The 72,089-nt window shown below is 43.3% G+C and overlaps 1 protein-coding gene across 1 annotated transcript; it reads left to right on the top strand.

Annotated features, from left to right (window-relative positions):
* Positions 1 to 39,736: 39,736 nt before the first annotated feature.
* LOC147603349 (cytoplasmic 60S subunit biogenesis factor REI1 homolog 1-like) lies at positions 39,737 to 63,086 on the top strand. The gene is made up of 5 exons (XM_086796510.1): positions 39,737 to 40,022; positions 61,014 to 61,649; positions 61,749 to 61,912; positions 62,362 to 62,583; positions 62,686 to 63,086. The coding sequence occupies exons 1-5, from the start codon at positions 39,915 to 39,917 to the stop codon at positions 62,843 to 62,845; spliced, it is 1,290 nt and encodes a 429-aa protein (XP_086652636.1). The 5' UTR covers positions 39,737 to 39,914; the 3' UTR covers positions 62,846 to 63,086.
* Positions 63,087 to 72,089: the final 9,003 nt, after the last annotated feature.

Genomic DNA, 72,089 nt, shown 5'->3' with positions numbered 1-72,089 from the left:
CCTGCATCATCAAACTATCAATACTGTCCCCAACTAGGCATCTCTGAAGCTCCTGCCTCAAGCAACCACGATAACGTACATAGTGTGTGCCGCCAAGGCCCTGTACATTCCATGAGATGACCATCCTCATGGATGACCTGCTGAGGTGGAGGCTATCTCAGCCATACGGCGGGCCTTCGCAAGCGGCTTGGATGAAGAGTAATCCCCATTCGAGCGACTACGAATCTGCCCACCGGTGTGCTGCAAGAGTCTTGGACCAGGCGCCAGTGGGCTGTGTCCCAAGCGACTGCCTCTCCTGCTCGGAGAAAGAATCCTCATGTATGCATACATAGCCAGGGTCTCGCGCTAGGTCTGCCACTATTATGCGAACCACCAAGTGTCGATTCCTGGAGGCATCCTCACTCCCGGTATCAAAGAAATGTGCCAACTCCCAGAGTCGGCCTACCATGTCTGTAATCTCCAAATCGCTCACATGTGAGAAAACTCAACTGCCTGTGTCTGCAAAATACTAATAGCAAGATCCAGAGTCCACTCCCGGTCGCTAGTGCCGCAAAGAGGGAAGGAGAAGGCCACCGCTAAATCAAGTGCCTCCTCCCCTCGGGCCGGAAGTATCACCACATGAACTTTGATAGGTGCTGGCTCATGGGGGCCCTCCGCTCCAAATAGGTGTGTAAAGGAGTAGTTGAAAGCCTCCAAGCGCTGTCTAGTGTCGAGGCTACTCAGCCGACTACTACAGATAGAGGATATCCGTGAAGCACGAATCAGCATGGTAGGTCTCCTCTGCGGTACACACGAGCAAGGTCGGTGCTCAGTGCCCGCCTGAGCGCCAAGGCACTACCAGTGCCTCGCTAGGAGCTGAGGCGAGCGGAGGGGGAGGAGGGGGGGGAGAAAGGGGGTGGGGAAGGAGACGATGAAAATGCAGGAGCGGGAACGGGAGGAGGCAAGGGTGGAAGCGAGGCGGGAGGGGGGGTGGAGGTGAAGGGGGGGCGCTGGCATCTCTTGATCCTCAGTCTGCACTGGGGTCTCCTCCTGGAGGGGAGCAAAGCTGTTCCTCACTGGAACCCAATGATGCTGAGGCTGTGTCTGCTGCTGCGTCGATCTTGGGGCATGGTACTGTGGCTGTCTCCCTCTACGGTGCCCCTATCCAGGCTGCCAATCAGAGGTCTCTGTGGGCTGAGCAGGTGTCCGAGAGGCTGCCTGCCGAGCCGCATCTGTGGACGGGCCATCTGAGGTCTACTGCTCTAGCCCACCATTGAAGTTGCTATGGGGCCAGTCTCAAGCATCGAGGCCACCAATGATCCAATCCTGGAGAGGAGCAAAAGGTACTCGCGCGACAAAGTCCAGGAAAGCAAACTGTGACATGGAATAGGCGCTCTCCCTGTTCGGCTGCTCTGTTGGGTTGAAACCATGCTGCCAATGTTTGAAGAAGGCCCGAGCGCCCCTGATGTCAAGGATGTCAAGGGGACTCATGGCTAGGACCTGGGCCACACTCTAGGCTGTCTCAAACTCAATCTGGTAATAGCCGCGGCCCAGTATAGCTGAACGTCTAGGATCTTGCCCACATCTGCGGGCCTGGAGAAGATCCCGGATCTCCCCTCTGTTGGGGCGGGTGCCAACTATACGGCAGATGGTGGAATGTGCCTGGAGGCGTTCCACCTCTGCGGCGGCAAGGCTCGCTTCCTCTTCTGGTTGGCGAAAGAGAAAGCCTAATGGGGGTATCCTCAGGGGCGGGCGAGGGGGTTGCGAAAGAGTCCCTCTGAGGTGGGGCGGGAGGGGCCTCCATCAAAGTCTGAAGCTGAGTCGAGGGCGAAGCGGGACGGGGGGAAGCGCAGAGCGGGGAGGGAAAGACCGAAAGCGAGGGGGGGAGGCGAGGGGGAGCGGGGAGCGGGGAGGGGCGGAAGGGCACGAGAGGGGGGCGTGAAGGGCACGAAGGGGAGGGGGAGGGGCGAGGGCAGGCGGGCGCGAAGGGGGGGCAGGAGAGCAGGCGAGCGCGAAAGGGGGGCAGGCGGGCAGACAGGCGCGAAGGGGCAGGCAGGCACAAAAGGGGCAGGCAGGCGTGGGGGGGTAGGCGAATGCGAGAGGGGGGGCAGGTGGGCTTGGAGCAGGATGCAGACGGGGGTGAGAGGGGGGGCAAACGGGTGCGAAAGGGAGTAGGGGGCAGACGGGTGGGAAAGGGGGGGTAGGCGGGCGCGAAAGGGGGGGCAGACGGGTGCAAAAGGGAGGCGGGCACGATCGGGGGGGACGATGGCACGAGCAGGCAGGACAAAGGCGCAAGCAAGGGGGAGGCAAGAGCTTCAGCGAGTGCAAACTATTGATTCTCGGGATCTTCTTGTGTATATAGAGCAGAGTTACACGCCTCTACCATTCTCTCTCTTGTGCTATTATTTTTCTACATTGTGTTCTGCTCTTGTGTTTCTAGATCTGGTCATCATCTTCGCTGCGTATTCTGATAGGCATGTCCCTCTTGATTAAGGACAGCTCCTATGCAATTTCCAGATGCATCACATTCCACTCTAAAAGGCTTTTGCAAATCCGGAATGATCAACACTGGACCATGAGTAGTTGCATCTTTCAATTTAAGGAATGCATCCCTCTCTACATTAGTCCATTTGAACACGGCCTTCTTCTTTGTCAAATCATGCAAAGGAGAAGCAATCCATGAAAAGTGCCGAATGAACCTGCGGTAGTAAGAGCATAATCCAAGAATACTACGGATCTCATGCACCGAACTCAATTCGAGCCAATTCCGAATTGCATCAATTTTTGTAGGATCCATCCACACTCCATCTTTGGACACAATATGACCAAGATAATGTATCTCTGACAAGAAGAACTCACTCTTCTTTGCATTTATGAAGAGTTTATGCTTACGGAGTTCTTCAAAAACAATGGCCAAATGAGCTCTATGCTCTTCTTTGGTCTTCGAGAAGACTAGGATGTCATCAAAGAAGACACCTGTAAATTTTTTGTACCCACGGAATATGCGATCCAAAGTAGCTGTCATCTGTGTGGATATGAAATTCTCAGATGCACAATCATCAAACATGAACAAAGCGGGCTGATCCTTGAGCTATCCCCAAGCTTTACATACAACCCTGTCTTTGCTATCATGTGAAGTGTTGCCTTGTACATCCGGAACCATATGCACATTAGGCTTTGATGCATTTGCATTATCATGCTTCTTCTTGTTTGGGCATGCCTTTGCAATATGCTCGGTGCTACCACAAGTTAAGCATTTCCCCTCGCTCAAATATTGCTTTTTTTGCTCCGAAGTGAGACCATAGTCTCTCAGTTTGAAGGGATGCTTCTTGGTAGTGTTATTTTCAGCCTTTGGACCATTTTTATCTTGGTTTTGGTCCTTTTTAGGTGGCTCTCCATTATTTTACAGGTTTTGGATAGCCCTCTCTTTGCCTTCAAATGAGGGTTTAGCCTTATTGGATCGACTCAATTTGAGTTCCAATTGCTCGGTGGCAGTGGCGACTGCGATGAATTGGTGTAAGGTGTGACCAGGATACATTTGTAGTCCCGCTTTGTACACAGGTTTTGTACACAGGTTGCAATCCCGATTGAAACCTTCTCTTCCTTTCTGCCTCGGTGACATGCATAAATGAGACACCTCCAAAAGCACTTTCCAAAACTTTTGTACATATGCATTTACCAATTTTCCCTCATTTTGCTTCACCCAATCCCACTTCATTGTTATCTCATTCAATGCATTGGGAGGCAAGAATTGAGCATAGAACCTCTCCTTGAACTCTTCCCATGATCTAGCAGGATTCGGTGAGAGCTTCTTCGTGAGCCACCAATGGGCAGCACTGCCTTTCAGAAACATGCTTACATGCCGGATCATGGATTTCGGAGTGAAATCCTCATCACACTGAAAGAAATATCAAACTGGGCAATAAAAGCAAGTGCCTTTGATGTATCATATTCCCCATGATATGCGTCAAACTTCACAGATTTGTCTCCGGCTTTGAAGTCACGAGACTTTGATGCATATGCCTGCATCTCAACATGTTTTCCCCCATGTTTGTCCACTGGGACAGCCCCTGTGTGGCTAGCATCATTTTAGGACCAAAAGGTGATGCATAAGGCATAGATACATGTGCCTTGTAAGCATGAGGCATGGCTGGCCCCTCAACATGAATCGATACATTTTCAGCCATAGCTTCTCCCTCACGAGCACACTCAAAGGCATGAGTGGCATGAGAGATATGCGGAATACCTACACCAACAAAAAATTGTAGCCCATGTTGCATGTGTTGTGCATGCACATTTTCAGCCGGCAATGGCATTTGACATACATTTTGACCGCTACCATAAACATTGTATCCTTCACGGGCTGCATAAGGTATTCCTGCATGGCATGAAGTCACTGATTGTTCCTCTCCCATAGCATGGAGATTCATCCTCTTAGACATAAGTTCTTGTTCGGGTACTTGTGAGGATTCCAAGACATGTGGGATGGTTGCCTTTCTACATAGGCATCCTCAGTACAAGCCAAGTATGCACGTGCTGCATCCCTCGGTTGCATGTGCAACTCTTGAGCAATCATTGCCATTGCATGATCCATATAAGATTTAGCTTTCTTGGCCTTTAAATGGTCATGTACCAATGGATCGTCGCGGCAGTAAAGATTCAATTCTTCTTATTGTGCATGGAGAAGAGCCTGCATACGAGTAAGTTCAGCCCTCAAGACTATAGACTCTTGTTCTGCATCCTCTCTTTGCCACGGGACGGCTGTCCCACATATTCATGTTCCCTATTGTGCACCACATGAGTTTGCTCATCTTGTAAAGCATTGGAGGCATGCATTTCATTGTCCCTGCCTCTTGTGTTAGCATCTCCAACATTCATTGTATGGCTGTCCATAATGTTCTAAGTGTAGAGATAGCTAGTGTTCATGGTGACCGTCTCTCATGATAGAAGTGAAAGAGAACCGTATGCTCTGATACCAATGTAACTTGGTTAAACACAATGCTAATCAATACGATTAAATACACTAAGATTTGATGGACACACAATGAGCCGGAACGGCCGACCCCTCCCTCAAATAAAGTATTTTGATCTTGGGAGAATCAAGTACATAGTGCCATGGGCATTTCTAACCAGATTTCCATACCAATGCATATGAATACAGTATTGCAAACAAGTGGTTGTCGATGTAGACTTGCAATCCACACTACCCTCTCAAGTGCCCATGTTCCCTACCATCTGCTCTCTATTGTTCCACCAACACATGGTAGCAACAATTTGCAAGAGAGCATGTAGGACAAGAGAACACTACATAGGGTATGTGATCTTGGTCCCTCGTGCTACTTGCTTCCATATTTAAGCATAAAAGCTTACCAATTGCAAGTAGAGTCGATGATAGCAGAAGTCTTCACGATGGAAGTCCTTGGAGTGATGAGGTTTTCAATTTGTCTCACTTCTTCGCGAGACAAAAGTCTTCAAGAGGATGAAGGGAACCTTGGGAAAGCTTCCCCTATGGTTCAACTTGAGAAAGGAGGGCTGAAATTAGGGTTTTCAGCAAAAAGACCAAAAACTACAGCAATAAAGAGAGCTGTTTTGCTGAATTTCAATCATTGGGAGTGTGTAGGAGAGTGATTAGCATCTGGAAACACTCTTGGAAGCTTGAGAAACACCTTCGCAAGCTTGGAAATGGAGTTGGGAAGGAGAAAGTGCAGAAAATGCAGCCCAACAGCCCTCATGAAGGAGGCGCCAATCTCTAGAGAGAGAGAGAGGAGTGAGGTGGTGAGTTGTCCAATGTAGGTGGTAGGCAGGTCCTTTGTGGAGCAAGCTAGAGTGGACACATGGCTGGCTACTCCCATTGTACAAAGGGGATAAGGTCTGGGCAGGACATTGAGTTATGTCCACCTCGAGACATCATTGTGTGTGAACATCGGGCTGGTCATAATTTATAAGTGAGTTTTAGTCACCCAAAACTTAATGAAGTGTGTACACACTCACTTATAAATTAGTGCTAACTCCTAAGGCTAGGTTTATGACCAATACTTACCACCTATCACATGCCACATAACCATGTCAGCAGATAGTTTCACACGCATGGTTCGTGGTGGGCGGCCGTCCCCTTACCCGAAACTACACATTGGTCAAGCAAGCATGAAAACAGCATGCAATTTCAATTGCAAGCAAGCACATAAAGATGCTATGCAATGCAGCATTGGTATGGACAATCCCCGTTCATGAGACTATACCAAAATAGACGTGCTCCAGGCAAGTACACGAGGTACCAGACCCAACGGAACACCAATCCACCAAGCATTTCTGGGCATGTACACAGAGGTACAAGTCCCAATGGAAAGCCAAGTCCACAATATCACATGAGTGGCATCAATCCCTAGCATATACAATTGCCATGGACACTAGTCCAATGTACATACATGATAAGAAAGCACAGGTGGACCAATTGGGTGGCCAAATGGTGACACTCTCTTGGGGAGGGATCTAAAACAATAGCTCCATCTTGGCCACGCAACCTTCGAATACCGTCTCTCCTCCTATGGGGGCCAGCTATCTCAAAGAAATCCCCTATGACTCTATCACCCTGCTGCCTGAGTCTGGAAAGAGGCCTTGGCATGATACCTCTCCTCTATCCTCCTCTCCTCTATGGATCTAATCTCCATGCGAGCGGCAACAAGATAACTCTCGGTCCACTGGCTATTCGAGGACCTCTCTTGAAGCCGTTGTGAAGAGTCAAGACGACTCCTCAAACTCCTCTCCTGCTCCCAGAAACCCTCTAGTTCGTTGTAGGCTGCCTCCTGCAAGAAACAACTTCTCTCTCCTAAGCCCTCATCCAATGTGTGCACAGTAGAGCCTAAAAGAAAATCCAATCCTGCCCGTATCTGCTGATCTATCCTGCTGCAAATCTTGGGGTCCCGAATGAGGTTGTCCATAATCCTCGAGCTCACATGCTTGTCATGCCTCTAGGGATCCTCGAAGGACAAAATAACCGGGGCATGGTCTGAAAATGAATTGCCTACCAAAATACCAATCATACCCCCTTGGCTACAAGCCCACTCATCAACATAAAATCTGTCAAGTCTAGAGAGATTGGGGCCGGTGCTCTTCCTACCCGACCTCAAGACGCAAAGGTTCCTTTCATATGTCTTACACATGGAATATTCGAAATCACCCAAATGCCATGCTTTGAACATAGTGGTAATTAGGCGCCCCCATGCCCAAACTCTAGAACATGCCAAGAGTCATGTTCCCTAACTGCAAGAATCATCTCCTCCCAGGTTGAGTACTCTGCTCCTGAAACTGTGGCCGTGCCACCTCCAAGTCTATCCTTTACTGCCTCTATCATGTTAAAGTCACCGCCCTAGCACCAAAAGTCAGCATGAGGGAGGGCCTGTCATACTGAGCTCCAAAAGAGGGCTCTACCTACAGCAACGTTCGGAGCGTAAACGTTGAGGAAGACAATGCTATCCTCTCCAATAGTAATGGTAATCCATTGAACACGCCCCGCGACAATGACTCCTGAGCCAGTCACTGCCGGTAGCAACAACTGCTCACTAACAGATATACAAACCCCTCCCTGAGTCGCTGAGGGGCCGAAGGATGGGGACTAGAAAGTGTGACTCCTGCTAGAAAGTATGACTCCTGCCTCGAAGAATTGTCACACCAGTTCCCACTATGAAAGGGGTCTGGTGGACTCCAGGATGTCTGAATATTTGGAAAGTACAAGCTTTGGGAATGGGGGATTATCCTAGAATACAAAGGACCACACTCCTAAAATTTAGGAGAGTTGCTATTTTTGGTCTGACTCCGATGGAAATTCTGTTCGCGTCATTACATCTGGAATCGAGCAGATACCAAGAGTTGGCAAAGTGCCTATGACAGAATGTCTACTAGTTGGGATATTTTTAGAGGTAAAGATTATGGGAGAACCCATCTCTTAGATTGGGACATAAGGCAAGAAAGTGGATCAAAGTGAGACAAGTGGCCTCACACTTGTCAGAAAGTGGATCGAAGTGAGACAAGTGGCCTCACACTTGTCACTCCAGCTATTTTGTGGCTCTCCACTTGTCATTGTAGCCTTCTCTTGCCATTTTAGCTCATGGGAGGCCCACATCTATAAATTGGAGCCCTCTCTCTTCATTACTAGAGGCTCTCTTGCTGCACTCTAGCCTCTACCACCGTTATTACAGGCTGCCCTAATGATGGCTACTCTCTTTTTCTCTCTCTTGAAGGCTGCCCATGAAGAGTACCGGCTGTTGGGGACTGTTTTGGAGGCTTCCATCACGAAGAAATACTGAAGGCAAGGGTATTTAATCATTTATTATGATTTCTAGCAATTGTACTTGCTGCACCAGCCACTGTACCTATTGTACCAGCCACTGTACATGCTATACCAGCATTTTTTCTTGCTGTACGTACGTGCTGTACCAGCTACCGTACCTACTGTACCACCCATTGTATCTACTGTACCAACCATTGTACCAGCCATTGTATCTGCTGTACCGGCTGAATAGTGATGTACCAGCTCTATTGCATGAAGACCCATGGTTTTTAGGAAAGAATCAGTACCCACACGGAGGTATATGGATTATATTGATGGGTTATGGATAAAAGTCCACCTCTACTCCAAGGTGTGTGGTTAGCACGGAGTATGTGGTAAGAGTTATGGTATACAAGGATTATGGTATCCAGGTCTATGGATTCCTGGACTTCTTTTCTAGGAATTTGGATCTATCCTCAGGTTTATGGATTATTTTTATGACTCCCTTTTACGGGGATGGATTATTCCTTTGGCTCCCTTTATTTTGGATGCATTGGACTTATGAAACTCATGATTCACATACCCTATGTAGTGTTCTCTTGTCCTACGTGCTCTCTTGAAGATTGTTTCTACCATGTGTGGGTGGAACAATAGAGAGAAGATGGAAGGAAACATGGGAACTTCAGAGGGTAGTGTCGAGCAGCACAACATGCCGTGTGTAGCGTTCTTTTGTCCTACGTGCTCTCCTGAAGATTGTTTCTACCATGTGAGGGTGGAACAATAGAGAGCAGATGGAAGGGAACATGGGCACTTCAGAGGGTAGTGTCAAGCACAACATACCCTGTGTAGTGTTCTCTTGTCCTATGTGCTCTCTTGAAGAATGTTTCTACCTTGTATGGGTGGAACAATAGAGAGCAGATGGAAGGGAACATGGGCACTTAAGAGGGTAGAGTGAGTTGGTGACTGAAATGCCTATAAACTATGTGCAGTAGAAATGCTTATGGAACACCAGGCTATTTATGCCTGCCTACTGCTGCGAGTGATTGTTTTATCTTGTGACTTGAGCCCACCTCTCATCCAAGGTGTGTGGTCAGAGTACCAACACGGAGTGCAAGTGGTAAAGTGGACATGACGCCTGGATGGCACGGGACTTATGTCTATGCCAAGGGTCATGTGGACCGATGCCTTGTTGGGCAGGAGACTTATTTTGTCTCACCCATTTACTTGGGACATGGATTATGATATCTGGACTTATGGGACTGATTTATCTCGCCCATTTACTTGGGACATGATTATGATATTTGGACTTATGGGACTGATTTGTCTCGCCCATTTACTTGGGACCTGATTATGATATTTGGACTTATGGGACTGTTTTGTCTCGCCCATTTATTTGGGACATGGATTTATTTTATTTTTTTTAAGCCATATTGGAATCACTATCTCCCCATACAGAGGCCAAGAGGTTCATTTTTCATCTCACCATGCATGTGAACTCATGTTGGGATTGTGAGAGGACAATTCAATGAACACTCCACCATACACGTGGATTCGTGTTGTGATTGTGGAGTGAGTGTTTCATTGTTTCCACACCATGCTTGATTGATCAGAATTGGGATTGTATGGGAGAACATGGGAACTGTTGGGATTGGGAGAAAGGATTGCCAGAACTATGGAGAACGAGCTTTTCTGTCACCATGGTTTGTGCTCTTCAATGGCACCAGTTTGTGTGCAGCACATGTTTCTGTGCGAGGCACTAGTTTCTTGTGCATGGCACTTATTTAAGTGTCTTAGCACTTGGTTGGTGATTTTCATTGGCATATGATTATCTCATTGATATTGGTGATTGAGACACAATTAGCTCTTGTGTGTGTGTCTAGCATATCTTCCATGGAATTCTCGTCCATTTATTTTTGGACATGATTTTGATATTGTATTATGGAGACTTATTTAGTATCACCCATTTCTTTGGGACATGGATTCTTTAGTTATATTGGATTTTTGAGACTGTCTCATCTCGCCCACTTGATGGGACATGATTATATCTTGGAGATATGGCTTCAAGCTTAAAGTTGCGGGACAACTTTTAAGAAGCTGGGGAGGATATGTCACCAGCCTGGACATTTCCCAGTATGAAAGGGGTCTGGTGGACTCCAAGATGTCTGAATATTTGGAAAGTACAAGCTTTGGGAATGGGGGATTATCCTAGAATACAAAGGACCACACTCCTAAAATTTAGGAGAGTTGCTATTTTTGGTCTGACTCCGATGCAAATTCTATTTGCGTCATTACATCTAGAATTGAGCAGATACCAAGAGTTGGCAAAGTGCCTATGAGACAGAATGTCTACTAGTTGGCAAAGTGCCTATGAGACAGAATGTCTACTAGTTGGGATATTTTTAGAGGTAAAGATTATGGGAGAACCCATTTCTTAGATTGGGACATGTGGTAAGAAAGTGGATCAAAGTGAGACAAGTGGCCTCACACTTGTCACTCCAACTATTGTGTGGCTCTCCACTTGTCATTGTAGCCTTCTCTTGCCATTTTAGCTCATGGGAGGCCCAAATCTATAAATTGGAGCCCTCTCTCTTCATTTAATAGAGGCTCTCTTGCTGCACTCTAGCCTCTACCACCATTTACAGGCTGCCCTAATGATGGCTACTCTCTTTCTCTCTCTCTTGAAGGCTGCCCATGAAGAGTACCGGCTGTTGGGGACTGTTTTGGAGGCTTCCATCACGAAGAAATACTGAAGGCAAGGGTATTTAATCATTTATTATGATTTCTAGCCATTGTACTTGTTGTACCAGCCACTGTACCACTGTACTAGCCACTGTACCTATTGTACCGGCCACTATACATGTTGTACCAGCATTTGTACTTGTTGTACATGTTATACCAGCCATCGTACCTACTGTACCAGCCATTATACCTGCTGTACTAGCTGAATGGAGCGTTGTACTTGTTGTACCAGCTCTATTGCATGAAGACCCATGGTTTTTGGGGAAGAATCAGTACCCACACGGAGGTATATGGATTATATTAACGGTATCAACAAGTGTCAAAGGCCCTAGTCCCCCGGGCACCCGTCGCTCGCGAGTTACAAGAATCTTCCCGCATCTACAAGTGCGCCCCTCTGAGAGATGATGCTCTTGGAGGAATAGAATGTCTATGGGTTCCCCCACTAAGGCGTCGATGAAAGCATTGAGCCCCCCTAAACCTTGAATGTTCCATGAAACGGTCTGCATAGCTATCTCGGTGTGATGGAGCACTAGCGGAACTACCCTCCACTCAAAGAGTCTTGGTTAGATAGGGAATAATCACAATCCGTGCGGGGGCGAAGGTGCGCTAGGTGGGCACTAATCTTGTCCTCCTTGTGACGCCACTCTGGACGAGTGCGCGCGTATGCATGCTCCAGACTCCATCGATCACAGTGGAGGTATTTGTAAGAGGGGAAAAGAGGTACCGTAGCAGAAGTATGCATGAACACAAAAACCAGCACCGTTAGACTGGAAACTATCATCTCCCCGTCTTGGCCTTGATGGGCTGTACCTCCAAGCTCCATCCTAGCCAGAGGCCAAAAATGGGCGAGGATGTTAGTGATGTGGAGATCGTGGAGATGGTAGGAGAGCTCAACTCCCTGACCCTGGATGGCAACTGCCACCAACTCTGGATCCCACTCTGTCCTCGGTGAAGGGGAAAGAGAAGATCATCACGCCATTATCTGGCGTAGAGGGCCTGGAGTGGTGAAAAACCACACAAACCCGAATAGGGGATACTGTCTCCTCAAAAATGTCGGTCCCTTCCGTCGACAAACACTGGAAGAAACTGTAATCCACAGATTGCCCTAGGATCTTGGGGCCCCCTGGGGACTCTGACAGGAGAGTCCTCACCGGGGAGGCGGCAATGGTCATCTCTACCGGCTCGAAAAAGCGGTGAATCAAGCGACGGATTGATCCCGTCAATTGCTTTTGCTCCGCGTTAGGGGCTGATGGGGGCGACGAGAGTGCTCTGGAGAGGCAGAAGGGGAGGGAGGAAGGGCTCGGATGATAAAGGCAGGGTGGAGTGCCATGGGGGCGCCCTCCATCACTCTCCCGATGGCGCCACCAATCACCGGGAGAAGAGGAAGGTATTCCTTCCTAAGGCCTGGGAAACAAACTATCACTGGGAAGCTCGAAACGCCGAGGTGATTCTAGAATTCGTAGTGCTGGAGGGTCCATGGTTGCATCTTCATTAGCTTATCTTCGTCAGACTCTTGCACACTATGAGCTACAAAGGGGGTGTTAGAACTTGGTGCATCTCAGTGTATTTGGGTAGTACCCATTTTATGGGATTTTATATATTTTTTCTCATGTTTCGTGAGTCGTGGGTAGTCGGCTGTCCTAGAGGCAGTCGGTCAGCCTCCTTGCTTCACTATATAAAAGGGGCCTCTCATCATCACTTGTATTCATCCATTCCTTTGCACAAGTTCAACATCTCTTGCTAGTTAATTGCCATTGTAAAGCCATCATGCTAATATAAAAGGTGATCTTGTGCACAAGCTCTCTATTGTCTCTCTCTTGTTCATTTTCTGCTTCCGCTTGTGCATTCTCCAACACTTAGGTCTCACCAACATGGAAGAGACGATGCAAGAAGATCTTCATCAACATCTTGTCCATTGAGGGGGGATTCTTCATCCACGTTTAATCTATTGAGTTTATGCTATGAGTCTTGGGCTCTTTGCCCAAGAAGTCCCCTAAAATCTGAATAATTTGGATAATTTGGATTTTGTATTGCCTTGATGCTATAAAAGGCAAAGGTGGCTTCTTAGGGAAACGTAATCGTAACTAGCATCTATCATCATAAGTGGCATTGTAAACCACCATGAGTAAGACCTACAGGCACTCAGATGGTCATCATAAACAGCATTGTAAACAATAACTAGAGCTAGCATTGACATCATAGTAGCCATAGATATTTTGTTAAGGGAGGGTGTTGAAATAACACACTAAACTCATGTGACATTGGGGATATGGGCTTATGGTTCATATGGTCTATAGCCATCTTGGTTTAAGTCTTTTTGGTGCGAACACGTAAGTGTGAATCACCTGTTAGTAAGGGTCAAAAGATAGGACCTTGGTGCCTATAAAAGGGTATTGTACTTGGTGGTTTCATTATGTTAGTCATAATATAATCATTCTTGTGCTAAGCCCATTTTGCTCTCTCTTGTGTGCTCAAGCTTCTCTCTCTCTCTCTCTCTCTCTCTCTCTCTCTCTCTCTCTCTCTCTCTCTCTCTCTCTCTCTCTCTCTCTCTCTCTCTCTCTCTCTCTCTCTCTCTCTCTCTCTCTCTCTCTCTCTCTCTTGGCACCACATGTAAATCCAATAGGAAACGGGAACGGCGTCCTTGTGGAAACGGTAACTAGCGTAATTGGTGTACACTGTGGACTACAAGTTTTGATATACAAGCTATGTTTTTTTTTTCTTCTAAAAAAGCATAACAAACAAAAGACATGCCTAAGAAAATAGTAAACATTAAGAGAGTTTATGTAATACATAAAGGCCTTACGTATGACATGCTTTCTCCAAAATGGCATGTTATGAAACGAGGAAACAGAGAAATTTTTAGGGAGTGAAATGGCGTTTCCTGGCAACTATTGTTTCTACGAAGGTGTTTGTGTGCTTTCACTTAAGACTATGTTCACTTGCAGAGGTGGCTTTTATGGTCTTGACTGAGAAGGATATTCAGCAAAGGCAAGAGGATGCAATTGCAAGTGTGGCAGCAGTGCTTTCTATACCAAAAGCACAGGCTAGGCTGGTATTCTATTGCGAAACTTTGAGTGGTAAGCTCATGTTTAAGTAAGAATACAAATAAGAAAGTCAGTGAATGAGCATTGATTCCTGACTCTCTCCGGTGCTTTTTGTGCAGGTGGGTGTGTTAGCAGGGTCAATGACTGTCATTCGTGGGTTTTATGCAGGCGAAATGTTTGCTAATCAAACCTTCTGCCTTGGTTTGAAAGGCTTAGTGATAGGCTTGGTTGTAGATTGAAAGGTTTCCTACTAAACTCGGCTAATGTCATGCATTTTTTCCCGATGGTCTCCTTGGGGGGTACAGTTTGATAAATGAAGTATGACCTATTTTTGAGACACATTGTTTGATTAGGGGTGCCCCAGAAAGACTCTTATGTTTTGGGTTTGGGAAGGTAGCAGCAAATGTGTCAAAGAGGCCAGTCAATATTTAGGACTTTCAACCTTAATATAGTTTGACCATGAAACTGTGGATGATGTAATTGAACATTGTCTATTTACATGCACAATACCTAGTGGAGGAGGTAAAACATACATCTTTTTCTTGTCAATACAGCTAATGTTTAAGATATAACTTCAAAAACAAGTGTCAATCACTACACTATCACCGTGAGCATATTGTATAAATTAATGCTATAGTTTTGTGTCAATATACTTCCAAAGGGTCCTTTCTAGGTAATGCCACTCTCAACCATCATCCTTTCATGTGCCACTACTCATCGTAGAATGTATTTGAGATATGGATTAGACTTCCCAATAGCCCTAGGTGTTGGAAAAAGTTTACTTACAGTTAGTGACATCTTCACTTGATAGCTTATGATCTACCTCCCTTAAAGTGGTCGTAGTATTGCCTCAAGCATGCCAAATTTCTTCAAGATCTACTAATACGCCACTTCTAAGAGAAGAACATATGATCATGCCATTAACGAAGTTCAACCCTAGATAATAGTACATAGGTCAAAGATTGTCATTTCAAACATTCTTTATTAAAAATCCATACATATTTGATATTCTCTTTAGTTGCTCCTTGTTATGACATACTAAACAATGACCATGCACAAACTCTCCACCACAATGACCTTGCAAACCATCTCAAATTGCTACTATGGCCAATATTGCCTAGATTGTGGTTAACCTAGTTATGGCGATAAATAGCTCCTCAAGATTCAAACCTAGCCACATGCCTTTGTAACAAGCCACCTAAATTTTGTCATAGTCCCACAAAGTTCCAATCACCCTAAATTTGTTTGGACAAACCTATAAAGTGTGGTTCCCCCTTGATAGGGGGCATATGGCATATGCCCCTCCCTTTTTTCAAATTTCAAATCCTCTCCATTTTCAATGCAATTTCCACAAATTTGAAAAAAAGGACACATGTTGCTTGCCCCCCTTTAAAAACAGTTTTAAAATCTAAAATTTCCTCCATTTTCCACCAGCCATGGAAGGGCTGTGGGACAGCCCTAAGGCAAGAATAAGGCCATTTTCAGGAGGTTACAGCCTTCATAAGGCTATAGGGCAAGTATGGGGCAGCCCATACAGGCTGCCCAGCCCATGGATTGTGGGCAAAGGCTATGCCTAGCCTTCTAGAAGCAAGCGCCAGCCTCCCCAGCTTGCTAGGGAATTCGCAACATTTATTAGGATTTTTGGAGCATTTATGCTGATTTTGCTTAGTCGTGGGAATATGCTGCTGGCCGCCTGCTCTTATGCTGGCCGACTCCCCCTGAAGGGTAGTATAAATAGTAGAGGTCCACAATCCCATCATTCATATCATTTTTCACCAAGTGCTCAAGCAAACCAAGGGGCCAAGACAGCCAAGGGCTTGCTAACGCAAAGGGGTGAAGGATTCAGGTCAAGGGAAGGATTTTCCAGCCAAGAAAGGTCAAGTTTTTTGTATTTGTTTTCAGATTTACATCATTCTAATAAAGCAAATACACCATCTGTGGTGGGGGCCCTACAGAGGGTAATTGGGACCCAATACTGTCTCCATCTCCCCCTTCTCTCTCTATTTTATGCACATCTCCTTTCAGTTTGTGCGTTAATTTTCATCGCAAAAAGAGTGCTGATTTCTGAGTTTTGATGTACCGATCCTTCTCCGAAGCTTCCGCATACTACAGTGGTATCAGAGCCTAATTCAAGGACAAAGATTCAGCCAAAGAAAGCCAGCAAATTTTTCTCGCTTGTGTGGTTGGTTTTTAGACGCCGGTGGACTACCCCTTTCGGAGTGACTCCTGTCCCTCGAAGGACGGTTGGTTTTTAGCCTCCGAAAGTCTCCCACACAGATAGTGGATGGTCAGATTGCATTCTAGAAAGAAATCGCATTTTCCTGCTATGGCCAGCTTCGGCGACGAGAGAGAACCAGAACCATGGGACCAGAGTGCACCAGGCAGCCCAGCTAGGGCACCCGACTTGAGTGTCACAGACATGTTCCAGCAGATGATGCGAGCACTCGTCGCAGAACAGACAGCCAAGTTGGATGAGCAGAAGGCGCGGATCTTGGCTCTGGAGGAGCGTTCCCGCTCTCCAACGTCGTGTTTTCCATCCACAGACAGATGGCCAAAAAGAGATATACAAACAGTTGGCCTTTGATGTGCTGAAGTGTTATGTCCACGATCAGCAAGGTAAGTGGGAATCGTTTTTGCCTTTAGTTCAAGCTATTTTGAATGACTCTTTTTCTTTAGCTATTGGCAGGACTCCATATGAGGCAGCATTTGGAAGACCTTTCCAGTCGTTGTTATGAACCAGGACTTTGTCTTCAGTACTGGAGGCGAACATAGTGACGGAGTCTTACCAAGAGATCCTAGAGTCAGTAAAAGATAGATTGGCTAAAGCACAAGAGGCCTACACTCGACAGGCCAATAAAGACCGAAGGGATATGACATTTTCGGAAGGAGATTGGGTCTATCTTCGGATTATGAAGCAAAGATTGAAGCAGGTGGGCAAGCGATGCCCAAAGTTGTCTTTCAGGAGCTTCGGACCATTTCCCATCCGGAAAAAGATTAAAGCTACCTCTAAGTTGGACTATGCACGATGTATTTCATGTCAGTTGGTTAAAGCCATATGCAAGTCCACCCCCTTCATCAGAGGTCAAAGACGAAGCGGAACCAGACATTGTGGATGAAACAGAAGTAATGGTTCCAGACCAGATCCTTCTGCACCGTTTCAAGCATGGCTCAGGCCGAAGACTACACCAGTTCCTCACACAAAGTTTCAAGACCGAGGAACTCATGAAGCGGTATGGCTTGACAGAGAATTTTTTGAAGACTATCTGGCGTTATTGAACGGATTATCTGGAGGCTATGCAGCTTTCGTCAAGTTAAGCAGAAGGTGATGTCTCGTGCATCCCGCACTTGGATGCCACACTTGGATGCCACGTAGACATTTCTGTACAGAAGGTGCAGGACCTGGGATGGTGAACTGGTCCCATGTGAGCCCAGTCCAGGACGAGTCAACCAGGGATCCATCTCAACCGTCCGAGGTCAGGTGTGCATTGTCCTGCACACATGAGTCCAAGGTCAGATGTGCACTGTCCTACACATGAAACAATGCCAGTCCGCGCTGTGAGTCTCCCTCTAGAATGATGTCATTGGTTCTGTGTATCAGGTATGGTACCGGATGCCAGATCACTGAGTAGAGTATGTTTAGGACAAGGGGCCAACCCATAGGGCTACCCCCCAGAGCTTAGTATGGGCATGGTAATGGTGTGAAACCATCCCCATGTGGGCCAGTAAGGCCTAGGCTGGACCCACCATGGAGCCATGGAAGGGCTATGGGACAGCCCTAAGGCAAGAATAAGGCCATTTTCAGGAGGTTACAGCCTTCATAGGGCTGTAGGGCAAGTATGGGGCAGCCCATGGATTATGGGCAAAGGCTATGCCCAGCCTTCTAGAAGCAAGCGCCAGCCTCCCCAGCTTGCTAGGAAATTTACGCAGCATTTATTAGGATTTTTGGAGCATTTTATGCTGATTTTGCTCAGTCGTGGGAATATGTTGCTGGCCGACTCCCCCTGAAGGGTAGTATAAATAGTAGAGGTCCACAATCCCATCATTCATCTCATTTTTCACCAAGTGCTCAAGCAAACCAAGGGGCCAAGATAGCCAAGGGCTTGCTAACGCAAAGGGGTGAAGGATTCAGGTCAAGGGCAGGATTTTCCAGCCAAGAAAGGTCAAGTTTTCTGTATTTGTTTTCAGATTTACATCATTCTAATAAAGCCAATACACCATCCGTGGTGGGGGCCCTACAGAGGGTAATTGGGACCCAATACTGTTGAGATATCGAGCTCGTCTAGTGAGGCGGTGGCCACTGATGACCCGCCTGGGGGATAGGCCCCACACTTACACCACTGGCATGGTTGGTGAGATCTTGGGCGATATGCGGCCAGTGGGATGATAGGCTGTGTGACAGCCATTCTAGAGACTGGCATAGTTATAGCGCCAGCTCATTTAGTCGGGTTCACACTATAGAGAACCCGTGTATGTATTTGGTTGAGTACCTTTCATATAGTGTGTACTCTTATCTTGTATATGGTGTGTTGAGTGTTGAGTAGAGAAGAAGAAGATTTTCAGCCTCTCACCTTGTGTGTTCTCTATTAGGGTTTTGTGAGTGTGTGTGTGTGCTTGCAAGAGCTCAAGCTCTCTTCCCCCCTGCATCTTTTCATGGTATCAGAGCCTGGTTCATGCTAAGGGCTGAGCTGCAAGCAAGAGAACCACAGGAAGCGGTACGAGGGTAAGAGCTTCAACTACTCTTCCCTATTGTGTTGGTGACTACACCCTTGTCGGGAGCTCTACGGGAGGCACCGGCAAACGGTCTCTGATTGAGGAGCTTTCTTCGCGGGAGTAAAGCTATAGGGCAACTATATAGTCCTTTGGACTCCAATTTTCGGGCCGAAAACGCGTTTCGGGCGCGTCTGGACCTCCGTTTTTCAGAAAGCAGGCGATTTCGAGCACTGCGGGTAAGTCATCGATTCTCTGCAAAACTCGGTTTTACGAACTGCAGGAAGACAGATTGACTGTGCAGACACTGTGGGTGCTGCAAAGAGGTCTATAGTTGCCATTGGGTGTATGTATGCACATTGAAGTCACTGTTGGTGACATTTGAGAGTACTACAGTACCGCTGTGCAGAAAATACAGCAGTTGTGCAGAAAAACCAGAGTGCAGTTTCTGGTAAAATTGTGTGTTTGGCAAGATGTCTAATGATGGCATAACACAGATTGTGGCTGAGAAGCTGGATAAGAATAACTTCCATGCTTGGAGGTTCAGGTTAACGAATTTCCTGATGGGAAAAGGCTATTGGGACTACATAGAAGGTGAGCATGAAGAGGCACCGGAGATATTGGATATAAATCCGACTGCTGCAGATGTGAAAGAGTTTAAAGACTGGAACCAAGGAGCCAGGAAGGTTATGTATTGGCTATCCATTAGTATACAGGACACCATGATTGGGCACATTCAGGATGCCAAGTCCCCCAAGGAGGCGTGGGACACCTTGGTAAAGCTTTATGAAACAAACACCAAGGCACGTAAGATACAGTTGAAGAATGAACTTCATACTGTGGAGAAAAAGAGCATGTCTGTGAATGACTATGCGCTGAAGATAAAGGGTATTGTGGAATCCCTTGCATCTATTGGTGTGTCTGTAGATGATGATGACAAGGTGGAAGTCTGTCTACGTGGTCTCGGGCCACAATACAAGGCGTTCAAGACGTCCATTCAGACTCGCGAAAACATTCCCAACTTTACAGATTTGGTGTCAATGCTGATTATCGAAGAGAAGAGCTTGGGTGAAGACCAACAGTCTTCACAAAGTAAAAACAGTTCAGAGCAACAGGCCTTCTACACGAGTTCAGGAAGAGGACGAGGTAGAGGAGGCCGTGGACGCGGTCAAGGAGGTGGCCAAACAGGTAATCAGAATTATGGTCAGCAGCAGCAGCAACAACAACAGTCCCAGAATCAACAACAACAACAACACGCAGGTGGAAGAGGCAAATTCAGAGGCAGGGGGAGTCAAAGAGGCCGTGGAAATTGGCAAAGGCAATATAATGATGCACGTGAATGCTATTATTGTGGTAAGCCTGGACATGTGCAGGCAGAATGTTATAAAAAGCAAGCTGACATGCAAAATGGGAAAGTGCAGCAAAACAACTATGCATCCTCCTCAAGCAGAAATAATGAGGACAATGAAAGGTTGTTAGTTATGCAGCATGTTGTGAATGCCATGTCTGAAAATGTTGATGCAGCACAAAAAGATAATGTATGGTATGTGGATTCAGGCGCTTCGAACCACATGACGAGTCATGGGGAGTGGTTCAAGGAGATGAAGAACCCGGAAAGACCAGGTTTTGTGGAAACAGGGGATGACACTGCTCATCCAATTGCCCACATTGGAGATGTGCCATTGTCTATGCAGGATGGCAAAGTGAAGTACCTTGCAGATGTACTTCATGTACCGAACATAACAAAGAATCTGGTTTCAGTTGGCCAGATGATTGAGCAGGGTTTGCAGGTTCGGTTTAGCCCTGATGGATGTTATGTCGAAGACTTCAAAGACAAGTGCAGGTTGGTTGCAAAAGGCAACAGAGTGGGCAGAATGTTTACGTTGGATGTAGACATGCCTGAAATGAGTGCTGCAATGTTTGCAAATGGTTCAGGAGTTGTTGCAGACACAGACATATGGCATAAAAGAATTGGACATGTAAATGTGCAGAGATTGAAGTCTATGCAAACAAAAGGAATTGTGACAGGGCTGCCAAAATTTAAAGTGGAAGGTATGCAGAAAATATGTGAAGCATGCCAATTTGGGAAGCAAACAAAGCATGTGTTTCCACGTAACAGATATGTGAGCAGAAATGCACTAGATGTTGTGCATTCAGATGTGTGGGGTCCTACGAAGACCGTGTCTATGGGAGGCTGCAGGTACTATGTCACTTTTATTGATGACCACACAAGGAAAGTGTGGGTATATTTCATGAAGGAGAAGAGTGAGGTGTTCACTCACTTTCAGAATTTCAGAGTTTTGGTTGAAAAGCAAACAGGAAAATATGTAAAGTGCCTAAGGTCAGATGGAGGGGGAGAATACTTCTCCAATGAGTTCTCTGAATTTTTGAAGAAGAATGGTATTCGGAGACAGTTCACATGCAGATACACTCCGCAGCAAAATGGAGTTGCTGAGCGGAAAAACAGGCACATTGCTGAGATTGTGTGAGCATTGATGGAAGAGAAGAATATGCTGCATTGCTATTGGGCTGAGGCTGTTTCTACAGCAGTATACATCATGAACAGGACTCCAACTGCAGCCATACATGATGTAACTCCAGAGGAGAGGTTTACTGGCAGGAAACCAAATTTGTCTCATCTAAAAGTCTTTGGATGCATTGCATATGTGCATGTGCCAGATGAGCTGAGAACTAAGCTGGATCCGAAAGCTGAAAAATGTGTGTTTATTGGATATTCCCTTGAGCAAAAGGGATACAGGTGTTATAACCCTGCTACACGTGAGCTGAGAATAAGCAGGGATGTTGTGTTTGATGAGATGAGCAGTTGGTATGCTGCTGAAAAAGAAGCTGTTGGGGCTGATGTGAGTGGAAGTGTGGTTGCACAGAATGCAGGTCAGCAATCACAGTCTTTGAGTGGACCAGGAGAGTCCTCATCTAGTGGGTCTGTTGATAGACCATGGAGTGGCAGGCTGCGTCATAATACCAGTCCTGCAAATGTGATTAGTACATCACGTAAAGGAAAAGAGAAAGTGGTTGAGCCCCTTGGTATGCCTGACATTTCTGCAGGGCATTCTCATGTTGATGGAGAGTCTAGTGGCTCAGATATGAGCCTTGATGAGGAGCTTGGGATCCCAGCTATGAGAACACCTGGTGTAAAGAAGGCTATGGAAGCCATGAATGAAAAGCTGCGAAGATCAGGGAGAGTGAAGAACCCTGTGCAGAGATTTACATATGATGGTTATGTGACACATCACTATGCATATATGGCAAAGGTTGTGCAGGTTGTAGAGCCCACATGCATTGATGAGGCTGTTGGAAATGTGTGTTGGGAGAAAGCTATGGATGAGGAGATGGATGCACTATATGGAAATGAAACTTGGGATTTAGTGCAATTGCCTGAAGGCAAGAAAGCCATTGGATGCAAGTGGGTGTACAAAGTTAAACATAACAGTGATGGAAGCATAAACAGGTACAAGGCTAGATTGGTAGCCAAAGGATATGCACAGACATATGGGATTGATTATGAGGAAACTTTCAGCCCAGTTGCCAAGATGGCAACGGTGAGAGTTGTGATAGCAGTGGCTGCGTCAAAGCAATGGTCTTTACATCAGATGGATGTAAAGAATGCATTCTTGCATAGGGATTTGCAAGAAGAGGTGTATATGTTGCAGCCACCTGGTTATGAGGATGTGGGTCACCCCGAGCATGTTTGCAGGTTGAAGAAAGCCTTGTATGGCTTAAAGCAAACACCAAGAGAATGGTCTGACAAGGTTTCTGAATATCTTGTCACTATTGGCTTTCATGTAGCCAATGCAGATTTCTCATTGTATGTGAGACATGGTGATAGTAAGTAAACTATCCATGGAGTCTCCTTCATTCATATGATCTGACTCTAATTGCTTGTGTAGACAAGCAACACGTGCTTTATTACGTGTGTGGTACAATGATGTAAGTGCATCCCAAGCATGTTTAACAGTCCTGCATGATCGAATGTGAGGAATGAGACTCCTCTTGACTAAAAAAGCAAGTAACACATGTGCATGCACATCTCTTCCATCCCACTTTGTTTATTCTTGCATAGGAGGTATGCTATCATGTGGAAATGTACAATTTGAAATTGAGTCCGTGTCTACAAATGTGTCTTCTACAACAGGTTCATTAGAGGAACCTAGATGTTTCTCAGTACCAACCACAACATTCTATAGCCTTTTGGCTACCAATATATGCCGCATCATATAGGACCATCAAGTAGTTGGTCCCCTCAAGCAACGGGTAACATCCGAAATATATCATTGTGTACCATTGTTGATAATATCCAAGTAAGTAATCATGCAACCTGCAAAGTGCTAAGTGATCCTTTGATGCAACCAAAGTGGCTGCTTAATAAGGCCACTGACAATCGAGACCTACAAGGTGTGTGAAAGAAATGCAGAGTAAAGTGAGTAGAAATTTTGCTTGTAAGATGTAGAGATCGATGTGTAGCTCGTAGACAAGATCCAATGTGGTTAATGTATGATGATACTTTCATGTGTATCTGCACACCCATCCATAGTAGATTTGAAAATACTACTCTAGAATATGATGAAAAATAGTGCAAATCTAGTCTCCAAAGATGTCACAAAAACCAAAAATTGCACATGGCACCTGAAACGCATCCAGAACAAAAATATAACCACAAAATATTAGTACAAAGTGAGTAAAAAGTACTACATTTCATGGTCCTCTTTCTTCTTTGAGAAGGGCTCTCGGATTCAAGAAGACAAGTGACTCGGGGTAAAGGGTGGAAGAGGCAGAATATCACAGGTGAGGAGCATATGCTTTGATACCAAATGTTGGAAACAAGGTTGTAGAAATGTGTGCGCGCACACACACACACACACACAGTGGACTAGAAGCTCAAGGGAGCAAACAATGAGATGATAGATAAACGTGTGCTGTACAAAGATGATAAGTATACCCCAAGATGGGTGTATACTAGTATGAGGAAAAAAACCTCCTTAAAGAGGAAAAAAGTGCCCTGGTTGGTCCTAGTGTGTTCACACACATCACGACCAAATATGGCTATAGAACCATAGTCTTCTGTATGTGATGTGCAAACCTTTTCCCCCTTATCTATATTAAAAAAAGGCTATCTTGTGTATTGTCCCAACAAAACCATGGTCTTATGTATGCAATGTGAAAACCTTTTCCCCCCTTCTCTCTCATAAAAGGCTATCTTGTGTGTGCAATGTGCAGACCTTTCTCCCCTTCTCTATCTTAAAAAGGCTATCTTGTGTATTGTCCCAACAAAAACATGCCCATGAATCTTCTTTTTGTCATGTTCTTTCTCTCTCTATTACGGCCTCCCTTACATATTCTATCATGGTCATACACACCCCAACAATAAAAACCCTAACCTTTACACACAGACTCAGTCCTACTATCTTAGTTGGGGGATGGTCACTGAGGGAGCTTAGTGGAGGGAGATTTTCTTGGCTACCCTCTCTCTCTACTTGAACAATCTCTCTCTAACTATTGCCACCACCGCCCAGCCCAGCCCCCTCCACCACCAACCTACCTCCTTCCTTTCTCTCTCTATCTATTACCATCATATCTACCTCTCCTCTCCTCTCTCCAACATTCAAGTCTTTTTGTTGCTCTTATCTCTCTATATATCTCTTTGCTCTCTCTCTCTCTCTCTCTCTCTCTCTCTCTCTCTTTGTGTGTCTCTCTCTATCCTTCTCTTACCTCTTATCCTCCTTCTCTCTCTCGCTCTATATTTCCTCCTTCTCTCTCTCTCTCTCTCTCTCTCTCTCTCTCTCTCTCTCTCTCTCTCTCTCTCTTTGCTCACTCTCTCTATCCTTCTCTTTACTCACTCTCTCTATCCTCCCTCGCTAACTCTCTATATCCTTCTCTCTCTTTGCTAACTCTCTCTATTCTCGCCCTCTCACTCCCTCTATCCTTCTCTTTTCTCACTCTCTGTATCCTCCCTATCTCTCTCTCTATATCCTTCTCTTTACTCACTCTCTCTATCTTCCCCCTCTCTCTCTCTATATCCTTCTCTCTCTCTCTCTCTCTCTCTCTCTCTCTCTCTCTCTCTCTCCCCTTCGCCCCACCCTCTCCTGTTTGCATGGCATTGCCTACTCTTTCTTATCCTTTTGCATGTCAATGCATGTATGTGCCATTACCATGCATGGCATGGCATGGCATGACATTGTATTTTGATGTTATTACATGTGTATACATCACATGGTACTTCTTGCCCTTTGCATAGTGTTGCATGTCATTTGCATAGTGTTACATGCGATTGTATGTCATTTGAACCCTTTGCATGTGACTTCATATCATTGCATGCGAGTACAACAACTGACAAGGTGAATAAGATACACAACAACTGACAAGGTGAATAAGATACACAATTATACATAGACGATAATGTCATTCTAGGAAAGATATCTAGTATGCCTTACGTAGTACGATTTCATAAAAAAAACAGTGAATAATGTAAATTTATTAAGGTTAATAATTTTACAATTATTATTGAGGTCATGGCATAATTGTTTGAGAGAGTTCATTCACATACAACTTCCAAATAAACTCTTCTATCATAACTGTTATTCATCGAGAGTTCTATGGGCATCACTTATCCTCCGGGGTGTAGGCACAAAGGAAGCAAATGACGTTCGTTCCCTTCTGCACTTCCTCTAGCAAGAGACACTCGAATGCATCATCAATGAAACCATGGGCTCGCCATTTACCAATTAATCTCACCACTTTGGTCTGCACTGGAGAAATATCATCATCACTTCTAGGAAGTGGTAAGGATGTAAGAGCTTTCCATGCTTGTGTACCATCTACAGTCTTTTGCTTGACCTCCGCATTGGTGCCTCACTAGCGATACGTGAGCCGGTGGGTGGCAAACCCACGGAGGCGCAAGTAACCTAACAGGTGGGATCCCCCTCGCAAGGTGCACCATCATAACTTCAATGCTAAATTTTTATAAGCCATCATAAACAATACGAAGGAGGGTTGTGGCTAGTGTGCTCTACTAAGAATGCTATGCAAAATGGTAGTTAACAAATTTATATGGAGGTTATCTGTATATTTATAGTAATGGGAGAGGTGTGCTCTTATTTTGCACCAAACCAAAAAAGATACCTTTCTTCTTTTTTAATATCAATAATAAAGGCATCTTCCCTCAAAATCCTACACCCCAATAATGAAGGAATCTTTTCTTTCTTTTTTGGGGAAGAGCGAGTATATCATGAAGAACAATGAACAATACAAAATTGAATACGTATGTATGTGGACATCATCAATTAAGGGATATCTCTACTTTGTCACTTTTATTGATTACTACTCCAAGAATACTTAGGTGTATCCATTGAAAGCAAAGTGAGAGGTTTCTACAAGCTTCAGACACTTTGACTATGGTTAAAAATGTGTCTACATGTAAAGTTAGCACCCTTCATATAGACCGCGTGGGGTGGGCGGAGGGGAGTATATGTCAAAGCAAGTTCATGTATATATGGCTGAAAAAGGTAGAAAACATCAATGCACAAATCCTTACACACCTTAACAAAATGATGTGGCTAAGAGAAATAACATGTCTCTCATGAAAATGGCATGTTGCATGTTTAAAGGCTAGGATTTGCCTCATCTTTTTAGGTTAGAGGTAGTTATGTGCACCACTTATGTGCTATAAAGATGCCCAATTACCCATTATGAAGCTAGGAATGAAAGGAAGCCCTCTATGGCTCATTTGTGTGTCTCTAGTTTTCTTGCTTATGATCTTGTGCTAGAGCAACAGTGTAATAAGCTGGATGATAAGCAAGATGCATGGCTTTTCCTTAAAATTAGATAAGTACATACATGACTATTCCCTAAATTTAGAAAAGTAGATACATGGATAAGTGATGTGTGTAACAAGAGGAATTGCATGAATAAGTAATATATTCAGGGGAATCTACATAGACATCAACATTGAGAAGACCTTGAAATAATAAATGAACATATTCTAGCCATTGACATACAACCATATTGATTGTCCTACTAAAACATTAAAAAAAAACAAAAAGTAAATAGTTCTTGCTAGAGAGTTGAGACAAAGGATATTTTATTATTGCAACATGAAGGACCTTTTAAAAACTACAGTACAAGGTCCTTTTCAGATTGTTCTCCTGGTACTGAACACTCTCCAAGTATGATCCACGCTGCTGTTGCAAAACCACATGAACCGATGCCTCTACCCTCCCCTGACCACTCTCTCATACCATAGAAAGATGGATGTGGAACACCTTGCCCCCGCAGTTCTTGATGCTCTTTTTACACTTGCCATCTTGACCACCTAACCATCCTTGGCAAGTGACCTTGCCGTGTAGAGGTGTTTGACATATAGCCCACATTGAGTCGTGTATGTCATTCTCTAAAATTTCATGCACCTCTGATTCAATTGCTAATCCCTCTACATTGTAACCACCTTCTGTAGGCTGAAGGAATAGTGGGTGGAAAGTTTAATCTCCTACCTTGTTTCTTGCGTGGTTGGTTTTTTGTGACATACTTCGGACGATGTAATGAGTTATCTTCCTTAAGCTTTATAACTATGGCTGGTAAGTTCACATCAACAACTTTACTATTCATCCACCATGATCTAATGTGTTTGTATTTCAAGAGTGCCTCCTCTTCACTCAATGCACAGTGCCACACTGATGACATAGTCGCTTGTGCTCTTCTTGAAAATTCATGACTACATATTATATTGTATGGATGTACAAGCTTTGTTTCCAATGAAGAAGACAGGAACACTCACGTCCTTCCATTGCATTCTCTGGTCCATTATTATAGATTTTCCTCACTGCCCTCTAGTTGGCTCCTACCTCATCAGCCATGCTTTAGGTTTGGAAAAGCCTTTTTGCACCACAACATTGTTGATCATTTCCTAGAAAAGAACTTGTGCCATTGTGTCCTCCTCTTTCATTTCGCAAGTCGCAATTGTCCAACTTCTCTTATGCATAAATCTTAATGCATAAGTGCTTTACTAGCATATATATTTGGTTGACTTGTAGATTATCTTTGAAATATAATCTCAACTTCGTACTACAAACTCAACTTCTCTTCTTTTCAAGCTTATCTAGATTGAACCACTTTGGTGTAAGTGTGTGGAGTAGTATCTACACAAAATTTGGATCAAGAAGAGGACACAATGTTTGCATCTCTCCCTCCTTTGGACTTTAGTGAAAATTAGATACATGTGCTTGCTACCATTGATGTGATGCCAATAACATGAACATAATACACATAAATCCACATAGTATCATGAGTTGATGTGCTTGAATGAGTAGCACAACTTCTTATGTTTTCATAGAGTTTTTCATGGGTAGAGAAGATCTTTCAAACACTGAAATGAAAATAGAGTAAAGGCACTCCGTGAGCGTAACAATGTGGCTTACATTTTTGGATTGAGGTGATTCTAGAAGCTATTCATCACAACACATAAGAGGAAAGCATAGGAGAAAAGTAGTCGCGTGAACATTGAAGAGAGAGAGAGAGAGAGAGAGAGGGGGGGCGGCCTTAAGTGAGGGGAGAGCACCCTCACTAAGGGTGACATCGTCCTTAGTGAGGGTGGACACCCACCCTCACTAAGGGCAATGTCCACCCTTAGTGAGGGGCTAACCCGCCCGCTCCCTCCTCTCTCTCTCTATCTTACACGTGCTTGTGCACTCTATCTCTCTCTCTCTCTTGCACTCGCCCAGCCTTGCGCACACACTCTCTCTCTCTCTCTCTCTCTCTCTCTCTCTCTCTCTCTCTCTCTCTCTCTCTCTCTCACGCACACACACACACACACTCACTCACTCACTCACTCACTCACTCAATCTCGCTTGCCCCTTCTCCATTTAGCACGACCCCTTCTCCACTTAGCATGAGGCGAGCACAAGGCGAGGATAAAGCCTAGATTTCTTTATGTCTTCTTTAAAATTCTTTCTTTTAATCCTCTCTCTCTTTATTTTATCTCTCCTTCTCCCTCTCATCTCCTTTTTTTAAAGAAAAAAAACAATAAAGAAAAAGAGAGTGGATTTGAGAGAGAGAGAGAGAGAGAGAGAGAGAGAGAGAGAGAGAGAGTAGGGGCGTGAGAGAGAACGGCGGTGGGCGATGGCCTTGAGTGAGGGGAGGGCCCCCTCACAAAGGGTGATATTGCCCTTAGTGGGGTGGGCCCTCGGCCACCACCCCCCTCTCTCTCTATCTCGTGCCAGACTATCCCTATCTCTCTCGCGCGTCCACACCCCTCCTCTCTGTCTCTCTCTCTCTTGCTCACGCCCCTCCGCTCTTTGTCTCTCTCTGACACCCACGCCGCCCCCCCCCCTCTCTCTCTCTCTCTCTCTCATGCCCATGCCCCCCCTCTCTCTCTCACCCTCTCTCGCTTTCTCTCTCTCTCTCCTTGCTCCTCTCTCTCTCTCTCTCTCTCTCTCTCTCTCTCTCTCTCTCTCTCTCTCTCTCGTTAGAGATCGTCTCTCTCTCTCTCTCTCTCATCTCTTCTCTCTCTCTCTCTCTCTCTCTCTCTCTCTCTCTCTCTCTCTCTCTCTCTCCAACACCTCTCAAACCCTAAATTTTTTTAAACCATAAAATTTATTTTTAAATATATTTTTACTCTCTATTTTTATATCTCTCTCTATTTTTAGCTCTTTCTCTATTTAAGCTTTCTCTTTATTTATAGCTTTTTTCTATTTTGATCTCTTCTTAGTTTCTTTTTAGTTTCTTAGTTTCTTTATTTTTTGTTCATTCTATTTGTTCGATCTCTTTCTCTCCTCTTCCAATCTCCTTTTGAGCTTCTCTTTTTTAAATGGCGCCCTCTCAACTTGAACAAGGGACACAAGTGTTCTTATATTCAATGGCACCAAAGTAGCCTACTTGGACGGTTTTACACGTAAACCCTCTGCAAATTTCCATCAATTAAAATATCCAAAATCTATGCTTTGTGGTCATTTGGCAACAAGCTAGATGCAGTAATCCGGTTTCTCGTCCCAATTAACTTGCACTAGTCATTTGCAACATAACACCAAAATTAAACCACAACATTAAAACCATAAAATGTTGTTGCCTACAAAATAGACAGAGGAAAAAGTGTAGTCCATTTCTTACTCAAAGAAACCTTCCCCTTGTGTAGGGTTTGCAATCACCGCCAACAACTGCCTTGTAGCATGCCTCCACTTTCTTTCATCTTTATAAAATACAGTTCTCTATTTTTCTTCGAACTCATGTGTAGGCAAGCTATCTACTAAGGGACAATATCTCGGGTGGCTGTGAGGTACTCATCCTATTATTCACATGTTACAACATTAGTTGATAATATGTAAATAATAATCATATATTACAAGCGTTGCCTCCACTTTCTTTCATCTTTATAAAATACAGTTCTCTATTTTTATTCGAACTCATGTGTGGGCAAGCTATCTACTAGGGGACAATATCTCGGGTGGCTGTGAGGTACTCATCCTATTATTCACATGTTACAACATTAGTTGATAATATGTAAATAATAATCATATATTACAAGCGTCAAAAGATTGAAGGTTTACTTGGAATACTATTTGGGAAAGTTCTGAAAGCTCGCAGTTGTACTAGGACGGGCGGCTCTTTTTTTTATGCATTGAGGCATGCTTCTCTATCCATGGCCTTGTTCATCGCTATAGTGTGCCTCATAATTGTTCCTTTATTTGCTAAGCCAAGAGCCCTTAACGAGGCACACTTTGTCCACAAGAGACGAAGAAACATAGTCCACTTCATTCATCCTATGGCCAAAAAAAAAAAAGATGAGTTATGATGAAAGATAAAACATACTACTCTTGGACCATCCCATGTCAAAGAGACTTAAAACATATGGTGTTCTCGTAATGTGTACGTTTCATTACTTGTTTAAGCGAGCTATGACTGTGAAGACCTCCCCCTCGCTATCCTGATTGAAGTCAATTAGGATAGCGTCAACACATGGATGTCGATACAATATTCTTGAATGCCACAATCAATGTGAAACTAACTAGTCTCAAATTTAATTTAAAAAACTTAACACCGCGTAGAAAAAGCAAGCAATTTAAGATGACTCACATTTACTAAGCTCTTCCATACATGCACAATTCGATGATTGCCGTCCCACACATAGAACATCTTGTTGCTCATACATTCCCACTCTGTGCCTTTGATCATATTCTCCAACTCCTCGTTTCTTATTTGCCATGTGTCATCCCATGCACTAACATCATGTTGCATCACTTCTCTAACAGGATTATGGGATGAGAAGATAGAACAAATGAACCTGCATGGATTAGCAACATAGCCATTTGTAAGAATTCCCTTGCCAGCTTCTTGTACCTAAACTGCACTCTTCTTATAGAGGGGCTAGGCACTAGTTTGCACAAGGGAAAAGGTGGCAAATGAGTGGATTTTTGCACCTGCAATGCACACGCAAAGGTTGTGCTTGGGAGCCATACAAATACCTTATGCGAGATTTGGTAAAAAGTGCATAATAATTACCTTTACTCTATTTAGGCTGTCTTGTAGGAGTTCTAGCTGCAAACGAGCTACATGTGTCACCATGAAGTGGTCTTCATTATCACCTTCTTTTTTAGTTCCCTTCTCCATCTCTCCTACTTCCTTTGTTGCTTTCATGGATTTTGAAGAAGCACCTTTTTTTGAAGAGCGTGTTCAATTTCTTTGTTGAGGAGAATAATCTTCATCATCTTCTTTCTCTATTTTCCTCCTCTTCTTCATACTTTTGCCGCTTCTTGGCTTGCTTGTCTACTAGCAGGCGTGCTCTTTAAGCATTGTGCACACTTTAGATGTGGGGTTTCCTTTGATGTGGTTTCGATCAATCTAAACAAATTGACATATACAAGACAAATTACTCAATCGCTTGTGCTACAAATTACTCTCACAGAAAGGGTGAGAAGGAGAGAGAGCAAAGAGAAGGATAGAGAGAGACAGGGAGGGGATAGAGAGAGTGAGTAAAGAGAATGATAGAGAGAGTGAGACAGGGAGAGGAAAGAGAGAGCTACCAAAGAGAGAAGGATAGAGAGAGTGAGCAAAGAGAAGGATAGAGAGAGTGAGCAAAGAGAGAGAGAGAGAGAGAGAGAGAGAGAGAGAGAGAGAGAGAGAGAGAGAGAGAGAGAGCCAAGAAAAAGATAGAGAGAGAGAGGGGGAGTACAGAGAGAAGGATAGAGAGAGTGAGATAGGGATGATACAGAGAGTGAGAAAAGAGAAGGATAGAGAGAGTGAGAGGGGGAGAATAGAGAGAGTTAGCAAAGAGAGAGAAGGATAAAGAGAGTTAGTGAGGGAGGATAGAGAGATTAAGTAAAGAGAAGGATAGAGAGAGAGAGAGAGAGAGAGAGAGAGAGAGAGAGAGAGATGGTAGATAGAGAGAGTGGGCAAAGAGACATGTATAGAGAGAGAAGAGACACCCTTGAGTATCCTTATAAACGTTTCATTACTTTTGGTTAAGAAAACTTTGGCATGAATATATTTAGATATTCACAGCCATGAACTTGTCTTCCACATTGAATGAAACCCTCAAGAAGTCCTTAATTATACCATCCTTCATCTCTAATGAGCCTCACACATCCTTCTAGCATCATTTGGTACCAAATAACTAACTTTTTCTTGGCATGATTATCCCCCTTAGAAAATCACATGTGAAAAACCACCCTAGTTTTCACGCCCACAAAACCTTAAACATTTCATGTGTTAGTGACATCATCTCACCAAGAGCATTGTTTGCATTACTAATATGCATCACTCTTGTCAAATAGCTACACATTTTCCAAGTGAATATCCCCAATATTCATGGTTGTGAGAAGCCAGCCTGGTCTTTCAAGGCTGAAAATTTGTTTAGAACTAACATGTGACCTACTAATTTCACATTCTGATAACAATGAACTAAATCATTCAAACAATTTTTTAACTTTAATCACTGACATTTTTCATCTAACATTTTTCAACGTGAATATCTGAGATATTCATACTAGTTTTTCACGTTAATCATAGTTCTTAGAAATGGCTCACATGTACTTCATCTCAACTCCGTTTGAATAGATGACCATTCTAACTTGATTTTTTCTCCAAATTGCTAACCTTTTTTCAATGTGAATATCTCTTGATCGTGAAACACATGTACTTTATCTCAGCTCCATTTGAATAGATGAGCCATTCTAACTTGATTTTTCTCTGAATTACTAACCTTTTTTAGTGCGAATATCTCTAGATATTCACGCTTGTGAAATCCAGTTTGGTTTTTCATTTGACAAAAAATTATCCAAAGCATAAATCATGTAGAAAGATTCACTAACAACAGCTTATATCATTAACACACTAACTTCAAAAAGAAAAAGAAAAAAAGGGCAAGGCAATAAGAAGCCCCCCTAACAACCAGTTTAGGGTTGACGTATCTAATTCTCATTATTACAAGATGACTCCCCCCTACAAAGGAACACAAGGACTCAAAGTATGCATCCTCATAGCAGCCTGAAGTAGCAGCCTGAAGTATCTGGAGAGGTCAGAAACACCCCAGCTAAAAAGAAGCAAAAGAAGATACAAAGGAACACAAGGACTCAAAGTATGCATCCTCATAGCAGCTCCTCATAGCAGCCTGAAGTATCTGGAGAGGTCAGAAACACCCCAGCTAAAAAGAAGCGAAAGAAGAAAGTATCCAAGGTGCAAAATCTCACCCACATTGCCTGATGGGAGCACCAAAAGGTTATGATTTAAGAGGATGGCATAAGTCAAGCCACGTAGCTACCGACCACATGCACACATAGGGTGGAGAAAAAGGATATGCCATTTAATACCATGCTTAAGGAAAAACTCCTTAGCAACACAAAGGATATGCCATTTAATACCATGCTTAAGGAAAAACTCTTTGGCAACACAATGGCATGGAATACTTAAATATCAAGGAGAGGGCAAATGAATTGAAGGGAAAATCCAGGAGGCTATAAGAGCATGTAAGCCAATAGGCAAAGGAAATGCAGAAGACCTGAGAAGGACTAAAGCTGCGAAAGGAGGTAGAGGAAAAAATTGGTTGAAGAGCAGATAACTGAACTACACAAAACTGAAGAAATCAAAAAGGAAAAAATATAGTATCTGGAGAAGGAAAGAGAAGACTTGAACATACAATATGCCCAAGCCATCTAATCCCTTCATGCATATATCCAATCAAGTAAAGAGTAGCTAGAGTTGGCAATCCATAGCCACTGAGACAGGTTGTATCCTATTTGATACCTCCATTCAAGATGTAAAGATAGACATGTAGTCAAAAGAAGAATTACTCCCAGACAACTCTTTTAAAATAGCTTGAAGACACGCTAAAGCAAGCACAAGAGACAAATACCAAATACCCCAACTCCTACAAACAAGGGAAACAAGGGAGGTAAGTTGCTAAGAGAAAAAGATACACAGATTGCAAGATTAGAGCAACAGTTAAGTCAATAGGTGAAACCATAAGCAAAGGAGCATAGAGTGACAAGATGTAGTTAGTGGAGCCTCGCAAACTAGCTATACCAGTGACTCCAAGGGCCCCTCTATAGACTCTTAATCTTTTTCTTTCCACACTAATCCTCTATTTTCTTCAATATGAGATAGATATTAGCAAAGATCTAACTAGGGGGAATATTTCTTAATGAAATTTTGATAGGGATGCAGACCCAACTCTGATCATGGCCGTTTTCCATAATGACATTTATCTTACTAATTATATGACTATGTATATTTATGCATTGCATCCCATAGTGCTGAACTTTAGAACATGGTGCATAGTATTAATACATTCCACCATTTTGGATGAACAAGAGGAATGCTTGAGTTATTTATGCCCCCTAACCTTCTCTTAGCCCTAACCAATTTTGGAAGCCTTAAGGGTGGCTACAAGCCTATGACACCCATAAGTATTTAAGTTTACCTAAGAGCACCCTATACTACCCATATGGGATATTAAAAATCTATAAAAAATATATATAAACAAGCAGATCTTAATATCTGTTATCTATGATTTTGCCATTGAACGTATTGAGTACCCTACTGTAATAACACAAAAAGATCAATATATGATCTTCTTGTGTTATTACAGTATGAGATCTTAATATATGTTGTCTATGATTTTGCCATTAAACATATTGAGTACCCACTATAACAACACAAAAAGATTAATATATCATCTTCTTGTGTTATTACAGTATGAGATCTTAATATCTGTTGCCTATGATTTTGCCATTGAACATATCGAGTACCCTACTATAATAACACAAGAAGATTAGTCCTCAAAACAATCCTAGTTCTCCATGCACTAGGAATAATTGATAGACTACCAACCAAGCTCCTCATCAAAGGCTGTACTCAGAGCCACTAGAGTCACCATCCACATAAGAGCGTCCTCCTAATAAATCAAGCAGAAAAGGTTGATTTACCTTTTCCTTTCCTTTGCATGATACATGTGTGCCAACACCTATAGTATCATGAGATAATGTATCTACATTCCTTGCATCTATCCTCAACGTGTTTGACCATGGACTTAACACTGGATCCACTGGTAGAGGATCCTTCAGGTCCACTAAGCACCTGTGGTTATTTCTTTACATATGGGACATAATTACTTCTTACATATGCATCTTTAGTTGCCTAAGACTCACATCTATATGCTCACATTTACAGGTTCACATCTGTGCGTTCATCTACTTAGGTTCACGTATGCGGGCTCACATGTCCAGGTTCACGTATGCTGGTTCTTCACATCTCTAGGACCAACATGGGTAGGTGTTTTTTATGATAGTACTAATTGGTCCATACTATATTAGGTATATATATCTCTAAACTCACGTCATCTTGATGCTTACCTTTACAGGTTCATGTGTCTAAGCTCAATCCAGGCTCACAACTCACGTGTCTAGACAAGTCTTTTTGTGGGCTCATGTCTCCTACCTTTGGTGTTTGGCCAAGTCTTTGAGATTTTTTAGATGGGGTGTGATTAATGGTCCTCATCCTAGTTAATGATTGTTATGTAACCAATTAAGTGTTTTAATTATTTTTGGATGGTTTAACATATTTTTAATCTACTAATCAATAATGAAATTATGAAGATTTATGAAATGCATGAATAAAATTGATAATACCACTCTAATTCTACCTAATGGAGCTCAATGCTCATGTTTTTGGAGTGGATTCCACTCCTAATCACAATTGCTAAGCTAATCCTTGGGTCAAAGAAATAATTTTATAAACTTCTTGTTATGAAAATATGAATTGTGGAATTATTTGATATTTATGGTATGCTCATTTGTCGCACGATCGTACACGCGAGAGCATGGAGCAGTGGTCGCATCGTGATGGGCGGATAAGTGAGATTTAATGTGTTGTGTTTTTGGTGAGCAGATCAGTGCACGGAGTAGCGTGGGTGCGATGGATTTTGGCTATTGTGAGGTCATCATATTTTGGTGTGCGCCCCGATGGTCGCTCACCCATAGTTCCATTTAATTAAATAACTACAATTTGAATGTAAATAACCAAGTTTGGAGACCAAATTACTTTTTGATATTAATAGCCCAAAGTGGAATGTATTAAGCTATTTTTGAGCACTTGCTTTTTGCTAATAAATAAATACATGCATGAGGAAGCACGCTCACTCATGCATGGGGGGAGATTGAACCCACTCTCTTAGTCGTGCATAGTTTGCTATATATATATATATTCTTCTTGTCTATTTGCAAAGCTTTATGCTGTGGCCATGGTGGTTTATTAATAGCACTTCTCGGGCTCCAATTTCATGCAAATCACAAAAAAAACCAGGGTTTTTCTCTACCAATAGACAAAAATAGAATGCCATAATGCAAATTAAACTTCAAATTAAATTTAAACATAATAAACAAATACATATGAGGCTCCAAAATTGTATGTTTTTTGGAGTGCGGCCTCTTAATTAACACCGGGCAATATTAGGTATCCCAATAGATTGGAATGGGTGGAAAAGTGGAGCTAAGTCCTAGGCTAGTCCTCAGCAAATGACGCTAAATATATTCAAGTCAAGATCTCACCTTAGCCTTACCAAAGCATGTGTGCATGTATCGTTGGGTCTTGCCTTCGCAAATGCAACTTCCCATTGTGGGTGCACTAGCTTGTTTGTGTCGCGTCCTCACTTTGTTGTCACACGAGAATTCTCCTTGCCAAAGAGGTAAAGGGAGAGCTCTGAATGAGAGGGAGGCAAGAAGAGATGGTCCTTGGCGACGGTGCTCTCTCACAAAAGGCCGGGAAAGAAGAAGAAGCTAATGCAACAAGAAAACCTACATTCAAACCTATCTAGTATGCATCCATTGAGTAAGCATGAAGCAAGCAAGATTCAGTAGCATGCACGCAAGAAGAAAGCTCGTAAGAAAACTATTGCAAGGGAATGATTGTGTCATGCTTTATTATAAAAAATGACTTATATATATATGCCTAATTTTCACGCTAGATCGACTAAACTTAAAAATGTTCCGGCCATTATTACTAGTCTTAAGTAACCATGTATACTAAGTTCATAGACCTTCCCTATTTGACATTAAGGTGCAGGGTAAAGCTGCTTTCTAGTGTCGTCTTACAAAGGTTAAGTGTCCATTTGAGCGAGTAAGATGGCAAAATGCCTTAGGTAGGTCGGGTGGGCGAAGCCATGTTAATGTAGGGAGTGGTTAACATAAGCCAATTGGTTTCTATTCCAATTGGTTTATGTATCTTGGAAGGGGAACCAGAATAGGGTGAGTCACGAGTCTTGAAAAAAACAAGTTCTATGTCATGTTAGGCCGATTGAGAGATAGGCAACCAATGAATGAAGAAAAAAGACGGGCAAGGACTTCAAAAAGCACATATAGAGCTTTGAGCTTGTAAGGAAAAATGGTACACGAAAGTGTTGTTTTGTAGAATAAAGCACACATTTTGTACTGTGCTCGAAGCAACTCCATGGAATATCAAACCATCAAACTATTATATTTGACCTCTAATTAGCCACAACTTCTTGGAATCACCCTTAAATTATTTAACTAATTATTAATTAAAGAAATAGCTAGAGAGACTATTTATCTTACAACATTTTAAGGATCAATTGTTTCTTAATCTCTCACAAATTCTCCTAAATTATTGATAATTATTATCATGGGAGCTGACAATTCATTTTTAAAAACCTATTTATCCCTATAATTAATATAAATGAAATAATTCTCCTTGTTAATTCTCAAAAAAGACCTTAGTTTATTTCTCTTTGAACTTTCATGAATTAAATCCCACTATATAATTCTTGTCTTAACTACCATGTACAAATCTCACACTTTGACCTCTATGAACCTGATTAACCCAAAGCACAAAGAGAATAGCCGAAACAAAAACACAAAGTAAAGGACCTAAATCCAACAAACCTTGCATGGTAAGGGTGCTAAATAACAAAGAGAAATGGCCATAAAGTGTAGAGGTTCAAACATTTTTTGGGTAGTGGTGGGGGGTGAGAAGTAGGGTCCTTTCCTCATAATTCACCTCTCCAATTTTGCACAAATGATATATCCCTAGCTCTTCATGTTTGGCTAGCTCTTTATTTGTAGTGTATATCACAACTTTATTTGTAGGTGTATTAATTAATGCCACTTACGTGGATTTGAATTAATACAACCTTGGTTACATGAGTTGCCCCCACCCCTCCCTCTCCTCCTTCTCTCTCTCTCCCTCCCTCTACTAGTTGAACTAGTTGGGAACCCGTGCCTCGCACGTCTTTTGAGGCTTCCAAAATCAAATTCTACCCAAACCTCCTCCTCCCCTTCCCGAACCTCCAAATTCTTGCCACGTGGTAGCTTTGTGAAACTCTTCCTTAAGATAATATAGAGAAGAGATGCCTTTGAGGCCTTTTATAGAGAATTGTGAGACCTTAAATAGAAAGGATATGGGTGAATGCATGCAAATAGAAAGCATATGGGGGGTCATCATTTCATTACCTTAAATAGACACGATATGGAGGGGTGAATACATGCAAATAGAAAGCATATGGGGGGTCATCGTTTCATTACCTTAAATAGACACGATATGGAGGGGTGAATACATGCAAATAGAAAGCATATGGGGGTCATCATTTCATTGCCTTAAATAGAGAGGATATGGAGGGTCATCATTTCATTGACTTTTTTCAAGCATTAATCATTACATACTAAAATGAAGCCTTAGAAAAACACTCTTATTCTTGAAAATCTTACAGAATATATTTAATGGAAATGCAAAAAACATTTTGGTGCCATGTGTAATGGTGGAGGGCTAGCTCCTCCTTGTGAAGGCTACACAAAAACAATAAAAATATTTTAGTGACGATGTGTTGCTCCACAAGGACATCTTGTCATGATTACATAATATGTCCATAATATCAAATCTTACTCCTCAGAGCACATTTAGGATCATCGGTTGGAACGATCATCAAGGCCATACGGTTAGAAAAGGACTTTGAGTGTTTTTTGGGCCCTTAATGCGGAAGGAGTTTGGAGGGGGCACCACATTTAAGCATTGGCTTTAACTTCTTGCCTCTGAAGGCAATGCGCTCCGAATAGAGCCAAAAACCACTCAAGTAATAAGCTTTTCCACTAGCACAGTAAACTATGCCTGGAGCATAAATTGTAACTCGACGATCCGAAATCAAACTTGGCCGATTTTAGCATAGCTGGAGAAATGTGTGTAAAACCTAGCTGCTATGTCATGCTTAGTGCAACCAATCAATGTGGGAACGAACTACGGAAAAGCGTGCAATGAATGCTTGAGGTGCATTTTTTCACTCACCTGACACCACCCCCGGCCTCCCCTACACGAGCTCGAATCGAACTCACACGCTTCCCCGGGGGCCCCGGCCGATAGATGGGCCACGTCATGCAAAAGGATGCTGCTGACGTGGCCAAGAGGGCACGTCATCGTGCCAACGTGGAGTGGTCGGAATGGACTTCTAAATCAAAGTCGGCGCCCTAAAGTAGCTTCCTAGAGGCGGTGCATTACCTCTGCCTATAAACCCTATCGTTTCATCGAAAGCCCTGAATTTATATGAAGCTCGGCAGCTCTCTTGTTTTTTCCATCGAACATCTTGGAATTTCTGCACATACAAAGCCCTAGTTTATTGCAGATCTTCTGTATTTCTGTATCGGAAACCCTAAATTTGTCAGAATCCCTAGTTTACAGCCATGCGAGGAGGCTTGGTCTGTAATGCCTGCAATACAGAGTTCTCTGATGAGACCGCGCAGAAGAACCACTACCGTTCCGACTGGCACCAATACAACCTCAGAAGAAAGGTACCCTACAGTTGACCAGGGCGAAAATCCATTGGTTAAAAAAAAAAAAAAAAGAATTTCATTGACAACATGTCCAGTTCTCCATTCCTGTCCTTTCATTAGATTTAGCATTTTTCAAAAGTTCCACTGGTGATTTTTTAGAATCAATTTAGCGGTTGGTAACTTTCTCTATTACAAGAACCTGTCTTTTATTTGGATTGGAGAGAGAGAGAGAGAGAGAGAGAGAGAGAGAGAGAGAGAGAGAGTTTTATTGTTGTTTTCAAAGGACCCAATGTGTCTATGAATGAGACCAAAAGTAGTGCAAGGGTTCGATGTAATATTCAGCCATGGAAAAAAAGAAACTAAAAAGACTATCCATCATGATCATCAGCATCATTATCATTGTCATTGTTGTCGTCGTCGTCATCAATATCATTATATTCAGCATCATAATAAGTATGTGGATACATCTCCACATCAGGACATGTGTGTGGGGTATCATGTGTGTGGGGTATCATTCTCATCCATCTAGAACCTACATCATAGAGGAGTCTATGACAGTTGAAAGGCTCACCATGTCCACTACTGGTGGGGGAGTGTCCCTATGCCACTGGAGAATCTTTTCAAGCTTAGAGAGAGAGAGAGAGAGAGAGAGAGAGAGAGAGAGAGAGAGAGGCTTTTTCAAGCCTCCTAAAACAATAAATAAGCATGATTGTAAATGTAAACTAAATTTATTTTTGTTTTGATTGTCATGTTACCATGGTGGGCTCTTGTTCATAGTTATGTGAAATGGGCAGAAATGGCTAATATAGAGGGCCGACACGCGTTTCGGGATAGGTAGGGGGACGAAACGCGTTTCCGTCACCGAAACGTTTAGGTAATCTCGAAAGGGTTGTTTGAAACGTTTTAGCCAAACAAGGAAACATTTTGGGCTGCTGTTTTCCACTAAACAAAGCATTTCAGAACAACACGAGTGTATAAGAAAAATTCCATTACATACTGATATCACTTTATTTGTCTTCTATTTTCTTAAACCTTAAAACTCATGTCATATTGTGATCACATGTGTGCACACAACCATGACATTTCAGCCCTCTCCCCCTCCCCTCCCTTGGCCCTTCTTGTTGATATGGCGTTTCCATTTCCGTCGTCCTTGAAATTTTCGTTTTCATTTGCGTTTGCATTTTTGTTTCTCTATTTCTCTCAACTATGCTCTTGTTATCTTTTCACCTAAATTTGCCCCCCCCAAAAAAAAAAAGAAAAGAAAAGAAAAAGAAAGCGAGTAATTATGTTGTTGAAACAGAGTTATACTATATATGCATGTATCTTTTCTTGAAATTGCCTTTAAAGAGGTTATTGGAGTACCTGGAATAAGTGAGGTCTTGTTTAACTTAAGACTTGAGCCATTGGTAGGAAAAAAGAGAAAAGCAGAAGAGAGGCTCATTGGTAGATGGAGAAACATTGTACATACTGGAGTACCTGGAATAATTGAGGTCTTGTTTAACTTAAGACTTGAGCCATTGGTAGGAAAAAAGAGAAAAGCGAAAGAGAGGCTCACGGGTAGATGGAGAAACATTGCACTTGCGACAGTGTGGTTGCTTAACTTCCTTCCAGTGTATTTCTTAATACTTGCGTTTCAAACCTACTTGCATAGGAAGTGGCTGTAAAGCAAATTTTTTGCATCATCGTGCAACTCATTGCATGTGAACCACTCACTAAGAGTAGTTTTTCTGATACCTTTTTTTTCCCGATTGGCCTTAGGCCCAAGATCCTCGTGAAGTTATGAATTTTCCATCGCTCGTAGAGCTCGCCCGTAGGTGATGCCGCCGAGGAAGTACCAAGGGGGTTTTGAACCCATGACCTGTTGGTCATTATTTTATAGGGGAAGATGACCCTGTAATCTTTGGACATCGGGCTTTTCATCATGTAAATCATATTATAAATTCGATGTCATGATTCTGATACTGACACATAAAACGTGGGTCTTAGTACCCATTGATCTCATCCATCACACCATCACTTTAATGCTGTGCCTTTTTGCACGATTTACCGTCTATGATCGTTGCTCTGTAGACTGGCATGACCCTTGTACATATACTATCATGGAGAGCTTGTTGGGAGATGTTTTGAGAGCATTACATGCAGTTTATAGCGATTCACTTGGATGGGGTGGTTGTTCTTGAGGTTGAGTATGGTGTCTATTTAGTTAGAAAAGGGTTTGTTTCTAGGAGTGTTGGTGATTGTGAGACTTGTGTCGTCTCTTTTGAGCGGTGCTCAATTCCGTACGATTGGATTTGATATAGCTCATATATGAGCTTTGGGCCTGTCGCACCTTCGACAAAGTTGTCTTTTGTTTGTGGTAACGTTAATCATCACGTATGTTCCTTAATGTTTTTGTTATGTCTTTTTATTCATACTTATGTGCTTGTGTAGATCCACAAAATATTTTTAAAAGAAAGAAAAGGACATCTTACATTACTTGCTCAATGTGATGGAGATGCATCACCATCTTATGTTGTTGGATGTGATACATTGCTCTTAGTTGAGTGCTCTCGAAAGCGCAAACTAGATTATGTTTCTTGTAGTTAGATTAATACTTTTATGACTTAGAACATTGACTATTTACCTCTTTCATTCTTTGGACTATTGATATTTTTTTTGGTTTTTTTTTTGGCTTTTGAACTATGTATTGCTGTAATTGCTCCAAAAAGGGTTGAGCACAAGCTTGACACACACTTAAACTATTAATACTATTGAACAAGATGAAATGACACAAAACCAAATGAGTAGCAATGTTGAAATTTATATAACCCTGTAATAGGGCCGGAAAGGGCTGACTCCCCTTGTAATATGATTGTATTATCAAGGATTTTCCAACATACAAGCCTTATGGGCATAACATGCTAGATTTCCAATGACATCCATGCAATGAAAACATTTTGCAAACTGTTTTGTTGAAGTCGGGGCTGATTCCACAGCTTTTGTCGTGAAAAACCTCACTCCCCAATCCCCAGTGTCTTACTACAAGCAATTATACTCCACTGGCATTCATACACAAGCATATGTGTGCTAGGCGGAGTCATAGAAGACCTCAATGGTGAAGCACGCGGATGTAGAGTAGGTGAAGAGAATTTGTAGAAGCTCTTATTGCTGAATTTTCTGATTTTGAGAGAAGAAATCAGCTTTTGATCAAATTGTTGGTGATAGAAATGCTCCAAAGCTTTTTCAGAAGGTACATATCCAAGAGATAGTAGCTGAAAAGGACTCCCAAGAGCTGGACAGCAGTGTAGCACTCATTTGTTGGCTTCTCCAAGAGTTGGAGAAGCAAGAAACCATGCTAAAAAGTATGTGTGTGGATTGGTTATGCTGAAAATTATCTTCCTTTTCCTCATCATGAAGAAGGCACCTATTTCTCTACAAGGGAGAGAGAGGATAAGACTTTCCATTCGTATAATGGGTGGCCATTGGGCCACCTCAATAGGAGCCACACCTCTCCCATAAGTGGGAGGGTGCTTAAGAAGTTGTTTGGCCGGCCATCATCCAATAAGTGCCCAAACTCACTTATAACTTGTTCGTGCAGTCTTTAATGAAGTGTGATGTCCAATAAGTTGTCCGGCTATACTCTAATGAAGTGTGGATCTGCAAAGCAACACAATGAGCTAAAACATAAATAAGCTTAAACAAAGAGTTTAGAGTCACACCTACAGTCCACAAGTGAGGTCAAAATACAGATTCACACGCACGGCTCACGAGAGGGTGTCCCTTGTTCGTAAACTAGATACACAGATCTTGTAGACTAAAACATTTCACGTGAAAATAGTTTTAGGCATGCAAGTATGCCATGCATAAGAATGTATTAATCAATCTCTCTTTCATTCAGCTTGTATCGGGCGGTCATTTCGGGCATTGACATTTTTTCTCTAGGTCAATCAATATTGTAATCTGGATATGGATGCAGACCAAAATCCCCGACCTCTCATATCTAGCCTATTGGCCCGTGGTGTCACCATTTAGCCACCCAATTGGTCCATCCGTACTCTCTCATTATGTATGTACATTGGACTGGCGTCCATGGCAGTTGGATATGCCGGGGATTGATGTCACTCATGTGATACTGTGGACTTGGCTTTCTGTTGGGGCTTGTGCCTATGTGTACATGTTCGGAAGTGCTTGGAGGATTGGTGTTGCATTGGGTTTGGTATCTTGTGTACTTGCTTGTAGCACGTCTATTTTGGTATAGTTTATGAATGGGGATTGTCCATACCAATGCTGCACTGCATAACATCTTTATGTGCTTGCTTGTAATTGAAGTCGCATACTATTTTTATGCTTGTCTGACCAATTTGTAGTTCTAGGTAAGGGGACGCTCGTTCGTGAACCGTGCATGTGAAACTGTCTGCTGACATGGTTATGTGGCATGTGATAGTTTGTAAGTATTGGTTATAAATCTAGCCTTAAGAATTAACATTAATTTATGACTGAGTGCGGTGTGTACACATTCCATTAAGTTTTAGGCGATCAAAACTCACTTATAAATTATGACCAGCCCTATGTTTGCACACACTGATGTCCCGAGGTGGACAAAACTCAATGTCCACTGCTGAGACCTTGTCCCCTTTGTACCTTTGTACAAAGGGAGCAACCAACCATGTGTCCATCCTAGCTTGCACCACAAGTCACTTGTCCTCTCTACCTGACACCTAGGGAGGACATCTCATCTTATCTCTCTTTCCTTTCTTTGTAGAAGTTGGTGCCCTCCTTCATGAGGCCTTGTTTGTTGTATTTTTTGCACTTTCTCCTTTCCAGCTTGCTAGTATACTTTCCAAGCTTTCAACTTCCAAGAGTGCTTCTAGGTGGTGTTCACTCTCCCATACACTCCCAATGACTGAAATTCAGCAAAACAACTCTTATATTTGTTGTAATTTTTGGTCTTTTTATCGAAAATCCTAATTTCAACCTTCGTTTCTCAAGTTGAACCATCGGGGAAGCTTTCCTAGGGTTCCCTTCATCCTCCTGAAGACTTTTGTCGCGAAGGATCGCGACAGATTGAAGATTTCAACACTCCAAACGCTTCCATTGCGAAGACTTCCGCTGTCATTGACTCTACTTGCAATTGGTAAGCTTTGATGCTTAAATATGGAAGCAAGTAGCAAGAGGGAGGAGCAGGACTCCATGTTCACATACCTTGTGTAAGGTTCTCTTGTTCTACGTCCTCTCTTGCATATTGTTGCTATCATGTGTTGGTGGAACAATAGAGAGCAGATGGTAGGGAACATGGGCACTTGAGAGGGTAGTGTGAGTTGCAAGTCTACACCGATAACCACATTGTTTGCACAATTATATTCATATGCATTGGTATGGAGATTTGGTCATAAATGCCCATGACACTATGGCAAGATTACATTCAGAAATGGACAGGAGGAGACGTGGAGCTCATGAGACGCTTGGAGGATGAGCGGCTAGTGTATCGGAATGCCAACCATGCATTTGGTAGATAGACTGTATGCATGCGAGAGACAAAGCTTCAGCTAGTCTCATGGTGGGAGAAGTATGGGATCAGTAGCCCTCACTTGGTGAGTACAACTCTAAAAGACAAGTCTGTTATTTACATAATACATAGATCAATGATGATTTTACTTAGACTTTAGTACCCTGTACTTACAAAGTTTCTGTATTTTAATGGTAGAAATGCCTCGCCATTCGAGTCCTCTCACAGGATTGTAGTTCGGGTCCTGTTGAGAGGAACTGGAGCACATGGGTCCTCTTCCATACAAAGAAGAGAAACAGGTTGTCTACTGCTCACCTGGAGCGGTTGGTGTATTGCCATTGCAATCTCCGCCTAATTGAGCAATCGGGCAATCTGATAGAGCCTTGTCAGGTCAATGTCAATAAAATCAACATTGAGAAGATGAAAGATGTCCCAGAGATTCCTCACGAGGAGCGCGACATATATGCCATGTTGTATGAGGAGTTGATGGCACCTGCTCATGGCACACGAGCATCTACAATAGCATTATCAGGAGGTGCTAGTACTAGTGCAGCAGCCTAGACGAGTGCGGCAATTGAGCCAGCATCATTCTCTTCTGAGAGTGACATTGAGTCTACCGAGGAGAGTACTGATGAGGACATCGAGGATGTTGAGGATTGAGTGCCGAGTTGGCAGTGTCCACACTCCATATTGAGGACTCTAGTCTTTGGGACTATCAAGCTCCTCTAGTTTACTATTTGTCATCATTCATGCATGATTGCATCTTTCAGGCTTCAGCATGCTTTACTTTGTGTATTTCAGACTTCAATTTACTTTTTTTGTATCAGCTCAGGATTCAAACTTTTTGTGATCACTTTGAGTGCCATAATTGATGATGAAATCCAGATCTTGATTCTTGATGTTGCCAATTTATTTATGCCAGTTGGTCAGTGAGTGAGTTGGGTGCCCATTGTAACTGGGTCACCCAGATTCTTTAGTTTTAGCTTGTAAACATGTTTTAATGTGTAAATGATGCATGTTTAATATTGTTTTGCAGGGAAGGCAACATATTTTTAACATATTATAAACCTGTATATAAATTTTGAGGCTTGTACCCCCCCTTTTTGTATGAAACGTTTTTGAAACTTCTAGAAAATGAATGAAACGTTTATGAAACACGTTTCATGAAACGCCTGGCAACTATGATCATGGGTCTTCCACACACAAAGAAATGTTGGGACAACTTATATGTGGTTATGGATAGGTTGACAAAGGTGGCACATTTCATCCCTACAATGGTCAAGCACACGATATCTATGGTTACAAGGCAATTTGTGGATCATATATTCAAGTTTGTGTTGGAGTATGCACAGGCGGAAGCATAGACACTACAAGAGAGAGAGAGAGAGCAAAGGAGAGAGCTTGTGGACAAGATCACCTTTTATAATAGCATGAAGCTTTACAATGGCAATAGCCAGCAAGGAAAGTGTTGCACTGTGCTTGGATTGGATTACATGAAGTGATAATGAGGACTTGCCTTGTATAGTGAATTTGTGAGTTGGCCGACTGTCCCTAGAAACAGGCTGACAGCCTCACGACCTACTAAATAAGGAGAAAATAGATAAAAGCCCATAAAATAGGGAAAGCCCCATAACACTGAGATTGACAATTTCTAACACTCCCTTTGCAGCTCATAGTGTGCAAGAGTTTGAAGAAGATAAGCTGCAACCATGGACCCTCCAGTACTCTGCAGATACTGGAATCACCTCGGAGAGAGCACTTGCTAACCTTTTCCTCCAAACAAAATGCCACCACGAACGAGGAACTTTGCTTGGCTCCGAAATCCCCACACAAGTGTGCAGTGAACTCCAAGAATAAGATGATGAGCTGTTGGATAGACCGCGCCCATAATCCCCAACAATGGATTGTGAACACATCATGTCCAAAAAACCTCGAACAATGAACTTGGAATAGATCCTGTCCATAATCTCTGCTACACCAAAGATGACCGTGTCTTGCCAAATTTTTAATGCTTGGAACTCCGACTCATGGTTCTCATGCACTAGAAAATGGAGCTGCTACCAGTCTCCTCTCCAACCCACAAGCCTCCTCTGGATGGAAGCACGGGGGAAAATTGCACGTATACTAGAGAAGTACACTATCTCGGTCCTCCTGAGCCAGAAGCGCCTTGGGAGTCCTAGATGTGTTACTAGAAGTATCTGAGTCACTGTCTTGTGCGGTGTCTTTGCCCTTCTTTTAAGATGAAGACTTGCCCTTGGTCTTGCCCTTGGTCTTGTCCTAATTCTTGGACAAGCAATCCTTAGACAGATGCCCTTTCTTCCCACATGAGAAGCAACGACTCTAACCTTTCTTCTCAAGTGAAGTAAGTGCTTGATCTGAACTGTTAAGAGACACCTTGATCTTACCCTGAGAAACAAGGACGGACTCTTCTTCCAAGAGAAGGGAGCTAAGGTCATCAAAATCTAATTGAGTGGTTGTGACTTGGCACCTCAAAGCTCGAGAAACCACATCATACTCCGGAGGAAGCTTGGTGAGGATAAGTGCAACCAACTGTGCAGAGGACAAAGTAGCACCCATTGCCAGTAACTGGTCATGGATAATCTTGGCCTTCATGAGAAACGATTGCATAGAACTACCAGTAGGAAATAACATACCGTAGAGTTGTCCGTGCAACCAACTGAGCAGAGGACAAAGTAGCACCCATTGCCAATAACTGGTCATGGATAATCTTGGCCTTCATGAGAAACGATTGCATAGAACTACCAATAGGAAATAACAAACCGTAGAGTCGTCCTTGCAAAGTAACTGCCCGCATCAATAAATCTTGAGCAAAGCGATCCTCTAATTTGGACCATACTTGATGAGCACTGGTAAGAGTTTGCATGGCCAATGAGACCTCCTTTGTAATGGAGCACTGAAATGCGCCTTTGAATCATGATTCTCCTAGTCTTGTAATTCTGCAAGGAATTCATTCTCTTGGTCCTTGGTCCACCTCCTCGAGTTCTGAGGATGCTCGGGCTTCTTCTCAGTGCCCTGAAAAATCTCCCATAAACCTTATGGATGAACGAGATCCGCATGTTCAACTTCCAATGGCAATAGTTGGTTCCGTCCAACTTGTCATCCTTGTTCGTACAGGGGGGAGCCATATCTATAGCAACAAAGTACACAAAACTTAGCACTCCAAGACTCCTCTCAAGCACTTTCCAACGAAGCGAGGCACCAGGACCAATCAGCCCCCTCTCAAAATCTGAGAGAGAAAGAGGCTGGACAGCAGTAAAACAGTCCACCAAAACTCACCGGAAACATCCAACTGGAGCTTGTTAGGTTGCACCACATGTGAAGAGAACACCTTCCATTACAGTCCACACTGTAAAAACAGAGAAAACAGCTCTTTCACCGCAATCAAACGCCGAAAAACAACTCCAAGAAGCTTGTTGATGACGCTTGGCACGAAGTAGCAGCACCAGGGCAGCCTGGGGGAGTGAAACGCTGATGAAGAAGAGTGCTGGGAGCAAAAAATGCAGCTATGTTGAGAAAAACGCAGCCACTATTTGGATCTCCAGAAAACGTTGCAGAGGGAAGGATCACGGTCGCAAAGAAGAGTGCAGCCGGGTACCTAAGCGACTGATACCATGTTGGAGTATGCACTGGCGGAAGCATAGACAATACAAGAGAGAGGGAGCAAAGGAGATAAAGAGCTTGCGGACAAGATCACTGTCATGTGCACAATGCGTATCTACCGTATGCTATACGCATGCAAGACTAGTTTCGAGGCTTGGGGAAGCTTGGAACCAGGCAGGCTGATTGACGAGCTGAGTTAGGGATATACTAACGGGCGGGCACCCAAGTATGGACGGGCGGGCGGCCAAGTATGGACGGGCGGGCGGCCAAGTATGGACGCCCGATGACCGGCCAAGAGCCTATAAAAGGGTGGCCAAGGTTAGTTATTGATATAGAGAGTCTCGCGAGTTTGTGAGAGCTCTATGGTCATCTAGTGTAGACGCACGCACCTGCTTTATGCAGCCGAGGCCGGCAGCAATCTCGAGGCCCGTGAGGGCAGCTTCGTGGCGGTATGGGACGTCGCGAGGAGGAGATTGGTCGGTACGTCAACCTAGTTAGCTCAGCTCGTGGCTCGGTGGGGACAGCCAAGACTGTGGGCTTGCCCACGGCTGTCATGGTTGGGAGGTGAGTCAGGCCTGCACCCCCTTGCTTGTTTGTTTGTTCGTTTGTTTGCAGGATTCGAGTTTCGAACCAAGATCGTTCACGAGGGGATCCGTGGGGATTTGACAGTGGTATCAGAGCATACCTCGTGAACGAGCAAGTCGGTAGGTAGAGAAGAAGAGGTCGAAGTACGGTATGTGTTAAAAAGCTTGCTGTTTTTTCTGTGCATATTGCAGTTTTCAGTTTGGTATGTGCTTTTTCTTCATCAAAGAAACCCATGTTGATGATGGGAGATGGTAGTTTTAATAGGGTTGATTGCTTTTGCAAAGAAGAGGTGAATTGTTGTGCATACGCATGAACTGCAGGGAGAGAAAACTGAAAAAAGAGAGAGAGAAAAAGCACGTTGCTTTTCGTTGATTGAACGAGAGAGAGAGAGAGAGAGAGAAAGAAGCGGTTGTGGCATGCTGATCGAATGATGGTGAGCAGGCGATTGGTAGTCGAGTCTGTGCAGTTGATAAAGCTGGCAGTCAGCGTGCGAGGGCAGCCGTGATGGCAGGCGTCTTAGGCTATAGTTCCAGGTGGCCAGCAGGCCTGCATAGCCAGGCGAGCCCAGGCCTACGCCAGGCGGCCAGGCAGCCAAGCCACGTAGGCGCCTAGGCTACGCCAGGCGGGCTGGTGCCCAGGCCAGGCGCCCAACCAGGCCCTGTAGTCGATAACCAGGCCCTGTAGTCGATCCAACACAGGTATTGCATCTGGCTGGCGCAGGCGCACATGCAGGCTGGTGCGACAGTTCTGGCGCCGGCAGCCATGACGACAGCAGCAACAGCCTGCTCTCCACATCAGCAGACAGCATCGGGCTAATCCAGGAGGGAAGCGAAAAAACAAAACGCAAGGAAAGCATTTCGTTTTTTTTCTATGCTTTCGTTTTTTGTTTTTTTTAGGGGAGTTTAAAATATTTAAATTTTAAAAGAACCCTCTCTCTAAGGTTTCCAAGGTGTTTATTTTTTTAAGAACAAAGAATATATATATATATATATATATATATATATATATATATATATATTCAAGGAAAAAAAACACAAAAGCTAAAGCAAAAGCTAAGCATAGCTTTTCGAGATTTTTTTTGGCTTTTGGGAAACCTTTATAAACCCCCTCACGTGGGCTTCTTGCCACACATCTCTTGCGTTCTCAAGTTCTCAAGTTTTCAAGCTCTCAAGCTCTCGAGTTCGCTCGCACTTTCATTGTGCAAAGATCGAATTTTCTCTTCGCGTACCCTCTTCACAATGTCGACCCAAGAATCAGAGTTGGAGCCCCTCGTGGAACGCGAAGGCTTGCCGGCTACGGAAGGCACTGATGCCGATCTTTTTGACGATTTTGTATCAAAATCAGATTTCCAAGAGTTCAAAGTAGCTCTCGAAGCTTCTTCGACGGAACGTCAGGCACAAATCGCAGCCCAGATGCAAGCTTTGCAGAACTCCATCGCTCTATTGACAACTACCCTCTCTACTTTTTCGGGAATGGATACCTTGGCTTCTGCTTTAGGCCCCAACATTACTCCGGAACCGCGAGCAAAAACAGCGAACCAAGGAGATCGTGGACACGTGGCTACACAGGTGGCAAGTTCACTTTCAGTTTCATCCATATGATGTGAAACTCGTAGCAGCGGTGCCCGGGGGACTAGGGCCTTTGACACACTTGTTGATACCATCAATGCATATTAAAACATTTAAACATGGCCACAGCCTTAACACATATCTATCATCACTTTGCATAAAACATAAAGCTGGATAAAACATCCACAAATGCTGAAAATGGAGCTTGCACGTGTGACACCGCATAGAGGCCGGAATGGGCCGACCCCCCCCTTGGAGTATTTTATTACCCAAGGAGAATAATATCATGTACAAGCTTTGAGGGCCTTACTCTCCCCACAGGGAGATGCCGGATTATCCATATACAAATGCCATAACACAGCCCAACACAAGGCAACTGAGCCGGAACATAGGCTGTAGAAATGCCGAGCCAACAATATAATCCATATACCTCCGTGTGGGTACTGATTCTTCCCCAAAAACCACGGTTCTTCATGCAATAGAGCTGGTACAGCAAGTACAACTCTCCATTCAGCCGGTACAACAGGTACAATGGCTGGTACAGTCGGTACAGTGGCTGGTACAGCAGGTACAGCAAGTACAAATGCTAGTACAGCAGGTATAGTGGCTGGTACAGCAAGTATAGTGGCTGGTACAGCCAGTACGGTGGCTGGTACGCGAACAGAATTTCCATCGGAGCGGGCCAAAAATAGCAACTCTCCTAAATTTTAGGAGTGTGGTCCTTTGTATTCTAGGATAATCCCCCATTCCCAAAGCTTGTACTTTCCAAATATTTAAACATCCTGGAGTCCACCAGACCCCTTTCAGACTGGGAAATGTCCAGGCTGGTGACATGATGATGGAAAGAAGATACAGTTAGCAGCAGGTTTCCTGTCCGGCAAAGCTTTGCTTTGGTGGAAGGAACTGAACCCTAAGCCAACGACTTGGGCACAATTTGAAGATATCTTCAAGAAAGAATTCCTCAAGAAAGAGGATGATTATGATGTTTTTGCCCGGTTTTCAGCTTTGACCATGACCTCGCAGCACCTCACTTATGAGGTCTACCTCCAGAAGTTTCGTGACTTGCAGATGAAAGCTACAAAGATGGATCCCACTACTCTGTTGGGGTTTTTCGTAGCTGGTTTACCAGACTCGTACCGATTACAGGTTAAAAATAACAAATGCAAAACATTGGACGAGGCCATTCATTCAGCTCGTATCTATGATGATACGATGGTCTCTTCCAAGTCGAAACCCGTTACCGAGCAAGGGAACAAGCATAAAAGAAAGTTCTCCGCACCTATGCCTAACACGAATGAAGGCAAGTCGTCGGACCAACCTTCGAAGAATACAAGTTCGACACCAGCGAAGAAGAAACGACTCTCCGCACCTATGCCTAACACGAATGAAGGCAAGTCGTCGGACCAACCTTCGAAGAATACAAGTTCGACACCAGCGAAGAAGAAACGACTCTTTAGAGCTTTGAAGCTCAAGAAGGAAGGACGTTGTTTTATCTGTGAAGAAAAAGAACACATGCATAACGAGTGCCCAAAGCAAAAGGGTACCAAGTCAAACGCAGGACCCAAGCCAAAGGCAGCTAACCAGTTGTCTTTGACAGGTACATCAATTATTGTACTCTCTCGCCCTAGTACTTGTTCTGATTGTCTGTTCAATTCTAAGGTATTTGGCGGCGGGAATTGATGGTATCCCGCCAGAAGTTTTTAAGATTTTATTGGGCGATCGGGAGTGCAAACAGGATCCAAGCAAACCCTCCTCAGACATGGGGAAAGCGGTGATGCGCTTGTGGGAGGCTTGGTTTAATTCCGGCACACTCCTTGATTCTACTTCCACTTCAATGATTGTGTTCATTCCGAAAAAGGGGGATTTGTCCAAACCGGATAACTACCGGGGGATCTCCCTTATTCCCATTTCCTTGAAGATTCTAACTTCAGTTTTGATTGGTAGAATCGGAGAGGGTCTGGAAGCGCGAAACTTCTTTCTTAAGGCGCAAGCTGGCTTTCGTCCTAGGGAGGAATGTATAGCCCAGGTGGTCTGCCTAAAGGAGATCATTCTGAGGCGTAAGGTGGTCGGTAAACCCACCTATGCGGCTTATATAGATTTTGAAAAGGCTTATGATACGGTTCCCCATGAAGCCCTCTTCCTGAAAATGGAGGCGGCTGGAGTGGGGGGACGTATCCTAAACTTCTTCAAAGCCCTATATAAATCGTCTAAGGTACGAGTACGGGTAGGGGAACGTCTGACCGAGGATGTTCCCATCGCGCGGGGGGTCCGCCAAGGATGCCCCGCCTCGCCCACGCTCTTCAATATATACATCAACGATATATTGAGCGAAGGCGCTAGTAACCTGGGGGTCTCAGTACTACCGGGCCTCGAGAGGCGCATCCAGGGACTTCTCTTTGCAGACGATCTCGTCTTGTTGGCAAAGTCTAAAGAGGAACTCCAGGCTAGCCTCGATAGACTTGACGACTGGGCGCTGACGTGGGACATGAAGCGCGGAACCAAAAAGTGTAAGGCGACCGTGTTTTATGGCGACCTTGATGAGCTTGAGAGATTCGGACCTCGAATTGGATCTCAAGGAATCGAAGTTGTCGCGGAATATAGATACCTTGGTATTCTGGTTGATAATGAGTTCTCAATTGAGACCATTATCAAAGACCGGATTGATGCAGCTCGTAAAACTCCATATTCGCACAACACACTTGTTGTGTTCACGAAAGATTTCGATGTGGAGCAGACTGGCCTTTCTTAAAGCCTGCATCTTCTCGGTCGCGATTTATGGGGCTGAAATTTTGGGGGCCCACGATATGCGCAAGCTCGATCCGATAGAGAGCTTAATCGCGACGGGGATGCGGTGGATAGTGGGCAAGTCTGCCACATCAACTTCTGTTGTCGTGTCGGCCCTGCATAGGGAGCTCAAGCTTCCCCCTGTCTCTGCCTATTGTGCAGGGCAGAGAGTCAGGGGCTTCACCAAGTACTCGGGACTGCGAACTTGGATCGCAGACTTGGTGAACCATATCCCGGATTGGAGCCAGTTCAAAAAGTGGACGTGGTGCAAGCGAACTCTTTTATGGGAAAAGAGGTATATTAACAGCGCGCCAGTCCAAACCGCGAGGGAGGAGAGTTGAAAGTTGTGGGAAAACTCTCATGGTTGTGCCTCCCTAAGGTCCTATAAGGAGAAATCTTTTGATCTCTCCCGTAAGTACTTATTTAAATCTGTGTTGGGTGAGGACCCTGGGGGGGCGGGTGAAAAACTTCTGCTTCTCGCTCGCGTAGATGGGCTACGTCTTAAGGATAAGGTGATGCGATCCACACCTAGGACGTGCCCGGTGTGTAAAGGGGATGAGAACGAAAGTTCTCTTACCCACCTCCTCATTCAGTGCTCCGGACTGGATGGTCCCAGGGAGGCAATACAGCCCGCCATCATGCATGCCAGGGGGCTAGACCGGAACCTGTCGGATTGCGAAATCGGAACCATCCTCCTTGGAGGGGAGGCTCGCGGGAGGAGACTACCTGGCGGGGTGGTCCCTTGCCCGAAACAGAGGATCGCCTATGCGCAATGCGTTGCAGCTTTCCTCCGCGTGGCCGTACCTAAGTACTACAATGAGCTGTCCCGCGAGTTGTCTGAGCCCGAGCCGTTGTAGTCATGGTGTTGGGTATGGCCTCGTTTTCGATATCTGGTGGAATTCGGGCTACCGCCGGGTATTGCTTTGTTTGGGACACCTCCCTCGAGCCGACGCCCTCCATATGGGTATGGCATTCCTTTTCGGAAACCCGCTGGGTGATCTTCTTGACAGAAGAGTTTAAGGGGGCTTTTTTAGCAGGTGAGATCCTTGATCAAGACCTGCACTATCTCTTTCTTGAGATGCTGACCCACACCTCCTTTCAAGGGGGTAGTCCAGGGAAGTGCTCATGGCCTTCTTAAAGGACTCATGGCGACATGGTGGTAACGGGTTTTTTCCCCGAGCAAATGGTGGTAGAGGGTGATTCCTTTGCAACCTCCCAGCTCAAAAACAAAAACAAACATCTTCTCCGAGTTTATGGAGAAGTGAATGGCCATAAAATTCACATTCTGTTAGACCCTAGCAGTTCGCATAACTTTGTTAACTACAAACTTGTGCAGAAATTGAGTCTTGATACGACACTCAGCGACCATACCTATGAGGTACGTCTACCTGCGGGCAGACAAGTTTGGGATCGCAAGGTGGAGATGCTTCCAATCCAGATTCAGGACTACAAAGATACTCTGGAATGCTATGTTATGCATCTGGAAAATGTAGACTTGTTATTAGGGATTGAGTGGTTTAAGACTCTTGACGTCCAGATAGATTGGTCTAGTCATATTTTTTCTTTTCAGCATAGGGACACCAAGTATAGTATTTTAGGTGATTGTATCCATCCCTCTCAGGGACCTCTTGTAAATACAATTGATTTTGAAAATATAATGAATTCTTCTTTGTACACCGCTTTCCATTGTGTCTTGATTCCACTTTCTTCTTTTCTCATCCCTTCCATGGATGTGAATGAATTAAGTGTGTTTGAAAGCAAAGAATTACAGAAGATACTTGATTCGTTTCAAGATGTATTTCCTAAAGAATTGCCATCGGGTTTACCACCTGAACGGGCAGTAGATCATCGTATTGACTTGATCCCTGGTGCTCATCCTGTGAGTATTCCACCTTATAGGATGAGCCAAGCTGAGGAAGATGAGTTGGCTAAACAACTCGAAGATTATTTGAGGATGGGTCAGATCCGTCCAAGTAAATCACCTTGGGGTGCACTTGTGTTGCTTAGGAGAAAGAAGGACAATACTTGGAGAATGTGTATAGATTACAAAAGATTGAACAAGCTGACAATTAAGAACCGTTATCCTCTCTCTAGATCAGATGACCTAATTGATCGGTTAGCAGGAGCGAAATATTTCACGAAGATAGATTTACGTACTGGCTATCACCAGATACGTATTCATGAAAGGCATGTCGAAAGAACCGTCTTTCGGACTAGGTATGGCCATTACGAGTTTCTCGTATTATCTTTTGGGTTAACCAATGCTCCAGTCACTTTCCAGCAAATGATGAACGATCTTTTTCGTGAACATTTGGGAAAATTTGTGGTGGTGTTCTTAGATGATATTTTGATATATAGCCGTACTCTTGAGGATCATGTCAGACACCTCACGATTGTCTTATCTATTTTAAGACAGAATCGACTATATGCTAAATTGAGTAAATGTGAGTTCTTTATGATCGACATCATTTACTTGGGACACAAGATTACTAGAGATGGATTGAGCATTGACTATGACCGAGTTCAGAAGGTTTTGGATTGGCCTATACCGCGAACAGTGAAACAACTTCGTTCTTTTCTCGGTTTTGTTCTTCTTCGTCGGAAATCTGTACGGGAGTACTCTCAGCTCACACTACCGATGACCGACTTATTGAAAGGTCGTGGACGTAAGTCCAATCAGCCTATCACTTGGAATAACGATTTGGATATGGCCTTCAGACTTTTGAAAGATAAAGTCAAAGAAGCACCTATCTTAGCATTGCCTGATCCTAGTCGGCCTTATGTTCTTGAAACTGATGACAGTGACTATGCTATCGGGGCTGCTTTATTTCAAGATGGTAGACCGGTTGCTTTTGAAAGTAAAAAGCTAGACGACACTCAATCTCGTTGGCCAACCCTTGAGAAGGAGCTTTATGCTGTGATTCATGCTCTCAAGGTTTGGAGACATTATTTATATGGCTCCAAGTTTGTGGTATTGACTGATCATCAGTCAATCAAGTATGTGTGTGATGCGGATGATTTGAGAGGAAGGAAAGCTCGTTGGACAGAGTTAATGCAAGATTTTGATTTTGAGATCCGTTATCGGAAAGGGTCCATGAATAATATTGCAGATGCGCATAGTCGGATTAGAGAGGTGAATTCTTTGTCGTTCACCGAGATTTCTACTGACTTATTTCAGTCATTGAGAGGGCTTTGCAGGACTGATAGTTATTTTGGTCCATTTTGGCAGAAGATCCAGGACGGGAGCTCATTGATTAACCAAGACTCGGTGACTGAGCAGTCTACTATTCAGGCTGCAGGAGGTCAGTGGATGATTCGGAATGGTTTGCTGTTCCGTAATGACAAAATTTGTGTACCACAGATCCCGGACATTAGGTCCAAGATTCTGAGGGAGTGTCACGACGCCCCTTCTGCTGGACACCCTGGGGTACACAGGACGCTATCTTTAGTGAAACACACTTTTTATTGGCCGAAGATGAAAGGGTATGTAGAAGATTATGTTCTCAAGTGTCAGATTTGTCAGGCAAATAAAGCTGAACGCTTTAGACAGGCTGGGTTGTTGCATCCTTTGCAAATCCCAGGTAATAAATGGGAAAGTATTTCCATGGATTTTATTACCGGATTGCCAAGAACACATCAAGGCCACGATTCTATTTGGGTTGTGGTAGATCGCTTGACAAAAATGGCTAGATTTTTATCGACCCGGAAGACTATTACAGCTACGCAATTATACCGCAGGACATAGTCAGTGATAGGGACTCTAAGTTTATGAGTGATTTTTGGAAACTTGTTTTTGAGAAGTTGGAAACAACTTTGAATTTGAGTTCCTCAGATCATCCTCAATCTGATGGCCAGACTGAAAGAGTGAATCAGATTTTGGAAGATATGCTTCGAGCATATGTATCCAAAAGACAGAGTTCATGGGAGGATTATCTTCCTATGTTAGAATTTGCATATAACAGTGCTTATGTATGGTTTTCAACCTAGATCACATGTTACAGTAGGATTCTCCAGACTTCAGCATGATGCAGCACGTAATTTTTTGCAAGATATGCAGGAAATGTTACAAGTTGCAAAGGAATCTATTAGAAGTGCTCAAGACCGCGACAGGTTTTATTCTAATAGACATCGTTCACCTAGAGAGTTCTATGAAGGAACGATGGTGTATTTGCGAGTTCCGAAAGATTCCGAGACTTTACGGACAGGTCGATCTCCGAAATTATCCCCTAGATACTGTGGACCATTTCGTGTTACACGACGGATTGGTTCAGTTGCATATGAATTGGATTTGCCTTCTCATGTGAAAGTTCATCCTGTATTTCATGTCAGTAGACTTAAGGAAGTACTGGGTGGAGCAGATCAGTTAGTTACTCCTCAAGAAATTATAGATGTCCAGGATATGACATTTGTTCCGCACGAACCTGAAAAGATTCTTGGATTTCATGAACGAAGATTGCGTCATACGCTTATCACGGAATACAAGATCAAGTGGAAGGATCGTGTTGAGGAGGACGCTACATGGGAGACATTGACTTCTCTTCAGAGAGATTACCTTGGCTTTTTAGTGAGCTCAAGAGTGAGCTCTTAGAGGAAGGGGAGTATGTCATGTGCACAGTGCGTATCTACCGTGTGCTATACGCATGCAAGACTAGTTTCGAGGCTTGGGGAAGCTTGGAACTAGGTAGGCTTATTGACGAGCTGAGTTAGGGATATACTAACGGGTGGGCACCCAAGTATGGACGGACTGACGGCCAAGTATGGACGTCCGATGACCGGCCAAGAGCCTATAAAAGGGTGGCCAAGGTTAGTTATTGATATAGAGAGTCTCGCGAGTTTGTGAGAGCTCTATGGTCTTGGAGCCTGGATCTAGTGCAGACGTGCACCTGCTTTATGCAGTCGAGGCCGGCAGCAATCTCGAGGCCCGCGAGGGCAGCTTCGTGGCGGTATGGGACGTCGCGAGGAGGAGATTGGTCGGTACGTCAACCTAGTTAGCTCAGCTCGTGGCTCGGTGGGGACATCCAAGACTGTGGGCTTGCCCACGGCTGTCATGGTTGGGAGGTGAGTCAGGCCTGCACCCCCTTGCTTGTTTGTTTGTTCGTTTGTTTGTAGGATTCGAGTTTCGAACCAAGATCGTTCACGAGGGGATCCGTGGGGATTTGACAATCACCTTTTATAATAGCATGAAGCTTTACAATGGCAATAGCCGGCAAGGAAAGTGTTGCACTATGCTTGGATTGGATTACATGAAGTGATAATGAGGAGCTGCCGTATATAGTGAATCTGTGAACTAGCTGATAGCCTCATGACCTACTAAATAAGGAGAAAATAGATAAAAGCCCATAAAATAGGGAAAACCCCATGACACTGAGATGCACAATTTCTAACAGTTTCAAGTTGCATGGTGTACCACAACAAATTGTGTGTGATTGGGGTGTCAAATTCATGAGTTCATTTTGGAGAACTTTGTTTGAGATCATGGCAACCAAGTTGATGCCAAGCACCGCATACCGTCCCAAGATTGATGGTCAAATGGAGAGGGTGAATAAGTCACGTGCATCCCGCACTTGGATGCCACGTAGACATATCTGTACAGAAGTTGCAGGAGCTGGGTACCGGATGCCAGATCATTGTGTAGATAGTTAGGGTTTGCTTTTAGAACAAGGGGCCAGCCCATAGGGCTACCCCAAGTCTTTGTGTGGGCATGGGGATAGTGTGAAACCACCCCCATGAGGGCCAAGAAGGCCCTGACTGAACCCACCAGCCATGGAGAGGCTGTAGGACAGCCTTAGGGGCAGGCTAAGGGTAAACATTCAGGAGATGCAGCCTTTGTATGGCTGTAGGGTAGGTATGGGGCAGCCCATACAGGCTGCCCAGCCCCTAGACTGTTCGCAAATCAGTGTCCAGCCCATGTAGAAGCATGCGTATGATGTCCAGCCAACAAGGGAAAGAAGCACTGGAATTTATGTGATTTTTTCAGCATTAAATGCTGAAGTACTCAGTCGTGGGACATTTATTGCTGGCTGCCTGAATTAATGCTAGCCGATTGCTATTGATAGAGTAGTATAAATAGTGAGCCCACAATCCCATTGTTTTATCTCATATTTCACCAAGAGCTCAAGCATACAAGGGCTAGGACAGCCAAAGAAGTTGCTAAGCAAAGGGGTGAAGGACTGCAGGTCAAGGGCAGAGTTTTCTCAGCCAAGAAAGGTCAAGATTTCTGTATTTTCTTTTCAGATTTACGTCATTCTAATAAAGCAAATACACCATCCGTGGTGGGGGTATTTGGGACCCAATACTGTGTCCTCTCTCTCTCTCTCTCTCTCTCTCTCTCTCTCTCTCTCTCTCTCTCTATTTTCTGCACATCTTCATTTAGTTTGTGCGTTAAATCCGTCGCGAAAAGAGTGCTGATTTTTTGAGCATTGAAGTTATCGATCTTCTCCGAAGCTTCCGCATGTTACAATAAGTGGGAAAACAACCATGAAATTTCAGCGCCTTCCCTCTCCTCCCCTGCCGTCCCCTCCCCTCCCTCAACCATCCTTGTTGATGTATCATTTCGGTTTCCATTTCCTTTCCCTCTTGGAAATTTCTGTTTCCATTTCCACATTTCTCTCAACTATGAGTATGCTCTTGTTATCTTTTCACTTGGAAATTTCCGTTTCCGTTTCCATGTTTCTCTCAACTACGAGTATGCGCTTGTTATCTTTTCACTTGGAAATTTCCATTTCCGTTTCCACGTTTCTCTTTTATGACTATGCTCTTGTTATTTTTTCACTTGAAAATTTCCGTTTCCGTTTCCACATTTCTCTCAACTATGCTCGTGTTATCTTTTCACTTTAAATCCCCCCCCCCCCCAAAAAAAGAAAAAAAGAAAAAAAGAAAGAAAGAAAAAAAAGCGAGTGATTATATTTTTGAAACAGAGTTATACTATATGTGTGTGTACCTTCTCCTGAAATTGCTTTTAAATAGGTTGCTGGAGTACCTGGAATAACTGAGGCCTTGTTTAACTTAAGACTTGAGGCATTGGCAGCAGAAAAGAGAAAATCAGAAGGGGGGCAGCCATTAGTTTATAAGTGCTCTCTTTGCAACAAAGAGTACCGCAGTAGTAAAGCTCATGCACAGCATCTTTCTTCTAAGCTACACATTCAGAAGGCATCAGGCCAGCTGGATGTTCCTGCAGATGAGATCACTGTCACATGCCCTGCCCCAAATCGGCCGGCACATTCTGATCATGAAAAAAAGTCATCCAAAAACGCTCCACCTCAGTTTGCACAGCATGGAGACCACAGTACTGAGCAATTGCTTGGTAGGATGGCAATAGAAGAGGACAGTAATGATGAGTGGGAGGAGGTTGACGAAGGTGCGATAGATAATGAAAACCCTGACACTGAAGGCAACATGGTTGTTATGGAAGGTAGCATGGATGCAATGTCGGATGAAGATATGGGTGATTGGGATGCCAGCCAGTGCTTCATCTGTGATGTGACATCTGATGGTACCGTAGAGGGCTGTGTGGAGCATATGCATAAACAGCACGGTTTCTTTATCCCAGATTCTGAATATTTGGTAGACCCTCGGGGATTGCTTAACTATCTTGGCCTGAAGGTATGGACACCCAAATTTTTGCATCAGTTTTGCTAGGAAAAAGAAAACCTGAAGGAAAGTTTGTTTGCAAGACATTGAGTTTGCTGGTTTGACTTGCAGGTTACAAAGGGTTTAATGTGTCTCTACTGTGACGACAGAGGCAAACAGTTCCAAAGTTTGGAGGCAGTCAGAAAGCATATGATCTCGAAAAGCCATTGCAAGCTTCGGTATGGACACGATGGTATAGAGGAGGAGCTGGAAGATTTTTATGACTTCAGCAGCAGGTTGGGTAACAAGCCTCTTTGGCTTTTCTTGGAGTTTAGTGGCGTGGTTATGTGCATCTTCTAGCAGCGCAGCAATCTTGGTTTGAATAGCGCACACGATTAGGCTGGTTACACGGCATTCTACCTGGTGCCATCGCAGGAACTAGGACAAGCGTCTGTCCATCCCCGACGGTGAGCAGCCTGGATGGGCTCCTGTGACAGGGATCTGGTGTGTAACCAGCCTTTAGTTGATGAACTATGTTGGTTCTTTGAGCCAGTCGAATCATGCTTAGAAGCGTACTTATGTGTCTTTTTTTTTTTTGGGGTTGAGCTGAAACAGGTACTCTATAGAAGAAGGCTGGTGTTGTGTAACCAGCCTTTAGTTGATGAACTATGTTGGTTTTTTGAGCCAGTCGAATCATTGCTTAGAAGGTTACTTATGTGTCTTTTTTTGGGTTGAGCTTAAACAGTTACTCTATAGAAGAAGGCTCTCAGATTGTGTCAGCTGAAGCGACCATTGCTGTGCCCGTGTCTCTGAGCACGGGAGGCTCTGAGCTGATTGTTAGGCATGATTCAGAAAAGAAGCAATTTATCAAGATCATCGGTTCTCGTGAGTTTGCGAGATACTACAAGCAGCGACCTCGACCTTCAGACAAAAGAGATGGTGTCCTTGTCAATGCATTGGTTGCAAGGTTGCCCATTCACCCTAGGATTTTTGAATCTCACAGTAGGTGTAAAGGCTAAGCCGACAAGACAGCTCTCTCAATCTTACAATTGCAAATGTTACTTTGCAGGTACCGAAGCATGGGTTTGGCCACACGTCAATCACCCTACATGATAAGTAGTTTCAAAGAAACGAAGAAGCTTCCTTATTTTCAATCAGAGGTCATGCGCACAAAGCTGGGGATGAAAAATAATGTCATAAGGAATCTACCAAAGAATATTCCATATTGAATCCTCTTTTTCCCTGTTGTGTCACTTGTTATACCCTTTCTGGTGTAACTTGTAACACTGAACATGAGTTGTTGGGACTGGTGGTGATCTATAGTGGCAGCATTTAGAAGATTCACTATGGAATGGTTTTGCACTACATGATGAGGCTAAACTTATCATCGTATTCCACTTGAGCATGGCTTTTTAATGGTGGTGTTCTGCCTGTATACAGCTTGTAATAAGAAGGATTCCAAGTTGAAAAGATGACAGGGTCAAGATTGAGCCTCTTAAGCTTGGAAACATTTTGAGATCTTTGATTATTTACACTGACATTTGTGTTTAATCGGGCTGAGTGGGTGCATGCATATTGATCCGAACGTGAAACCAAGAAAGTGATCTGTAAATTTTGATCCTTAATATTATTGCCCTGTTGTTTTTATCACAGTCCCTATGTTTATATTACCTTAGGTACTACTACTTATGCAGACTTTACCAAATGGAACCCCCTTATATGCTTGGGGTTGCTAGCAGATTGGTTGCTGGGATGCTGCCACTGCTGCTTTTTTTTAAGGCTGCTGACTCTGGGCTGAATGGACCTGGTTATGGCTCGTGTGTGCACCTCCTTACATTTTTGGTTCTTCGAGCTATCGGAGGACTAGGTTCCTTTAAGGACGCACCCAATCTCGGCTGCATCGCACAGCCCAGAGTGGCAATGCCAGCACAGCAGTCCCCAACACGCTGTCTCTTTTCTTCTTGAGAGCGGCTGCTGCCTATGCAGTGTGTAAAACAAGAGCAACTTTTTCACAAAATGCTAAACTAATGAACACTAAGGCTTACATCTAGAATACAGCTAATGTTTGATTTTCAATAGTTTCTCTTAATTAAAGCATCTGTACCATGCAAGGTGTTGGATGCCAAGTGCGTCTGGATGGCATTAGTTCAGTATTTTGGGTGTTGGATTAGGTCCTTTATTTTTACGGTGGCTTAGTGTTGCGTTTTTTCTGTGTGCTTTGGGTTATAACTTGCTATGGGAATGATCCAAAACATGCCATGATGGGAGGTGAGCACATGGTATTATGTTTTATCAATTTAGTCTCTCTGTGTGATTGGGTTATTCACATAGCAAGTTATGATCCAAAGCTCAAAGGGGAAAATGCAACACAAAAAAATAAGGAGCTGTTCGAACATGAAGGTCTCATAAAGCTTGATGATAAATACTAAATTATAAATGTACGTTATAAAAAAGGACATTGACCTCATTGTTTGGGTCTGAGGCTATGCCATCTAGCATTTCAAAATTTAGCTTGTGCAGATACATATCTTTCACAACTGTTACTTTGTATTCGACCCTCAACCTTCGGTTATGCCATTACCTTGGGTCTGCATGAGACTGGAATCAGATGAGACCTCATGGGCAGCACAGGCCTAGTGTACATCACTATGAATGGGCAAAACTGATGCGATGGCCCATGAGCCTGGAATCAGATGTCATGATCAGAAACATGACTAATGACATGTTTAGAAGGTACCATTAATTTTGCGAAATTTATGATTGCTTGTGTGCTTTTGTGGAAAGTCAGCATAATCAAAATTAGTCCTTACTGTTATTTGTTTTTATTGCATTTTTCAATTCATTTGATAGCTTTTTCAATTTAAAGGATGAATAGGGGCAATTTAGAATCATTAGAACAAGGGAGAAGCCCCAATTTTGGCATCAAAATCTTAAAATTACTCTTCTACAACTATCAATTGTGATTTCTATGATAGTTTAAATCACTTCTTTGACCGTGGGAATTATTTCCACGACTATTGTACACAGTAATCATTTTCCACGAATATATTGTACTTTTATTTTTTTAATCCACACTTGACGAGTCACTAATTGCCATGTGTTGGATAAGCTGACCATAGTAATCAATTTCTACCATTGTAAAAGTTGCACTTCTGAAAATGTTAGAAATGGAGGAAACAAAACAACACTAGATTGGGTAAACAAAACCCTATAATAAATCTAAACATGTTTATTAAGCTTATAGAGGGTTTGCTTACCGAAGAGAGCAAAGGTGCGCTGTGATGAAGCAGGGAGGTTATGTCTGCTGGTGCAAGTGGGGTGGGTATGGACGTTTAAGAGACAAGCATGCCCTGACCAGAGTCTGCATAACTTGTAATGAGCACTCCAATACACCACATCAAGAACACTTTGTATACTTTTAAATTGATAGAAATTTCTACCATTTCTATCAGGAACACTTTGAAAATTTAAAATTTACGCACCTGATGTGGTGTATTGGAGTGCTCATTACCCGATATGTTAACTGTGGTCAGAGCATGCTTACCTCTTGAATGTCCATACCCAGTCCACTTGCATTAGCATGCATCACCTCCCTGCTTCTTCACAACACACCTTTGCTCTCTTCAGTAAGCAAACCTCTTACTTTACTCAATAAACATGTTTAGATTTATTGTAGGGTTTTGTTTTACCCAGCCTCCTCAGCATCTGAGAGTCATCGCACATAGATGCTTTTTATTCGGAGTCCTTTTTTAGGTTGAAGCAAGTTGCCAAAGTTGTTGGAAAGAGACGACGTCGTTGCGAATACCTTGGTTGATATGCATGCCAAATATGGCTTTGCTTGCCAAAGCACAAGTGTTTGACAAGCTTCCAATTTGAAATGTAGTCTCGTGGACAATGCTAATTGCATGATATGAGGAACATGGACATGGTGAGGAAGCACTAAAGTGTTCTGAATAGATGGAACTTGAGGGTGTCTCCCGGAAAGCTATCATGTTTATTTGCAGCTTAAAAGCATGTGGCAGCATAGGCACCATCAACAAGGGCCAAGCAATACATGTCGAGATTAAAGGGATTGTTGGAAATAGACCTTGTTTGCACCACCTTGGTTGATATGTATGCCGCTTGCCATAGCAGCACAAGTGCTCGACAAGCTTCCACTTCAAGATGGAGTCTCGTGGATGACTTTTATTGTAGGATATGCTGAACATGGACATGACTCCAGTGGTTTGAACATATGCAACATGAGGGGGCCTCTCCAAGTGCTGTCACGTGCCACAGACAAAGGCCGAGAAATTGTTGTTGGCACCACCTTGGTTGATATGTATGCCAAATGTGGCTTGCTTGCCAAAGCACAAGCGCTTGACAAGCTTCCAATTCGTGCATGATATGGTGAACATGGGCATGGTGAGGAAGCACTAAAGTGTTCTGAACAGATGCACCTCAAGGGTGACTCTAGAAAAGCTGTCATGTTTGCTTGCAGCTGGAAAGCATGTGGCAGCATAGGTGTCACAGACAAGGGCCAAGCAATAAATGCTGAGAGGGTTGTTGGAAGTAGATCTTGTTGGCACCACCTTGGTGCCAAATGTGGCTAGCTTGCCATAGCAGCACAAGTGTTTGACAAGCTTCCAATTCGAGATGCAGTCTCATGGACCGCCTTTATTGTAGGATATGCTGAACATGAACAGCTAATTTTTTAACTTGGACGCTTTAATGGGGTCGATGATTCCCTTGACATTAAAGGAAATAATGGACTTAAACATCATTTTCTTTGTATTTTGGGGATGTGCACACTCCTGATTGAGGCCATTTTTTCCTCTAAGATTGGAGAATCAATATTGAATCCTACTTTGGAGATTCATCTTTTTGTGGTGGAGAGGTCCTGATTAGGAATTGCTAGACTTAGGGCAGGACGAGGCCACAAAGACGAAGGATGACTAATGTATTAGGGCTCCCATAAGTCTATATTATTCTTGTCTTTATACTCGAAACTCAGAAGTCTCTCCTCCTCCGGGGTGAAGGCTGTTAGGAGTGAGTCATCCACTAAAGTCCATTTTGTCAATTTCTCTTTCCAGTCTATCTGAAGTGTTAAATTGGGAATCCTAAACATATTCATCCCCATCTGATGATTTGACATCTTCATCCCCACTGGCTGAGAAGGGTTTTCTACATCAACAAGAAGGGGGGTGAACCTATTCTGGTTTCTTCCCCTAGCATGTGGCCTACTCGGGTTTTCTAAAGCGCTTCCCTCTCCGATTAGCCGGTTGAAACTCATTGTTATCCTTGTGATAATCTTCAGTCAGATTGGAGCCCGAATTCTTATGAGTGGTGGGAATTAGGGGACAGTCTCTAACTTAAATGGCATTGTTTATTACAATTAAAACAAGCATTGGGTAGGTTCTTATATGTGATAAGCTGGATAAAACTAGATTTTCGATCAAGATTTATGAAGATAAATTCTGGAAGATCCTTATTCAGGTCATCTTCTATCACAACCTGGGGATGCCATCTCGGGTTAAGATCTAGGTTAGGTCTCTGCCCTACAAGTTTACCAAGAGGTTCCACTATGAGCTTAAGAAAAGGGTAAAATTGAAGTGGGAGGTCAGAGAGCTCAACCCAAACAGGGTATTTGGTGGGTTTAGGGCCGTTGGGGGAGAAATCTAGGTGCCATCAGAAAAGGGATAGAGGGGAATTTCTTATCATACATTGGCCAGAGAGCTCAACCCAAATTTGGTAGGTTTAGGGCCGTTGGGGGGGAGAAATCTTGGTGCCATAAGAAAAGGGATAGAGGGGAATTTCTTATCATCCATTGGCCAACACCGAGGATGTCGATGGTCATCTCCTCCTCCTTGAACAGAAAGCAAAAGTAAGTAGTTATTTGGCAAATACTAGATATGGTCAATTGTAACCCCTCTAGGCCACCAATTAGATCTTACCCACCCTCTTAGGACCTCGACTGGGGGGCGAGGTCCATGATATAGTCCAACCAAGGCACAGGATTGGAAAACCTATAGCCAATCATTCACCAGATCAATGGGAAGAGAGACTAAGAGTTTACTTGCTGCACCTCGATTATCTTCTTGCTCAAGACTGACTCCTCCTCAAATTCAAGCCTAGCAGGCAGGTTTTCTCAAGTTCCGTGTCCTTGTGCAGCATCATTAGGAGACGTCTAACCTCCTCCTCCTCCATGTATATGTTGTCTATGGTGGAGCCGCGCTTCTTGAAGTTGATTTTTGAGGATTCCATTATGTAGTTTCCCCAAAATGACAATTTCTATCATCATTTTATGCAATTTTGGGTCATCCTAAGCTTGAAATTGTAATGATTATACATGATTATGGTAAGAACTAAGTTTGATTCCTAAATAGAGAAAGAGTAATTAAGATTAATTTTCACATAAATGTGTCTAAGCAAGTGGCGATCTGGGACTTTGATGCTTTAATGGACACACCTAAGAAAACCAACTAGAGCTCATTAAAGTGGTGAAGCAGATATGTATAGGGATAAAAATGTTGATTTGATGTAGGGGCTTGTGTATTCAATAGTGCAACCATTTATTATCACAAAATGGAGGAGATAGAGTGCAAGATTTACCAACTTCCATTGGAGCCAACAAAAACGAACAATTTAAAGGAAACTTATGAGACGAAAATTGAGCCACAAAGCAACGTAATAGTTGGTGGTCCATGTTTACAAATTTATCATGGTGGAATTGGATGAATACGCAAGTGTTGCTTGAGAGATAAGATTGGGTCTAGTTCACCAAGGCCTGCCATTATGTTTGTGTATAAAGTTGGGTCCACAATTTAGGGACAAAGTCAAAACATGAGAATCAAGTGGGTTCACAAGTGGAGGTATCAACATTTCAAGCTGTCATGCACTTGCCGCACCTAAGAATGATTCTAAAATGTGTATTACTATATAGCTAAATTTTTAGTTAGAGGACTCACCTAGAATCAAGCAGCACATGATGTGCAGTTAATATGGTTTCGCATGCTTTGCCATCTTACTCACTCGAATAAGCACACCTGTCTTTTGTAATATGACGTTGAAACATATAAAGAGGCCTTACTATAAGCTTAATATCATATAGGGAAAAGTCTAAGAACTTTGTTTTTATACTTGCTTAAGCCTAGTAATAGTGGTCGAAATATTTTTAAGTTTTGGCTATATATAAGACGATTTTGACAATAACAAACACACATTTATTCCCTTTAGAATAGTTGTGAGATCTTCTCTTCTCTGCTTTTGCTTGCCTTTGCTCTATAGAATCTTGCATGCTTGATGGTTGTTTACTATATTAAAGCCTTATTCTAGTTGCATATCTTGGAAGGGAAAACCCTTGGTCTTTGCATGATTTTGAAGCCCACAAGAAATTAATCTTGTCGCATTAAGACAAGGAATAGCTTAGTATTTATGGTTAGAAGTGGAATCCACTCTAAAAACATAAGCTTTGAGCTAGATTTTAGGTGTGTGAATGGGAGTGGGAAAGTTAATTTTTGTCCATGTAGCCGTAGATCTATCAATCAAACAACACAAATTATAGCAATTTTTGTCTCATACAACGTGAATATTTGGGCACTTCATCAAGTAAAGAATCATTTAATATGAGCTAGGAGAGCGCCAAAATGGACATTGGGACTAGTGGTCTTCTAGTCATCCAATCTTTTTTACAAGTTAATGTCAAAATGAAGAGATTGAATTTGTGGTCCATGATTATTTTTAATATTAGGCAAATAATTAATCTTAAATAAAACACAATGGCAGAGTGATATATTAAAGGGTAGTGGAGATGGTAAAGTTATATTGGCACCTTCATCGTATGACAATGTAACTTGGAGTTCATATATGGTGTGTCAAAAATATTCTCAATGTCTTCTTGGTCAAAGTGCATCTTGTGTGATATAGATGTTTTTTTAGATGAATTTTTATGTTACATCAAGCATGTCCACCAACTATAAGAAGTAAGTATTGAACTCGAAATCTTAAGCTTGGGATTCCAATTCTTACCAACTTAGTTACACTCCTAGAGATAGTGCAATGATTTTTATTATGAGTGTTAGAAATTATGAACAAATCAACATAGTGATATAAATTTAGCAGCTAGTTTGAGTGGTGCTAGCTAGAATGCTCACACATATGTGCTTGTGGTTTCTTGTGTATGTTTAAAATGTAGAGAAGTGTGTATGCAAATCAAAGCATGCACAACACTAACAATTGCCACAAAGAAGTAAAGACGATACAAAGAAATGAGAAGAGAAAAATTGCACTATCAAATAAAACATAATGTCAAAAGTAATTTCCTATCAAGTATTGATTTAAAAAAAGTCAAAAGTGAACTTGTTAAAATTCCCATAGTAATTGTCAATAGGAACAAGGTAGATGCTTTGACCGTTATACAAAGAAGAATCATCTCACAAACTCTTGCACATAAACAAGTTAATTAACATCAGTTGTAATTAAAGTTGATCATCCTAACTATAGCTATTCTTAAAAAGTGCACGTGCGTGAGTGGGAGAAAAATGAAAAGACCATACACAAAATATGGTGAAAAGGTGGCACAAGTCTCCTCTCAAAACTATAATCTTAGATGAATGTGCCATTACCCCGTTTAGTATAGCACTTCCAAGGTTGAAACTGCTAAGGAGGATCCTATAGAATATGGGCGTGTTGCAAAAGCAACATACAACGCTACAATGTGATAATTATTGCCTTTTTCGAGTATCAAATCAAAACCACAAAGCCAAATAACATCGATGTCCAAATAGCAACACTATATCCCCATTTCTAGTTCTAGGTACCTTTGTGGTCAACACCTACACACATACACAAGCAAGACATCAAGACTCTCTCTCTCTCTCTCTCTCTCAAAGTGAGATCGATCGCCAAAACATCCTTTAACCACTGCAATCCAATGCCTATCACATGCCTGAGCCTCACAATCAATGACAAAAATAGACATAAAAACCATGCCTCACTATCTACCTTTTTTCACAACTTTTTCTATAAGAACGAGTTATCTAATTGGATGGACGAACGACACAGATTGAACCCACGTGTATTTTTTTTTTTTACAACTTCATATTGTAATGATAACCATGACTAGTTCTATGCTCTATTCCTTCATGACCACTTTCTCTAGACCTCAAATCAAAATGCCTTTGCTCTTGGCAAAGTCTTAGGGACTTCACACATCTTGCCCCCCCCCCCCCCCCCCCCCCCCCAAAAAAAAAAAAAACAAGAGATCCTTCTATTAGTTAAGAAGGGACTTGCCTGGATGGCAGAAGTAAAAGAAGCACAACAGGGGCGCTTCCTCCATGGCTGGCCACTCTCCGAGGAAGGCTGCATTGCTAATACAAAAGTAGCAAGCCACACTAGGATCCACAAGGATTGTCTCATGCTTTGAAACAGAGTCATCTTGAGGGCGGAGCGAACCAGCAGAGGGGGGCCCTTGCTGAAACCCTAAATGCCCAACCAACTGGGGCCTACTGCTGCCCCACAGGTCTTCAAGCTGCAAACAAATGTGACAGCATCTGGAGAGACATCCTCCAGCTGCATCTGATCTACACGTTTGAGTGCTTCCTCAGCATGCCCATGTTCAGCATATCCTCAGAATGCATCTAGAAGGGAGCCACATTTGGCATACATATGGACCAAGGTCTGTTCCTTTCTAATCTCAGCATGTATTTCTTGGCCCTTTTCTGTGGCTCCTACACAAAGTGCTTTCTCATCTTGCCCATGTTCAGCATATCCTGAGAAAAGAGGAATGAATGCTATCTAGCAATGAAGGCTGCTTTGAGAGGAAGACATCAAAAACGTTTGATCTTAATTATTATTCAGATAATGGTGGGAAGGTAAAGGAGATAGACCCAATAAAGAAACTTTCAAATGCCTCAAGAAAAAGATACTATTCCTATGTTGAGGGATAGTCTTGGAAACTTGGCCACTTCAACTGAGAATATATGGCAATTGTCCACTCTCACTTTGCGAACATCTTCACCTTTCCTCCCCTTAGATCTACTGCTAAACAAGTAGCCAATGCCAAAATAGCTAGATGTAGGAGAAAAACTTTTCCTCCTCCTTTGGCTGCCTTACTTGAAAGGGATATAAGTGGAAGAACTTGGAGTAGCCATAGACTCTCTCAAAAATGGAAAGAGCCCTGGACTGGATGGTCTACCTTGTGATTTTTTCAAATGTTTCAAAAAGTTTTTGATTCTTTATTTGCTAAAGGTATGGAAGGAATCCTTCACCTTTGGAGCTCTCCCTTGACAAGTCAACGAAGGTGTAATTAAGCTAATTCACAAAAGCGGAACCAAAGAGCATCTCAATAAAGTGGAGGCCCATCATAATGCTTTCTACTATGTAAATTTTTTTTGAAAAAGACCTTGCACTTTGTTTGACCAACAACCTCAATGCGTGGATCAGAAGTGAACAGAAAGGCTTCGTGAAGGGAAGGTTTATTTTGGATGCCATTAT

Source organism: Cibotium barometz, chromosome 64, assembly GCF_041138505.1.
Source record: "Cibotium barometz isolate CiBa-2024 chromosome 64, ASM4113850v1, whole genome shotgun sequence".
In the NCBI taxonomy this organism is placed as follows: Eukaryota; Viridiplantae; Streptophyta; class Polypodiopsida; order Cyatheales; family Cibotiaceae; genus Cibotium; species Cibotium barometz.
This window is presented reverse-complemented; position numbering and strand designations above follow the sequence as displayed.

Coding starts and splice junctions, on each gene's coding strand:
- LOC147603349 (XM_086796510.1), top strand. CDS start 39,915: ATGCGAGGAGGCTTGGTCTGTAATGCCTGCAATACAGAGTTCTCTGAT. Junction 61,913..62,361: donor TTTTATGACTTCAGCAGCAG/GTTGGGTAACAA, acceptor GAGCTTAAACAG/TTACTCTATAGAAGAAGGCT. Junction 62,584..62,685: donor GTCAATGCATTGGTTGCAAG/GTTGCCCATTCA, acceptor GTTACTTTGCAG/GTACCGAAGCATGGGTTTGG.